Genomic DNA, 72,089 nt, shown 5'->3' with positions numbered 1-72,089 from the left:
ATGCCACAATCCAGCTCATTTTGTGTATCAAATGGAGAGTGTAAAACTGACACATACAACAATACCTGGATAATTACTGTGTTCCAGAAGATACTCAACATAGGAAAGTGTGAAACCGGATTTCCAACATTTATGTTTACAACAACCTAATTAAAAGAAGGGAAAGAAACATTTGAAATAAAATAATGTTGCAATTACTATGCTACTAGATCTAGACATTGCCCCATACAGATCTATATGTTTCTCAACCAGTAGAACTAGTCCTTTCTTCTTCTAAAATAAAATTAGGGTGGACAACAGCTCTTTCCTCTTTAAAGCATCCTTACTGCCATTGCCTTTGCTCCAAACACTGTGCCAAGCACATCAGATATACTGTGTTGTTACTGAATGCCCCGGCCTGCTCTATCAGAAAGGTCAAATTAAAATTGATTGAAAGCAAATGATGTAGACACAGCCAAGTACATGCTGATGCAACTGATAAAGCACAAGCAATATAGTAAAAGGGAAAGGGCCAGCCTGAGCAGAATGAAATACTAAGGGGGTGATTAATCAATGTTTGAATTCAAATTTTTTACCACAATTTGAATTTTTTTTGCTCTAAAATTCCCAACATTAGAATTATGGTTCAAAAACTTGAATATTCAATATTTATGAAGTGCAACAAATCCAAAAACTTGAATGTAAAACTGCAGCATGTAAAAGTGTGCGGGTTTCTGTAGCCAGCAATGGGGGTTCCTCTGCAAAATTCAAGCCATTTTTTCAATTTGAGATTTTTGAGTTTTTCAAGTTTATTTTTGTACACTCGCAAATTTAAGGTATTCAAGTTTTTTTTATTTGATCAGGTTTTTCATATATTTTCTTTCAATTCTGGGTTTATTCGAAGTAGAAAAAAAGCTCTAAAACTCACAAACTCAAAAAAGTCCATAAAAGAAGAAGAAACTCAGTAGCCTTCTGCAAATGTCCTATTGCCATTGACTGTTTTCCCAGTTATTATCCTACCTAGTGGTGATCTGAGAGCTAGAAGGGTAACAGATGATCTGGGGGATACCTTGACCTCCTCTAGGCTAGCAGCAATTACTTCCCACTCAAAAAATGATTGCTTTAGGGCAGTGGCAAATCCCCTGCCATAGACAATACTGTGAATTGCCTCTGCTAAAACACAAGTAGAGACAATTATCAGTAAATGACCAGCATTGTCTATTTTAGTAGCCACGACAAGTAGCTGCAACTAGTAGTCACTACTAGTTCACCCTTAATCCATTGGTTTGCCCTTTAGTTTTTTTTAGTGACACATTTTCAAACATCTGCCAAATGCACCAATACATTCAGACAAAACCATCAAGATTACCCTGTATGACATTGCCCTAAGGCTGTATCTAAGCTACTATCTTGCAATCATGTACTGTCTGTGGTTACTGAATGCTGAAGATTTGTTAGTACATTTGGCATACTACAGCTGATCTTGGCTCCACCCTGGCAAAGGAGGTACAAAGCGACAGAAACTCTTCCTCACTTGTTTAACAGAGTTGCTACTACTAAATTCTAGTACAGAAGCTTTATTTATTCTAATTGGTCTATATGCAAACTTCAGCCTTGGGCCTGATATATTGGTATATTACCCAAATCTGTATTTCATCAAGTGCAAGTGCAGTTTTCCTGGATCTTCCCTTAGAAGTGGTTCCACCAATGAAACCCCTTTACTACATCCCTGGAGCTTCTTTTTTGCCCTATACATCAATAAGGTTGGCATGTTGCACAGGGCAGCAACCCTCAAACACACTGGGTACATGGTCAAGTATCTGGAAAACCTTTGTATATTACATTTAAAATATAAAACAGAGCACAGAACATGCTTCCACTCAAATGCGGAAGTGCAGCTTATTTTTAATGACATTTTCACTTTCCAGGGAATAAATGATGCCTCACATAGACAGGCTTTACTGGGAATCCTCAGACTATGTTGAGAAAGATTTATTGTCACGTGTGTGACCTGATTCCTCTCACAATACAAAAATAGCAATTATGATATGTTCCAGTGTCCTGTGTTATTTATATAAATATACATATATTTTTAACATTGACGCAAGAGAATGAAACACATCTAAGAATGTTCTCACCGATACCAGATGTCAGATGTGTGCTGTCACCGTTTGTATTACAGACAAAGTAAGGAAATGGCTAAACTCTAGGGTGTTTTTTCAGGTTACAAAGCAAATGTATCTGTGATACCAACTGACTTTCAAGCCTTCCCATAATAAACACAAATATATATATATATATATCAGAAGGGAAATATTGCACAATAAGCAGCCTACTGCCCTCTTGAAGGGCCCCCCTCTTTAGAATGGCTAAAGACAAACATTGTAGCCAATTTTACTAAGACCAAAAAACAAAGGAATAAAATGGCTTCATATGCATTTAAATGGACTGTACTATTAACTTGCACATAACGTAAATCACTAGTTTATAAAAATGAGCTATTATGTAGCCATGTGGGCTGAGCTGTAGAGTGTACTTTACACAGCAGACAAGCTACATAAAATACAATAGTGATGAGAAGTTCTTTAAGCAAGAAGGCAGTAAAGTCCCAAACAAATGGAAAGGATGTACTGGTTGACATATAGGACAAATAGGGCAATAAGAAATGGCATAAAGCAGGTCCAGGCCAAGGTAAGATATATGTGTTCAAAATTTACAGGACTACAAGTAGGGGTGATGCATTGCACGTGTGCTACCTTTAAACAGATATCAGTTCTTCACTTTTATTACAGAGTGATTATCTTTACCTCTTATTTCAGTAATTGGTTGTTTTTAATGTACAGTGGCTTGCAAAATATTCAGCCCCCTTGAACTTTTCCACATTTTGTCACATTACAGCTAGAGATGTAGCGAACTGTTCGCCGGCGAACTAATTTGCACGAAAATCGGGTGTTCGCAAGTTCGCGAACTTTTAGCGATGTTCGCAATTTTGGGTTCGCCTTAGCTGGAGCCAAATTTTGACCTCTCACCCCAGAGCCAGCAGATACATGGCAGCCAATCAGGCAGCTCTCCCTCCTGGACCACCCCCGGACCACTCCCTTTCATATATAAACCGAAGCCCAGCAGCCATTTTACATTCTGTCTGTGTGTGCTTGAAGAGTTAGCGTAGGGAGAGAAGCTGTACAGGGGTTTGAGGGACAGTTTAGGTAGCTTTGCTGACTAGTAATCTACTTTCTACTGCTCTGTATGTAGCTGCTGGGGACAGCTGTCCTGCTGATCTCATCTGCTGTAATCCAATAGTCCTTTTTATTTGTTTTTATTTTCTGATTACTGATTACAACAACGTATTTTTCAGAGAAATGTTTGCCCTTGATCCCCCTCTGGCATGCCACTGTCCAGGTCGTGGCACCCTTTAAACAACTTTAAAATCAGTTTTCTGGCCATAAATGGCTTTTCTAGGTTTCAAAGTTCGCCTTCTCATTGAAGTCTATGGGGTTCGCAAAAGTTCGCACTTTTTGGCAGAAGTTTGCGAACGAGTTTGCGAACTTTTTTTGTGAGGTTCGCTACATCTCTAATTACAGCCACAAACATGAATCAATTTTATTGGAATTCCACGTGAAAGACCAATACAAAGTGTTGTACACGTGAGAAGTGGAACGAAAATCATACATGATTCCAAATATTTTTTACAAATAAATAACTGCAAAGTGGGGTGTGCGTAATTATTCAGCCCCCTTTGGTCTGATTGCAGTCAGTTGCCCATAGACATTGCCTGATGAGTGCTAATGACTAAATAGAGTGCCCCTGTGTGTAATCTAATGTCAGTACAAATACAGCTGCTCTGTGACGGCCTCAGAGGTTGTCTAAGAGAATATTGGGAGCAACAACACCATGAAGTCCAAAGAACACACCAGACAGGTCAGGGATAAAGTTATTGAGAAATTTAAAGCAGGCTTAGGCTACAAAAAGATTTCCAAAGCCTTGAACATCCCACGGAGCACTGTTCAAGCGATCATTCAGAAATGGAAGGAGTATGGCACAACTGTAAACCTACCAAGACAAGGCCGTCCCCCTAAACTCACAGGCCGAACAAGGAGAGCGCTGATCAGAAATGCAGGCAAGAGGCCCATGGTGACTCTGGGGGAGCTGCAGAGATCTACAGCTCAGGGGGGGGAATCTGTCCATAGGACAACTATTAGTCGTGCACTGCACAAAGTTGGCCTTTATGGAAGAGTGGCAAGAAGAAAGCCATTGTTAACAGAAAACCATAAGAAGTCCCGTTTGCAGTTTGCCACAAGCCATGTGGGGGACACAGCAAACATGTGGAAGAAGGTGCTCTGGTCAGATGAGACCAAAATGGAACTTTTTGGCCAAAATGCAAAACGCTATGTGTGGCGGAAAACTAACACTGCACATCACTCTGAACACACCATCCCCACTGTCAAATATGGTGGTGGCAGCATCATGCTCTGGGGGTGCTTCTCTTCAGCAGGGACAGGGAAGCTGGTCAGAGTTGATGGGAAGATGGATGGAGCCAAATACAGGGCAATCTTGGAAGAAAACCTCTTGGAGTCTGCAAAAGACTTGAGACTGGGGCGGAGGTTCACCTTTCAGCAGGACAACGACCCTAAACATAAAGCCAGGGCAACAATGGAATGGTTTAAAACAAAACATATCCATGTGTTAGAATGGCCCAGTCAAAGTCCAGATCTAAATCTAATCGAGAATCTGTGGCAAGATCTGAAAACTGCTGTTCCCAAACGCTGTCCATCTAATCTGACTGAGCTGGAGCTGTTTTGCAAAGAAGAATGGGCAAGGATTTCAGTCTGTAGATGTGCAAAGCTGGTAGAGACATACCCTAAAAGCCTGGCAGCTGTAATTGCAGCAAAAGGTGCTTCTACAAAGTATTGACTCAGGGGGCTGAATAATTACGCATACCCCACTTTGCAGTTATTTATTTGTAAAAAATGTTTGGAATCATGTATGATTTTCGTTCCACTTCTCACGTGTACACCACTTCGTATTGGTCTTTCACGTGGAATTCCAATAAAATTGATTCATGTTTGTGGCTGTAATGTGACAAAATGTGGAAAAGTTCAAGGGAGCCGAATAATTTTGCAAGCCACTGTAAATCTGTAAGTTCAGTGTATGCACCTATTTTTTGTACAGCGATGTGGATTATGCTGACGCTTTATGTGTTAATAATAATAATAATATCTGGTGGGCTGATACTAAGTCCTTTATTCTGAGGTTACCTCTGTTACAAAGATCTGTGTCCAACTCTTTGATTATCCACCTCTGCTGCACTTCATTCATGGTTCACACCTCTAGAGGTTGCCTTTTGTAGGAATTGTCCTCAATGTACATTCTAACTATGGTATTAATAACTCTCAATGCACATATTAAGTGGCCTATTCATATTTTTTTCACCTAAGTTTAAAAATGAGAATTTAGACAATGTAACGCCCTTTATGTACGTGCAGACCAGTGTTTCTTTTTGAAAGGTATTTATTTTACAATTTAAAGACAATACAACACATACAAAACATTAGCTACAGTCAATGTAGCCTTAACTTTTGCAGTCAGGTTAGAAGGTACAGTACAGAGATTTGCTGTTGTTATATTATTTCAGATATTGCAGAGTCAAATTCGTTTACCATAGCTTACTATCGGTCTGGGTTCACTTGTTTCTGCTATATGGCAGTTGCGTTTAGGATTTGCAGTTTTTGCTTTGGGCTTAGCTACTAAGGGGGAGTTCCTGGTATAGTTAACGTAGGGTTGGCATCCAGCCAGGGGGTCCATATCTTATCGAATTTTAGTGGAATGCCTCTTGCTAAGTACGTTAGTTTTATAAGTGGTACTGTTTTGTTGATCATCGCCACCCATTCTGCTATTGTGGGTGCTGAGGGACTCATCCATTTCATGATGAGTAGTTTTTTTGCATAGAATAGTGTTGCCCTCATTAAGTTTCTGGGCTGATTTTGCAGACCTAACTCGTCTATGAGACCTAGGAGGCATACTTCTGGGGTCCTGACTCTCGGTAGGAGTAGTTGTTCATTAAGATATTGCATGATTCCAGACCAATAGTTAGCTATGTGGATACAGTCCCATACCATATGGAGAAATCCTGCATTGACACTGTGACATTTGGGACATTCTGCATTTGGCGATCTGCCCATAGCTTTGAGTCTGGTTGGGGTGATATACACTTGGTGGTAAAATTTAAATTGTATGACTCTATCTCTAGTGGCTATGAGGAAGTCATATATGTGGTCCGTTGCTTCTTCCCATTGTTCCTCATTTAGTTGTGGGAGTACCTGGTTCCATTTTATTTTGGCTTTATCAAATGGGGAGGGTGTTATTTTCAGTATAACCTTGTATAGTTGGGAGAGGAGCTTCTTCCCTCCCGGGTCCCAGAGTCTCATTTCCCATGGGGTTGAGCCTGTGTCAATTGTTAGTGAGCCAAATTGTGCTTTGAATACGTGCCTTAATTGGAGGTATCTGAAAAATTGTAGGTTCGGCTTGTCTAATTTCTCTTTGAGTACATTGAATTGGACAAAGTTACCATCAATTACCACGTCCGAGAGCCATCTTACCCCATTGGCTGGCCAGTATTGAAAATCAGGCAGTTCTTTAAAGTGTTGTAAGTTAGTATTATTCCATAGTGGCGTTTGTAGTGAGTAGCCCTTAATGTTTGCCTTGTTTTGCTTTGTCAATTTAGCCCATGCTATCATCGGAGTAGTTAATACTTCTGGGAGAGGTATTATATCAGACCAGTGTTTCTATCCAAATAAGTAACGACCTACCCTAATAAATAAGTTCAAGAACCTAGAAATATGTATTTCTGTATGCAGGCTAACTTATTTAAAAATAATGCTATAATACTTTAACATCAATGTCCATCTACTATAATACTACAGATGCCAGCACAGCAAACTGGGACATTTTGGGTATTTGGGTTGCAAACCAGATAACCAGACTGTATTAGAATATGGATGTCACATGAAAAAGGTATTTGGAAGTGCATTTATCAAAATAAATCACTAGTCCACTGCAAAAAAAAAAAAAATGATGTATAAACAAACAAGCTGAATGGCTGTTGTTTTGATTTTACTTGTACTAATCAGGAAGCAATCAAATTTAGAAATACATTCCAGATTTTGCCCTGCTTAATGCAAAAATCATACATCATATTGTACAGTGCTGTGTATCCTAGTAGAGCTCCATAAATAAGCCTACATATACATTTTTAAAAAAGAATGTTCAACACAAGCCCTCTTCATTGAACTAATATCAAAACTTACTTACTTCATTGATTTTTGGGGCTTAACATTTTGGTGAGGTGTTAGAGCTATAATAGAGTATAGAGTTTGATTGCTCAAGGTCAAGCTGACGCAATAATAAAAGCTGTAAATGCTTTGATAAATGTTTCAATCCATTAAAGCACTATTCCAACAATCGTTACCCTCCTGCATGCTGAGAGATGTGTGTATGTGTGTGTGTCTCAAGACCAAGTAAACAAGATTACAGAAGATTATTGTTTTTGTTCCCCAGACAACTAAAAACAAAATGTGAAATTGAAAAAAACCCCAAAACAAACAGGAACGCATGAATTTTACCATACAATTTAATGTTAATGTTGCAAAGCGAAAACACGACTTAGTCACTAAAAAGCTGACTGTATTATATCCCTTGAGATAATATGTAATATTATCCCTGCTCTGAGCCTGGAGACAAGCTAAAGCAAGGCATCAAAAACAAAATAAGACAGCACTTTTCCCAATGATAAACAAGTAAAATTTGCAATTCCAATACTTTATTTACAAGAAAAACAATGATAAACAGGGATCCTCACACTCCTTACCTTTTCCTCTTATTCCACAGAGAACCCCAGCTTGATCACTACCCAACTTGAGGGTACCTAGAGGACTTTCTTCTGGACAATGGGAGGCGACACTGATGGTGACTACCCATCTGGCACCACTGAACTCCTCCCATATATATATTTATATATATATATATATATATATACCCAGGAGGGGGGGTGACCGCTCCCGTTTGCTCCTACAAAGGGAAACATTCTGGATTAAAACTTTAAATACATTATCCCCTTTTGGCCTTAATGAATATTGCTCTTTTTCCTGCTTTTTAAATCAACGCTAGATCTCTGTGGGGTTTACATAGTAACATAGTAACATAGTAAGTTGGGTTGAAAAAAGACATACGTCCATCAAGTTCAACCATAATGCCTATATATAACCTGCCTAACTACTAGATTCTAGGGCCCTTAATGTGAGTTGATGGGCCAGAATATAAATGGGAGTTTATGGCCAGTGGTATGCTCATTATAATTCTCCTTATGGTGTTTGATATTGTTTTCTCCTTGGTACAGGGTTTCTTTTCTTTTAATTTTGACACATGACTGGAATGACTTGTGCCATTGGGTGTGGGTTTGTGCTTTTATCTATTTATAGCTTTGATGGTTGTTACATGTTTAAGGTCTTGACAAAGGCCCAAGATGGGGGCCGAAACGTTGACCTATTTCTCCATGTATTAAGTTTTATATAGTTCAATAAAAGCTAACTTTTAAAGGATTCCCAGTGTGCACCGCTATACCTGTGGACTCTATTGAAATTGCTTGAATCGGTAGCACCTGGGCATGGGCGTCCACAGAAGGGGGCAAGAGGGGGCACTTGCCCCCCCCTGGAAAAGTAGCAAAAAAACCAAAAAACCTTACTCGTTTCTGCACTTTCCCCTCAAGCCCGTTTTGCTGTGCTCCGATTGGATCTTTCTTCTTGTGGATTCTCCAATCAGAGCACAGCTTCCTTGACAGACAGTAAAATTGACCAATCAGAGCACAGATGCACACAGGGATCGGGAGATTTTGCAAACTGGAAACAGAAATGAGGACTGAAAAGAAGAATCTTTACCTAAGAACCAACTCTCAACTTTTGCTGGAGATTTCATCCCACAGGTACTATACACAGGCACTATACACAGGCACTATACCCAGGCACTATACACAGGCACTATACCCAGGCACTATACCCAGGCACTATACACAGTCACTATACCCAGGCACTATACCCAGGCACTATACCCAGGCACTTACCCAGGTACTATACCCAGGCACTATACCCAGGCACTATACCCAGGCACTATACACAGGCACTATACCCAGGCACTATACCCAGGCACTATACCCAGGCACTATACCCAGGCACTATACCCAGGTACTATACCCAGGTACTATACCCAGGCACTATCTCACTGTATATAATGTGCTGGGTTTGTAAATGCGGACTGCGTCTCACTGTATATAATGGGGAGTCAGTACCCACTGCCTTTCTTGCTATAAAACTAACATAAACACATCTAAAGGGGTGGTTCACTTTTAAGTAAACCTTTAGTATGTTATAAAATGGCCTATTCCTAGCAACTTTGCAATTGGTCTTCCTAATTAATTTTTTTGAAAAATTTGCCTTTCTCTTCTGCCTCTATACAGATTTCAAATGGGGGCCAAAAAATATTGCTCTGTGAGGCTACAATTTTATTATTATTATAATTTTGTATTACTTATTTTTCCAAGTAGGCCCCTTAACTATTCATATTCCCATCTCTTGTTTAAACCACTACCTGGTTGCTAGGGTAAATAAGACCCTAGCAACCAGATAGCTGCTGAAATACCAAATGGAGAGCTGCTGAACAAAAAGCTAAATAACTGAAAAACCATTAAAAATAAAAGTGAATTCGAATGCGAACTACCCCTTTAAGCTAACTGATCCCAAACACAAATGTTTGCAGATCCCCTCACAGAAGTGCACGTATGAATACATTTACATACTAAACATTTTAGGGTAAAAAAAAAAGCACCCCCCGCACTTTTGTACAGTAGTACAGTATCCCTGGGAGTCAGTGGGAACGGCAAGAGGTAGTTGGGAGGTTAACTTTTTACGCCAGCAGCGAATCCACTAAGTGTCACATTAGCTGTAGGTCAGTCTGTGTATGGGCCATCTTTAGCCTCCCCTAGTATCATCCTGCAAAAAAAAAAAAAAAAATATATATATATATATATATATATATATATTTGTCTGTTGCAGGATGATGCTAGCTTACTTGCCCCCCCTTGGAAAATTTTCTGCGGACGCCCATGCACCTGGGTCAATTAGCCACTTGCTAAGGAGTGCTGAACCCTCTTGGTTTGTATATATATATATATATATACACAGGGTTGGAATGACAGCACACGCAGGATGTTTTTCAAGAAGAATCACAGAGGTTTAGATAAATAAATGTGAGGCTTTATTCAGTCCGACGTTTCAGTTCCTATCTGGAACTTTCATCAGGGACAGTAACATCACAGTGCAGTACAAACGTTTTTAACCAAAAAAGGGCGCCAAGCTTAACTTGGAAACCATTTTTGCTTAAAACAAAATAAACAAACATATGTACAACCAGAAATGAAAGTTTCCTGGACTCCCCTCTCCCATTACTGAGCGGTTTACGGAAGCTCTAAAATAGGCCTGAACTGCCTTTCCCTTATATCTTTCCAATGGGAAGGCATCTTTCCATGGGGCATTTCTGGCCCCTGAGCTGCGGGCTTACCTTTACAGCACCGGAGATCCCAAGAAAAGAGCAGGAGTCACCAATTTAATAAATAAAACCATCCAATTCTTAGTACACCACACAGCTGTGGACCCAAGGTCCATTTTATTGGTGTATGGGTAACACTATATAACTTGAAAATGTCTATCTACCAAAAAAACAGACCTTTACACACTCTTACAAGGATACGTGCAAAAATCAACATTAAAAAGTCTAGAAATTATACCATATGTGTCCATTTGGTCTGAGCGCCTATTGTTGGGTTGAGCCATTCATAGCCACAAATGAATCCAGAGTTATAGAAGGGGGGTCCTGAAAATGCAGGAAGGCTATAGCCCTCATATGAGTGGGGAAAATAACAGGGACATCCCACCTACTTCCCTTCAACTGTTGTTGCAAAAAAACTGCAGCTCTGCCAAAGTTGGAAGCAGGGGTCTATGCAGGAAGCAGGCCCTGTAGCAACAGGGCAGCCCAGGAATGTAGTGGGGAGGATTGACCCCAGCCAGTATTTAACCAGTCTTGCTGGTAAAAATGAAGCTTGTTTATAGGGAAAAAGACATAAATACAGGAAAGCCATAACTTTTTTCCAAGAAAGTTGGCAACCCTAGTAGAGGGCCCTGTGAGGCCCTAATTAGTTGAGGACATCAGACTGGCCATTGCGGAACAGGGGCAGACTCTCTGACTGCAAGGTGGGAGCAGCATAGAGGGCTCAGCAGGACTCCCATTCGTGAGCAATTGTAATATATGAAGAAAAAAAGGCCAACTTCAAGATGGTTTGAGAACCCTACCAGTTACAGTATACCACTGCTCCAAGCTAAATAGACACACACAATATCAATGTCTTTCATTCTTTATTTCAGCGCTACCCCCACCTTAAATGGATACTGTCATGATTTTTATGGTATACTTTTAATTTCTAAATTACACTGTTTACATAGCAAATAATTTACTCTACCATCTAAAATTATCTTCTAGAACCAACAAATGTATTTTTTTGTTGTTGTAATATTGGTGTGTAGGCGCCATCTCAGTGCATTGTGCCTGAGTCTGAGCTTTCAGCCAGCGCTACACATTAGAACTGCTTTCAGCTAACCTATTGTTTCTCCTACTCCCATGTAACTGGAGGAGTCCCAAGCCGGACTTGGATTTCTTACTATTGAGTGCTATTCTGATACCTACTGGGAGATGCTATCTTGCTCCCTTCCCATTGTTCTGCTAATTGGCTGCTGGTGTGTGTGTGTGTGTGTGTGTGTGTGTGTGTGTGTGTGTGTGTGGGGGGGGGGGGGGGGTAGGAGGAAGGGAGGGGGGGTGATATGACTCCAACTTGCAGCGCAGCAGTAAAGTGTGTATCAGAGCACAAGTCACATGGTTGTAACACCCTGGAAATGAAGAATATTGCCCCATGTGAAATTTCAAAATTAAATATAAAAAAATATGTTTGTTTTTTTGAAAACAGATTACAATGCAGGATTCTGCTGGAGAAGCTCTATTAACTGATGCATTTTGAAAAAAAAACACGTTTTCCCACGACAGTATTGCTTTAAACTAATACCAAGCGCTTGGAGTCCATGTTGCACAATAATATGCCAGATGATCATTCCCTAACACAAAGCCAAAGGCCTGACTAATTATATATGGGGACATTCGCGCAACTGTGTGAGAATGCAGCCCCAACCAGAAAACAAACGTGCGATTTTGTAAGCAACAACCTATCCGTCTCAACTCTGAGCAACGTGAGTGAAGCACACACACACACACACAATCACCTCAGAGACTCCCTCACAACAAGCCATATTTTGAAGGGACGCACCCCGTTGGTCCGGCGCCTAACACAGCGTTTATTCTGATTGGTCAGCCCCACTTCCTATCAGCCAATAGAGAATTTGTATACACGCACATTCGCAAGTCTGCCAAACCGGCCTTCTGGTTGTCATTTGCTTCCTTTTCCTGATCGTGTTATGTTCCAAGTGTGCGGCAGCGCTTACTAGAACATAGCACTTAGACACCCAGGCAGTACAGCCCAACTACAGAACTTCAAAAGTATGACGTCCATTATTAGACCTCGCCTCCATTCACTAGGCGCTTGGTTGACCCCTAGCGGTCACTGAGAGGAAAGCATTTTCTAACCGACTCAGCGCTTCGAACACTGAGAACGTTCCGCCTTCGTCACGTGTCTCCTGATTCCTCCGATTGGGCAGCCGAGCTGTCACTCACTAGCAGAAGTCGGTGCTGGCGGCGGTAAGCGACGTTGCCGCCACAGGTCGCCTTGTGAGTTCGGGGGTGGGGGCTTGCGGTTTTTTTGGATTTACTGAGGGACTTTTAGACCGACACGGGAAGCCCGCCTGCCGCCCAGCGACCCCTAGTGCAGCCCAGTCTATGGCGGTCGGAGCGCTGTAAAAAACTTTCTGTCTGCTGTGAAGAGGGGAGATGCCGGGGAGAACAGGGGCGAGGAGCCGCTAGAGGGGACCCTCCTCTCCTGCCGGAGGGCAGCACTAGGGGGAGGAGGGGGCTGTCACCGTGACATTAACCCCACACTTCCCGCCCGAACCCCCCCCCCCTCGTTTCCCTGCTCGGTTGGGCAGGTGGCCCCGCGGGCCTGGCAGTGGCCATGTCGGCGATATCGGCAGCCGAGAAGGTGGATGGATTTACGCGGAAGTCGGTGCGGAAAGCCCAGAGGCGGGGGCGCTCCCAGGGCTCGTCCCAGTTCCGCGGGCAGGGGCCCCCTGTGGAGCTTTCCCCCCTGCCTCCACTCAAAGGTAAGGCGGGACCTCATTGGCCTCTCAACTAGCCCTAAACTCCCAGCAGCCCCCGCCAGGCTGCACAGCGAGTTGGGAACCATAACGTCCCCGGGCAGCCCCATTGTGCCTGATCAGCTCTATACCCATACGCTAGGGGGCGCAGCGCTGGGAAATGCCTGGCAGCCAACAGTAAACAGCCAAGCTGGGCTGGAAATCAGCAGGGAGTGGCACATTTTCACTAATGGGTAATGGAGGGGAGGGGGCAGAGCCGATGTGGTGTGCACAGGTTGGGATATGGGGGGTGCAGGGGCATTAGTAAGGTATAGGGCAGAGCATGACTTGGGGCACAGGTGTGTCAGTGGCCTATGGGGTAGATGGGGACAGAATCTGATTGTGATATGGGGGTGCAGGGGCATTAGTAAGGTATAGGGCAGAGCATGACTTGGGGCACAGGTGTGTCGGTGGCCTATGGGGTAGATGGGGACAGAATCTGATTGTGATATGGGGGTGCAGGGGCATTAGTAAGGTATAGGGCAGAGCATGACTTGGGGCACAGGTGTGTCAGTGGCCTATGGGGTAGATGGGGACAGAATCTGATTGTGATATGGGGGTGCAGGGGCATTAGTAAGGTATAGGGCAGAGCATGACTTGGGGCACAGGTGTGTTAGTGGCGTATGGGGTAGATGGGGACATAACCTGATTGGGGTATGGGGGTGCAGGGGCATTAGTAAAGTATAGGGCAGAGCATGACTTGGGACACAGGTGTGTCAGTGGCCTATGGGGTAGATGGGGACAGAATCTGATTGTGATATGGGGGTGCAGGGGCATTAGTAAGGTATAGGGCAGAGCATGACTTGGGGCACAGGTGTGTCAGTGGCCTATGGGGTAGATGGGGACAGAATCTGATTGTGATATGGGGGTGCAGGGGCATTAGTAAGGTATAGGGCAGAGCATGACTTGGGGCACAGGTGTGTCAGTGGCCTATGGGGTAGATGGGGACATAACCTGATTGGGATATGGGGGGTGCAGGGGCATTAGTAAGGTATAGGGCAGAACATGACTTGGGGGCACAGGTGTGTCAGTGGCCTATGGGGTAGATGGGGACATAACCTGATTGGGATATGGGGGTGCAGGGGCATTAGTAAGGTATAGGGCAGAGCATGACTTGGGGCACAGGTGTGTCAGTGGCCTATGGGGTAGATGGGGACAGAATCTGATTGTGATATGGGGGTGCAGGGGCATTAGTAAGGTATAGGGCAGAGCATGACTTGGGGCACAGGTGTGTTAGTGGCGTATGGGGTAGATGGGGACATAACCTGATTGGGGTATGGGGGTGCAGGGGCATTAGTAAGGTATAGGGCAGAGCATGACTTGGGGCACAGGTGTGTCAGTGGCCTATGGGGTAGATGGGGACAGAATCTGATTGTGATATGGGGGTGCAGGGGCATTAGTAAGGTATAGGGCAGAGCATAACTTGGGGCACAGGTGTGTTAGTGGCGTATGGGGTAGATGGGGACAGAATCTGATTGGGATATGGGGGGTGCAGGGGCATTAGTAAGGTATAGGGCAGAGCATGACTTGGGGCACAGGTGTGTCAGTGGCCTATGGGGTAGATGGGGACATAACCTGATTGGGATATGGGGGGTGCAGGGGCATTAGTAAGGTATAGGGCAGAGCATGACTTGGGGGCACAGGTGTGTCAGTGGCCTATGGGGTAGATGGGGACATAACCTGATTGGGATATGGGGGTGCAGGGGCATTAGTAAGGTATAGGGCAGAGCATGACATGGGGGCACAGGTGTATGAGTGGCGCTGAGCAATAGAAGGGAAGCTGGAATGGTATGGCAGAGATGGGAACAAATGGTATGGGAGCAAATATGTGTTAGAGTATGGCAGAGCAACATATGGGACAGAGAAAGGGATGCTGGGATAGGGGCAAACGATGTGGGAACATTAGTATAGCAATAAAAGGAAATAATTGTTAATGGTGAAATAGGTGCATTAGTAAAGAATGTTGCAGAGCAAGAGATGGTGGAATTGGTACATTAGAGTGTCAATGAGCAACTGGTGGGGTAATAGGGGTGTTAGTAAAGTATGTCAGAGCGAAAGTGGGAATAGGGGCATATATTCATGCAGAGAAAAAGATGGGGAAACTAGGGGCATTAGTACTGTATGTCACATAGCAAGAGTTTGTGGAATTGGTGCATAGAGTATGATATGGAGGTGTACTATAAGGGTATATGGCAGAGGAAAAGGGAGGTATCATGGTGCAGAAAACCAAAAAATGTGCTCACAGCCACTTGGTAGGGTAGTTGTACTAGTAGAGCAGAGAGGGCCTCTAGAACCCTAATATAGAGGGGGTGTAGTGGCACAGTTATGCTAGCAGGGAATGGAGCAGAAAAACATCTTGGGTACTGGGCAAAGTAGAGAAGGGGGTCACAGGTACACTAATACCACATTAGATAGGATGGAAATCTACACCAATAGGGGAACTCTTGCACTAAGTGCAACAGTAGGTTATTGGTGTTGACAATAGAGGGGACAAAAGTACATATGAAGAGCTAAGGTCAGGTTAAGGAGTACACAGTTACATGTAGTGAGGGACAAAACAAGAGGCTAAGGGGCCAAATAGGCTACTAAAGCTTGGGGCAGAGTTGGCAATAGTACAGTTTGTGTGGCAGAGCAAGTGAAGGTACAATAATACATAATAGGGTCATACGTACACAGAAGGCAGAAGGAAAAGGAGAAAAAGGTACAGTCCTAGGAGCAGAAAAGTAAGCAGGTTCAATTAATAGTCAGGGGCAAAGTGAGAGCGAGGCACAGGAAAATAGAAAACAACACCTGGTAGGTGGCATTGGCAGAGCTGCACTGATACTGCATTTATCTTATTAATAGTATGAGGCAGATACACTAGCAGGGCCTGTGGCTGAGAGGTGGGGCAGAGGTACACTTGTAGGGTCCGGTTTAGGGCAGTAGTCAATATGAGGAGACTGTTAACATTCCATGCCTGTTTTACAGGTCTCTATTGCTAGTAATAGGAGCAAGCCCTAATGGGGTGCTGGTTGCCCTGCTACTCTACAGCTGTTTCTCATGTGTACTTCCCAGCATTCCCAGCTAACTTTGTGTGAGGTTATAGGTCGCCATGCCACACTGACAGTCAAGACATGAAGTGAGAACCAGAGCTGATAATTTTGCCCATCGATAGCCAGTCTCTGGAGAGGGAGAAGTCCACAGATTTCTGAAAAGCTAAGACAAAATTTAATAAAGCAATGTGTGAGGTATTCATAGAAATCTGCTGTTGTGTATTCCTGACTGGTCCCTTTATATGTGATCTCTGGCATTTTAATCTGTGAGTGCCAGTTGTGTAGGAGTGTGTGCTTGTATGTTGGTGTTTGCATATCTGTAGCACACAGCATGCAAACTAGCTGTGTCTCCTTTTCCACAGAATTGATTCCTGCGTAAGGGTGAGGTTGCGAGGCAGTGGCTTTACTGAACTAAACGTGAGATCACTAACTTGTATTGCGTCAAGGGTTTGCACCCAAGCAGGACTAAAGCACATTTGTGTGGGTGGTTGGGTGCAGCTGCACAGAAAGGTGATGAATCCAAGCAGAAGGCTAGACAGGAATTCTGAACTGTGTCTGAGAAATAAAGGAAAATGGATTCTAGACCCTCCATTCAAATACAGTGAAGATTTGCAGACATAAGCTACACTAATTCAAGATGTCAAGGGTCTGAAAGGGCAGTGAGCAACTCCACCCAAAAACCTCCTTTTTTTTTTTTTTGTATAATAAAAGAAAATATAATTAACACTGCCGGTGCTGGTACACATTCATTTCAAAATGTTTTAATGTTTTTATAAAATACTGGGGATTCCAATTTCTTAAGCACCCCCCCTCCGTGAGCAAAAACATGAATCTTTTTCCCAGGGCCAGAGTGCTGCCTCTCTGAAAGTAAACAAACAGCCTACGTACTGTTATGGGAGCACCATCCAGCCAAGTTTGTATGTTAGAAAAGCAAAAAAAAGCCCTTACACACAGGAACTGTACTAAAACTCAGGTCTGAAGGCCCATGGGTGCATCCAGTGAGATGCAGACCTGCATCTCGGATGCACACAAAAAAACAACTGTAGGCCTTGATTTAAACTCAGTCCTAGTTAAAGGAAAACTATACCACCAAAATGAATACTTAACTAACAGTTTATATCGTGTTAAGTGACCTATTAAAGAATCTCACCAAGCTGGAATATATATATCCGTAAATATTGCCCTTTTACATCCTTTCCCATTTAGTGCTGGGCTGTGTGCTCCCTCAGAGATCAGCTGACAGGAAATAATGCAGCTCTAACTGTAACAGGAAGTAGTGTGGGAGCAAAAGGCAGAACTCTGTCCATTCATTGGCTGATGGGGCCTAGCATGTATGTGTACCTTGGCTTGTTTGTGTGCACTGTGAATCCTATGATCCCAGGGGGCGGCCCTTAATTCTTAAATGTCAGTTTTCTATTTAGGATTACCCAATAGCACATACTACTAAAAAAGTATATTTTTATGAAAATGGTTTATTTAGATGAAGCAGGGTTTTACATTTGAGCTGGTTTGTGCAATATATTTTTATAGTGACTTAATTGTTTGGGTGTATAGTTTTCCTTTAAAGACAGCTGTGCCGTTCAATATTACTATATTGCTGATATTGTAATTCTGGGTGCTATGGGCTTTGTTGCCATTAGCGGTATGTAGCTGTTGTGCAGGATCCATAGGGCTAGGCACTTATAAGAGGTAAAGGCTTCAGGGCATATGGGTGGGGTTGGACACTTATTATTATTATTAAAATTATTACAGCAGCTCTAGGATAAAATGTGAAGTCAAATGGTCGCTTGTCTCTTTATATGCCCTGTAATAGTGTGTATTATATTGCTGCTGTAGTCTTTCACCAAAGATGTGCACAGAGTAGAAGATGCATGTATTAAAAATAAAGGCTGTAGTGAAATTCACTCCATTGGCTTTCCCATGGAAGTTGTTCGGTAGTAGGTGCTTCCAGTAGGCCTGTGCATTAGCCCTGATGGCAGATTGAAGTAAAATGGCTGCATTTTAGGAGTTTTTATTTGTAGGCTGAAAGAACAGCAGGCAAGGACTTATGCAGCCTGTCATGGAATCTACTTTTTGGCGGCTGGATTTTTTGAGGTGATTTAGAAAATTCCCTATGTTCCACAGGCCTTAGTCCTTAGTATTTTGGGATAAGTATGGACGAGCTTTGCACACTTTTTTGGGAGTGATTTTGGCCCATTCGTCTAGACCAGGGGTAGGGAACCTATGGCTCAGGAGCCAGATGTGGCTCTTTTGATGGCTGCATCTGGCTCGCTGCCAAATCTTTAATTAAAAAAAAAAACGGGGGCGTGGCCTGCGCATGGCATCAAGAAGACATGTTCTAAGCCTTAGAACACGTCTTCTATCTGCTGAGCGCAGGCCACACCCTCCTCCGCATCGCATCCGGCATCCTTGGCACCCACCCTACCTTGCCCCTGCGCTCGGCGGATACAAGACGTGTTCTACGCCTTAGAGCATGTCTTATATCCGCCGAGCGCAGGCCACGCCCTCCTCTGCATTGCATCCGGCATCCTTGGGACCCACCCTAGCTTGCCCCACCGCATCCGAGGCCAAACATATTGTATGGCTCTCACGGAATTACATTTTAAAATACGTGGTGTTTATGGCTCTCTCAGCCAAAAAGGTTCCTGACCCCTGGTCTAGACTGATTTGCTCTTAGCATCCCTTAAAGGGAAACGAAAGGTAAAGTCACTTGGGGGTGCCAAAATGTTAGGCACCCCCAAGTGACTTTAACCGCTTACCTCGTACCCCGGGCTGGTGCCCCTGTTGGGAGAAAACAGCACCAGCCCGGGGCACCTGGAGCGGATCGTTTCCGTGTTCTGGCTTCCTTTTCCGGAATGCCAGCGGTGGGCGCATGCGCAGTAGAGTGAAAAGCCGACTTTAATGGTTAAGTTCGGCTTTTCACTCTACTGCGCATGCGCGCGCAGCGAAACAGAAGGAAGGAAGCGCCGGCAGCTACCCCGGGCTGGTGCTGTTCCCTCCTCACAGGGGCACCAGCCCGGGGTAAAAGGTAGGTGGTCAAAGTCACTTGGGGGTGCCTAACATTTTGGCACCCCCAAGTGACTTTGGCTTTCTTTTTCCTTTAAACCAGTGGCTCTTGAGCAACCTGTTGCTCACCAACTCCTTTGATGTTGCTTCCAGTGGCCTCAAAGTTGGTGCCCAGTTTTGAATTTCTAACTTGGAGGCATGTTTTGTAGGTATAAAGCCCATGTGTACTGCCAAACAGAGCCTCTTGCCTGTCCACAATAGTCTGCCTGTCCACAATGGGCTACCAATTAACCAATCTGAGTCCTTATTGGTCACCTACTAGGAAAGTTTTTGTGCTTGTGTTGCTCCCCAGCTTTTTTTTCATTGAAATGTTGCTCATGGGTGAAAAAGGTTCTTTTTACAGTAATCTAACTGGTGTTGTAGTGTGACCCCACTAGCCAAACAGGGCAATACATGGAATTGAATACTAATTTCACTCTACAATTTCAGACTGAATGTTAGTTTTAGATCGTTGCATTTAAACGTACGATTGATATCAGAACGTTTGTCGGAAGAAGACTAAAATCTAAACGCGTACGGCCACCGCAACTTTGTACAGAATAGTATATATTCTGCTGATACCCATATAGGAATGCTTGGGCATCTGAGCAGCCTGGCAAGGCAAAAACAAGTTTCACTGGGTTTGCCAGCACCATCCCCCTTCTCCTGTGTTCTGTTGTGCCGGTATCCTAGCTATATGCTCCGTCTCTAGCAGGGTTACTGACCTTTCCTTGGTGTTGCTAGAGATAGCGTATTCATTCATTGTATTAAGCAGCCGTGGCCTTGAATGCATTGCACACACTATGAAATGCAGTGTTTCTCTATACCTCGTGTCGGGGTGCAGTTATTTCATTATTCCACAAACATTCAGTGGATTTCATTCTAAAGAGCAAGGGGAAGTATTACTGACTGGATAGGAAAAGAGAAAAAAGCCTACAAACATAACCTATTTCTTTATATAGTAGGAAAGTATACGGGCACTTACACACTCTTTAGGGGCAGTTAGTTAGTGAAGGGAGCAAAATACAAAATAGATAATTAATGAATATTGTATAGTGGGAATAGATATTTTTATGAATAACCCAAACAGACTATTTCTAGGGAGTCTTCTTATCAGGCACCGCATAGTTCACCTTTACGATAACTTTTGTTATAGCAACTTAGTACGGGTATAGGATCTGTTATCCGGAAAGGCCATCTTCATTTGAAAAAAAGATTCTAATTTTTAGTATTTCCTTTTTTTCTGTAATAATAAAACAGTTCCTTGTACTTGATCCCAACTGAGACATAATTAATCCTTATTGGAGGCAAAACAATCCTATTGTGTTTATTTAATGGTTTTTTAATAAGCTTAAAGCATGAAGATCCAAACTATAGAAAGATCCTTTATCCGGAAGATCCCAGGTCCAGAGCAGAGCATTTATAGCTTTTGAATATATCCATATATATATTATAATTTTTTTCATATTCTACATCTTTTCAGCTTTCAAATGGGGATGATTGACCTTGGCAGCCAAAAGACAATTGCTCTGTGAGCTTACAATTTTATTATTTTTGTTACTTTGATTCGTTATCTTTCCATTCAGTCCTTCTCATATTCATATTGCAGTCTTATTCAGTCTTATTGCTTTATTTAAAGCACTGCCTAGTTGTTAAGGTAAACAAGACCCTAGCAACTGATAGCTACGGAAATTCCAAACTGGAGAGCTTAACAAAAAGCTAAATGACTGAAAAACCACAAAATAAAAAATGAAAACCAGTTGCAGATTTTCTCAGAATATCAATGTCTACATCATACGAAAACTTATAGGTATAAGAACCCACAGAGCGGTTTAGTCACCTGCAATAGATCTCTGCTATCGCGGGCGACAAACTGCTCCTCAAAAGGGTTTCCAAAGTCAACAATAGGAGTCGTCGGTGGAAAGCCCTTCGTATTGCTTCGTTTTCCAAAGTTGCCTGCAGGAGGAACTTCACGTGACTTCGGATTATCGAATTGATCTGAAGGGCTTTCCACTGGTGACTTCCATTGTTGCTGGTGGCGGAGCGGTTTGTCGCTCGCGATAGCAGAGATCTATCGGGGGTGACTAAAACACTCTTACCCTAAGTCATATATTAGTTGCCCATGATAGATCTTTGCTACTGTGGGCAACTAATCTCTTCTATAAATGTCTTTCCACCGGCAACAAAGGGAATCGCTGGTGGAAAGGCCTACGCATCACTTCAGTTTTCTAAAGCCGCGTGAAGTTTTCTCCTGCAGGCGACTTCGGGCGACAAATCTCTGTTTAGGACATCGGCCTAAAGTTTTTTAAGTCAAGTCTGAAAAAGATTTAAACCCTTAACCTTTAAAATTGGGTTTATTTTAGTCTGTACGCAGTTGAACACATTCTGATACATAGATGTGTAATTGGTTTTTTACAAAGTGGAAAAGGATTTGGTCCATTTAATTCCCAAGTAATCTTTTGTCTCTTTTCAAGTGGAAAGAGAAATTTAGTTCTAAGAGTTTCACCTGTGGCCTGGGAACAATGACAAAGCTTCCTTTTTTTGCTGGATTACAATGAAATAAAGATACTTTATCTCAAACAAGAAATAAAATAGGAAGACTTGTCAGGGGTTTTGTAATAGTAAGGCATATATTATGTGTTTATAAACTTTATTTTTTGTTTTTGGGTTTATCCAAATGAAGTGGATTAAGGGCTGTATTGCCACATAATAGATGTGATAGAGGGCATCCCTATTGTGTCCCACTGGCTATATTTATACCTGAAGAACTGACACCTGCTAAATAAATATGAGCAATAGGGTTATGATGCTGTTTACCAGTACTGTAACACCAAAAATGAAGTGTTTTAAAGTAATTAAAATATAATGTATTGCTGCCCTGCACTGGTAAAACCAATTTGCTTTAGAAAGACTACTATAGTTTATATATAAAACTGCTGTGTAGCCGCGGGGTAAGCCATTCAAGCTGGAAAAAAGAAGAAAAGGCACAGGTTACATAGCAGGGAACATAAGCTTTGTAGAATGCAATGGTGTTTTATAGAGCTTATCAGCTGTAACCTGTGCCATTTAGCTCTATTTAGTCTAATAGATTTAATCTAATAGCTTCCTCCATGGCTATGCAGCAGCTCTGTTTGTATAAACTATAGTAGTGTTTCTAAAGCAAACACAACTTATTACTAGTGCAGGGCAATATTACATAATATTTTAATTATTTTGATACCTTGTCGTTTTTTGGCAATACCTTTCAAAGGCTTATGTGAATGGATGTTTTCATACTTTTAGTTTCATAGTGTCAGATTTTGCACAGTTAAAAATTGAATTTTTTTTTCTTTCAATATATGTTACAAAGCTTACATGCTGAAATAACATTTTAATATAGTTTACACTTGGCTTGTAAGCCTTTTGGGGCAGGGCCCTTCTTTCTCAGCCTCACAACATGTGTCACTTGCACAGTAAAACATGCTGTGTTAGTGCTATAGCCTATATGTACATAAAATTTATCATAAATAAGTGGAGGAATAGTTGAGGTACTCATCATTTAATTGTTTTTTATTAAAGACATTCAGTTTAATTACACAAATATTTACTGTTTAAACGGCTTTCCCATTGCAATTAACAGTGCTGGATATGATTGCTTTTTGCATTGTACACAGAAAATAGAATTGGACCACTTTATTGCCTGCATGCTAAACCCACTTGTGAATACTGAGCCTGTTGTGCTTTTCAAATTGCTGTTATTCACGTATCGTTATTTTATTAGCCTTTATATTTATATAGCACACATTTACGCTGCACTTTACAGAGATTATTCATCATTCCTTTTCCCAGTGGAACTCTATATTCTGCATTCACACACACACACTAGGGTCAGTTTTATCAGGAGCCAGTTGACCTGTACTGAGGTGCACAAAGGAAACCCATGTAAATATGGTAAGAATATACAACTTTTTGCAGACAGTCAGAACTTGAACCGGTCCCAGTGATGCAAGCCCAGTCGTCCAGTGCTATTTGAGTTTAGGGTGTGATAGAGCAGTGTTTTTCAACCTTTTTTGGGCAAAGGCACACTTGTTTCATGAAAAAAATCACGAGGCACACCACCATTAGAAAATGTTAAAAAATTTAACTCTGTGCCCAGCAGCAGTGCCCCCCTAGTACACTGGTGCCCAGCAGCAGTGCCCCCCTAGTACATTGGTGCCAAGAGCAGTGCCCCCCTAGTACATTGGTGCCCAGCAGCAGTGCCCCCATAAGTCAGTGTGCCCCGTGGCCCCCCCTAATACATTGGTGCCCAGCAGCATTTTACTTCTGCTCTTCGGCGGCTTCAGCAGCATCTTCCCCTCACGCGCGCCGCCTCTGCACTTCTGCCTACACGCGACCGCACACAGGCCCTTTTATAACGTTGCGCGCCGTGCGTACTGACGTCACCTGTACACACGGGGCGCAACCAATGACAGGGCCCGGATTTTATTAAAGGGGGCCCGAGCTACTAAGAAAAACTGTAGCATCGCCGGGCCCCCTTTGAAAGTAAAAATTGCGGCCCTGCCTACGGCACACCAGGCAACATCTAGTGGTTGAAAAACGCTGTGATAGAGCGTTATCATGTGGTCCCTTTCGAAGGGAGACACGGCTTGTCGACTGAGTAGTGTTTCTTCTCTTAATGTAACCTTGTTTTTGCCCCTGATACCATAATCCTTCTAGTGGATATATATTTTCTGGCTTGCTAATTAGGAACTTAATTAAATGCACAGGCCTTGACTTGGCAATTGCAGTCTCTACAAGCCTTTCATAGCTTCACTATGTTGAATAGCATCTGCATATGGTCAGCAGAGTACTGGTTACAAGTACAATTCTCTTCACATCTAATGCTAGCCACATGCACCACTTTCACCAACTATTATATAGTTTGATCTTTTGAGTAGACTCTAGCATTATTGGCAAAGATAATACTCTGGAGAGACCATACCCAAGTGATCTCTGCCACCATAAACCAGTAATTCAAGCAGATCCTTTCTTATCTGTAAAGCTTGCCATGCATGTTGATATCCACTCACGTGGCTAGGTTGCCAAACAAGTGGCAATCATCCCAGCTGTGGGTCCCAAGAATCCTATGCAGTGGTTGATAACTTGCAACTTGGTCTACAGCGGCCTAGTAGGCAGCTTTTATAAGTCTATAGCTGTAGATCAGTGTTATTTTGCACTAACCTCCCCAACCAGTGGCTCGGGAGCAACATCTTGCTCACCATCCCCATGGATTTTGCTCCACGTGGCATTGTTTTTGAATTCCTGGCCTGGAGTCAAACCCAATCACAGCTCTTATTTGGCACCCCCGGAACTCTTTGTGTTGCTCCCCAACACTTTTTTTCCAATTGAATATGGCTTCCGTGTATAAAAAGTTGGGGACCCCTGGTCTTCGATTACTCTAATATATAACTTACTCTTGACCTGTGGGTGACTAGATATGGGGCCACATATAGGTAAAGCAAGGAGGTGTTCTCTGTTTGTTATCATAACTGGAACCACGTTGCTAAGCTGAACAAAACCTGTAAACGCTCAGGTCTGTACTAAAGTATTAAGTATTCATTATGGGGGTATAGTTTTCCTTTAACAATATCTAAGAGATCAAGCATTTACCTTTAAAGATTCTTAATGGGGGGGGGGGGGGGGGTTTATTTAAACACTAGCCAGTGGAAAGGCCTATGCATCGCTTTGGTTTTCCAAAGTTGTGCACAAAATTTCCTTCTGCAGGCAACTTTGCACGACTTTGGGAAAACCAAAGCGATGTGTAAGCGAGTCCCTTTATTGCCGGTGGAAAGGCTTTTCGGGGAGATTAGTCCCCTGCAGTAGTAGAGATTTATCGGGGGCCACTAATCTCCCCTTGAGACATTACCCTTAAGGTGGCCATACATGTAGCAACGTTCATGGCTGAATCGTCAGATATGGAGATAGAAACAACAGGAATTCTACCTCCTTCTGCCAATTCAGCCCTGAACGTAGATTTTGCTCGGGCGCCTTTAATGGCACCCAATCAAAATCTTTTAACCAGGCCAATCTACTAGTCGTCCGATGCACAACCTTTTGCGATATCGGTCACCTCGTCCAGCCGCCATACACGTACCGAATATCTCGTACAATATCATCGGTGCGTGTATGGCCAGCTTAATGCTACTCGTGTTGCATTTTGACATCGGTGACAAGCCATGGCTTATTATAAACGTGTAACATCTCTTGGTTGGCTTCAACATTTCCTAGAATTTCCAAGTAGAGTCAGTAATCGCTCTGTTCGGCGCATAACTGGTATTGTGTCACAACTCACAAATTGTGCAAAATGGTGTTAAAGCTCTGCTATTTTGGTAGTGTGATCACCAAGTAATTGGTACCTTTTCAGTTGTGCTGTACAGACTGTGCGTCAACACAAAGTGCTGCCAGGAAATGGAGGGATACAATTAAAGAAAATAGATTCCATTATTTTAGGCAGTTTGTTACTATTAGCAACCGCAGAGCAATGTTTTAGATGTAGTATCTGTGTAAACATGTTAGTGGTATAGTTGCATGCATTATTTATGTATTTGCTGCGAGGGTTTTTATTTGTTCTCTAAACACAATGCACTCTATTTACCAAGAAACAATTTCACTGCCCGCCGCCTCTCTGCATACATGAACACCAAGCTATTAGCTATAGTGTACTTTGTATGGAAAATGACAGGAGTGTGATTTCCAAGCCTTTTGCTGGGAGGTATGGGCTTTGGGCAGTCCATTGACGTAAGTTTCTTTGTCTGAGTATGGCGGTGGCTATGGAAGATTATGGTGTCTGTTCAGCAAGCTGCGCCGCTTTGAAAATCCAATGGGTGAGTACCTGCTCGTAAGTTTGTTTTCACCAAGGCTACAGAGCTCATCACTTCTGCTTTGTGGCCTGAATATATCTTGATCACTGGCGCAAATGAGAATGTGGGTAAAACATCTCAATCGCGAAATTATGCAAAATTGCATAAGAAGGCATTTTTGCTTGATGGAACTGTTATACCCACAGCATTTCCTGTTCATGGCAATGAAAATATATTTTTGGGCACTTGGTTGCCCACAGGGAGAGCGATAGCCTACTGTGGACAGGACTCTTGGAATTGACACACAGCAAATGTATTGATCATTGCTAAGTATGCTGTGTGTAGCTATGTGGCATTTTTTGGCAGTAATCATGAGTCTGGGAGACGCTTCTTATTTCTGTTAATGGGAAACAACCCACGGACGAGGCATTTGAAACATCTAGTGTGACATTGACATTGAGCACTTGCTTGCGTCGTGTTGTCTCAAGTGCTGCTAAAATACTAGGAATGGTCTCCAGTTGCTTCCCAGAATAGAATCTTGCAGGGTAATGTAATAACAGTTGCAAAGTTTAAACTAGGTCTTGTAACCCATAGCAACCAACCACCCAGGAGCATTTATCGGTCGCCAAAGCTGGAAATATAGGAGGCAGCAAAACACACTGAATCTCCCCATGCTTCAGTGGCCTTTGGGAAGGTTTGTGTGAAGTTACATTGTTGTAGTATGGTAGGTTATACAGTAAGGGCGAGGTCACATGGGGCATTTTTATGTTGCATTTTTAAAAACGTGGATTTGAGCGTAAATATGCACAAAACGAAGCCCTACTGAATAATGGAATATGGACTATAGCAATTCCCACGGGATGCTTGCGAGCTGAAATCTGCCACATGACGCTAGTGCTTGCGTTTTTCAGCAGAAACGCCAATACGTCAAGGAAATGCCATACCGTGGATCCCCACATGTTTGGAAATAAACTTCGCTGAAATATGCAGTGTATTTTCAATATGGCGGTCAAACTCTTGGGAGATGTATTGTGCATATACGTATTTGTGGCGGCGTATGCTGGTGACGTAATTATGTAGCGTATTGATCAGTCTGGCTTTTTTGGCATTTTTTGCGTAAATTGCTTTTCAGCTCTGCTTTTTTCCTCCACAAAAGTCGAATAAAATTCTTCAGAGATGTCGTCCTCCAAAGCCTGTTGGGAAACAGATGCATGTTGGGAAAACAGATGCATGTTGGGAAAACAACACTGCAAGCTGAAAAACGCATATTATCATGTGCGTGTATTTACGCTCAACAGCTTATTTTTAAAAACGAGACCTTTTGTGAATAACCTAAAAACGCTCAGTGTTGGGTGCACTGGAGACCCAAGGACTTAAGGAATTTGGCTTTTTATTCCGTAGCCAGTTTAGTGATCTCTCCAGGCTGTTTTCACCCATCAAATGTCTCCTCTCCGTCCCCACTCCACCCACGTATTGCGCACCAAATTGGTGCGCAAAGTTGGTGAGGCACATATTTATCTATCTGGCAGTTAAGTACTTCAGTTGCCTACCCGAATAAAGAGTGGTGTATACATTTATATAATACACAAACCAGGAATGTCCTGTAAATTATATCCTTATAAATGGTGCTTAGTGAGGTCATTGGTTCAGATCTGTGCTTAGTGATGTCATTTGTGTCACATGACCCACTGAGACTTCAAAGTTACCTTAAAGTTAGTTTTTAGGTCGATCCATGGCCGGATGTCAATTGTACAGCTTGTAGTTTTACTTTATACAAAGGCTTCTCAATGGACTTCTGGTTTGATTGTGCGTGTATGAACCAGTAGTAGATGTTTAGTGCACAAATTGACAAAAAACATTCATGACATACATATTTCATAATTAAGACAATTGGCAAAACGTTCATTCATTGAACCAATGTTTAAAAAAAACAAAACAAAAAAAAAACCGGAACACTGTGCATTTAAGAATTGCCTTTTTTTTTTTCTTTTTAAATTTTTGGTGCTTGCTGCCCAGGTTGGAATGCATGTTTTATGTGCCAGAATGTGTTGCTAAGCCATTGTTTACATAGTAAATTGTGCAAACACTGAATCAGTGTGTTAGACGATAAAGTTAAGTTTTAAAGGTACATTTTTATTACATCTTACTATTTTTTAATCCTATATCTAAAAATATTTCTTTTAATATAAGTAAGGTTTATTTAAGAAAGAATAATACATGAAGGACAGGGCCACTGCTCTGTTTATAATAAATGCTTCCTCTTTATACGGACACTTGACAAATGTGCATTCAGTAATATATATATATTTATATATCCCTCTTAATAAAGTCAGGTGTAGAGGTTTTTTCCCAAACAAGGTATGGGGGAATAAAAAAATAATACAAGGGTGTAATAAAGCTTTTATGCATAGAATTAATGCCTTGATTCTTTATTTTACTAAAAAATTGATGCAGTGTGGGTGCATCTCTTTAAATAGCTGTATGTAGTTTGCGTAATGTTATAAACATTGTAACATACAGAGAGGAATTTACAAATGTGATAAGAACACAGTACTAAAAGTGGCTGTCGCTGAATTGTAAAATTGTTCTGACATTCACTGCAGGCAAAGTCTGAAAGTCACTGCAGGCATCAGGTAGTTTTATGGATTTGTCGTAATGCTGGTAAATTTGCAAAAGTGTATAAACAGTGCAAATATATGTTGTTGTAGCACAAAGTATAGTATGCACCAAAATCTTTTCTTTATAGTGAGAAAATGTGAACTTTTTCTTCCTCTGATATTTTCAAAATAGCATCAAAATCTTGGAGGAAAAATGTCATTCAAAATTTGACTACAGCCACAACACATAGTCTTTGTAGATTGTAAGCTCTTTTGGGCAGGGCCCTCTTCACCTCTTGTATTGGTTATTGATTGCTTTATATGTTACTCTGTATGTCCAATGTATGTAACCCACTTATTGTACAGCGCTGCGGAATATGTTGGCGCTTTATAAATAAATGTTAATGTAATGTAGTGTAATAGTCACGGGTACTAAATGCCAGAAAATCCCCTGCCATAGACAATACTGAGAATTGCCTCTGCTAGAACCCATGTAGAGACAATTATCAGTTAATGATCAGTTCTGCCTATTTTTGTAGCTGCTACTAAGTAGCTTCATGCGGCTTCACCTCTAAATTGTGTTTTGAGCAGGACAATATCTGTTCTAGTAGTGGTTTTACAGTGTTTCTATGTACAGGCTGTGGGTATATAGAGTTCCTGCTGCTGCAGCAGCATTGCTTGAGCAATTGGGGCCTATGCTAGTATGTAGGAGGGCTGGCAGTCAGTTCAGGGAGATAAAATTGCTAGGTAAAAGCAGAGAATAGTACTAATTGGAAGTTACAGTTAGTGGTGTAACTGTAGACCCATGGGTGTATGTATATATATATATATATATATATATATATATATATATATATATATATATATATATATATAATATGCAAATGTGCTCGCTAGTACTCTCTATTGTGCTGTATTTAAAGATTGTGTTGCCCTATGCCCTGTGGCCCCTGTGGTGGGCTGGGTCCTAGTGCAATTGCATCATCTGCCCCCATGGTTTTATTGATAGACTTTAGCTGGTTATACACGTTCAGATTTTAGTCTTCTTCTGATGAACGTTCGGAAATCAGTGGTACCTTTAAATGCAATGATGTAAACTAACATTCATACTGAAATTGTAGGATAATGCCCTAAAAATAACAAATAGGAGGATGTTCTGAACATGAAATAGTTGGCAGCACCAATCATACGAAAGTGACTCCCATTGTAGGGCCCCCAAGGATATTGTCGGATACACAATACATGCGCAGATTTTATCCTTATCCGACCAAAAGTTTTTAAGCTGTTTGGTCGATTAAACAATGGATACTGTAAAATTAATCAGATTTCTCTTACCAGACTTGCACGCAATGTTAAAATAAAAGGCTGACCTATTTGAGTAAACCTGGGCAAATTCATATTCCGTGAGCCTTTAGGTTTGTTACACCCCTGATCACAGAAGGTCCTGATACATGTAAGGCGGATGATTCCTTGGGGCATTTTATCCACCATTGTAGAATTGTAAAATATTTAGGCATTTTGTCTTCTGCATAAGCCATTGGAACGTAAATTATAACAATAGTAATAAAATCTGGATTGTATACTTAATGCAAACTGTGTACAGGTTTTGTTTTACCGGCCCCTTAATTGAGCTTTCAGAAATGTTTTTACCTACAGCGGTGTGCACAATTTTCTCAGTGTGATTGTAGCATATTTGCTACATGGGCTTGTCGACGGGCAAAATATTATAATAGAAACCCACTATTTTAGGCCCCTTGCATGCTAGTCTGCACAGTAGTGATGAGGCAGTCGAGTAGAAGCCAATAATACCTGGGCAGATTTGGGTTAAGAGTCAAACTTTAAGCCCAAACATTAATGATGTCATCAGAAGGTAACAAGGCCATTGAAGGTGCCCAAGCAAGACCAAGAGACCCCAGGTCTCGAGCATTCTGGATAACAGGTCCCATACCGGTAGATCGGCAGCCTTATGACCAGAGCAGTAGTGATGTGGGGGTTGGGCCGATACCTGCGGGACCCACGGTTCGGGCACACCTCTGCACAACATTTTCGGGTTGCGGGTGGGTTTGGGTTGAGCTCTTCTTCTTGCCCCTCGCTGCCTGTGAGAAGTGGTATGAGTCCACCCAAATCGGATTGAATATTGCACCCAAATTGGGCAACACTGCCTTGCAATATGAGAGAAATGCTACTCATTTAGTGTTAGAGTATTTATCATTTTCATGAACTGATAATAATGGATAATATCCGCTACACGGGGGTTCCAAGACGGCCAGACTCCCACCCTATTTCTGCGTGTATCTCAATCCGTGCCAGTCTCAGTAAATAGCAGCGTGCCGCTGCATGATATAACACTCAGGCTTTCATTAGGCGCTCTTCCCCGTGGCACCCAATTATTCATCTGACGTCACAGGCCTACTGTTTAAACATAAATAGAACCCATTCCAGCGTCTTCAATGCGGCTTCTATTACATTTGAAATGTGATATTATTATCTTTTACCTCTGGAGACTTGCTGTTATTTTTGGTACGTGGAGAGGGCAGTATCCTAGCAACTTGTGGGATATCACCTCCCAGTAACATGCTGAAAAGGCACGCCATTCAGTCTAACTTGGGAAACTGACACAGCCGATGTAGGGCACGGAGGGGGTTTGCTGCTTACAATTCCATATTAAGGGCGGTTATTTGAAAGAAAAAATCAATTGAAGATCTGCAATTAAAGATTTGCTATCTTGGGTTGCTTCATAGGTTTTATTATTTTCTTGACATATATTCTTTATATATTATTTTTAGAATGACATCACACAAGGTGGTTTATCGGCCATTATATTGTGCCATAGTGCCCATATTGCCTCTCCTTCTGTAGAAACTGCCTGACACCACTGGTAGTAAGTAGTCCATGACCCAAAATGCATTGTCAAGTCTAGGACTATCTATATTTGCAACGTCCGTTGGTTCCTATTGAAGTCTGTGGGAGGTACCTGTACACACACAAAAGAAGATAAATGTAGTCTGTTAACTTTTAGAATGATATAGACATCAGTTTTTAATTTATTTTGCTTTTTGTGCAGCAGCTCTACAGTTTGGAATTTGGTTGCTAGGGGATTGTTTACCTTAGCAACCAGGCAGCTGTTTGATGGAGAGACTGGAATATGACTAGGAGAGGGACTGAATGAAAAGATAAAAAATAAAAAGTAACAATGATAATACAATTGTTAGTTCATAGAGCATTAGTCTTTGGCTGGCGGGGTCAGTGACCCCCTGTTGAATGCAGGAAAGATGTAGAAGAGGAAGGCAAATAATTTAAGAACTAAAAAATAATGAAGACTGATTGCAAAGTTGCCAGGAAGACGATATTCATACTAAAAGTTAACTTAAAGGTGAACCACCCCTTTAAAACTACTCTGTAAGGTTCAGATCAAATCATTAAACACAAGATAACTTATATTACAATAATTATCAAATTGACATACATATCTGCAAATATTGCTCTTCTACCTTACTTACTCGTTGTAATAGAGCTTATTGATTAAGAACTAGGATGAACTCCTATCCAAAAATAACCCTTGTCTTAGTTCCATATGAAGATGTTATTCAGAGACCGGCGATATAGAATGTTACGCAGATTCTCAGATTTCTTCTGGAAGTGCAGTGAGCAGTTAATTGAACCTTGAAGCTTTTCTAGGCACAAACCTTTCAGCATTCAAGGAAGGCAGATGCTATAGATAAGGGTTATCGTGATATCTCTTGGATATATCAGACACGGAATCTGCTCTTCATATTTTTTAAAAGCCAAATAACACAGCAATCTTCCTAAACAAGTCCGGCTTCTGTGTCCACTTGTTTTGTGTTCGTAAAAGGGATAGAAGTAGGGTCACGGGATATTCCAGAAATGTTATGGAAACTCGGATATCTTCAAAGGGATGTACATTCCTAAATAATGTTTTGTCTATTGTAATTCTATACACCGTGTTTGCTAGTTATATGTAACTGTGGTTGCAATTGAAAGCAGAATATTTCTGCACTGCTGGTTCTGGTTCCATGGGTCGTTTTATATCCCAGCAGAACTTTTTTTTGCATAATTCAAGTGGGGATATGAGCACACTCTGCACAAAATAGCCTTATCATAATCAGATCTTTCCCCCTCCATGTTCTCCTGCTTGGCTTTTTTTTTCCATTTTAGGATGAGGCTATAAAGGAGATCTTTTTTTTTTTTTTTTTAAACAAGCAGTTTTAGGTTTTTAACAAATCTGCTTGGTTTTAGTTTAATTTGGATTTGTAATGCAGTTAGACCAGGACACATGTTCTCTATAAAGAGAGAGATGAACAGTCTAGCCAAAAAGACACAAGTTTATGTATTTGTGCATTTTACTTAAAGGGGAAGTAGATTGCAGTAGTACATACAGGTATAGGACCCGTTATCCAGAATGCTCAGGACCAAGGGTATTCCGGATAAGGGGTATTTCCATAATTTGGATCTCCATACCTTAAGTCTACTAAAAAATCAGCTGGCCAGAGACTGATAAGTCTTAAATGAAAGCATAAAGATACAAGATACCATAGCTGAACTACAGGACAAGGTGGAGAAAATCAAATGAATGGAATATCTGTCGTCCATCCACAACAACACAATGCCCTAAGGGCTCTGGCACACGGGGGAGATTAGTCGCCCGCGATTAACTCCCTGTTCGCGGGCGACTAATCTCCCCGAGTTGCCTACCCCTGCCATCCCACCGGCGAACATGTAAGTCGCCGGTGGGATGGCAGACGCGGCGGGGCGATTTGCGCGAAATCGCGCCGCCGCATGTGCCATCCCGCCGGCGACTTACATGTTCGCTGGTGGGATGGCAGGGGTAGGCAACTTGGGGAGATTAGTCGCCCGCGAACAGGGAGTTAATCGCGGGCGACTAATCTCCCCCGTGTGCCAGAGCCCTAAAGGTCCCCATAAACGGGTCGATGCACTCGCTTGGCGATGTCACCTACAGGTGGGCGATATCGGGAGAATCCAGGCTAATTCGATTGGGCCAAACAATCGAATTATAACGACGGGCATAGGAAATGTCGGTCCAGGGGCCGCATCAACGAGCCGATGCGGTCCCTGATCCGACTAGATTTTCTAACCTGCCCTATCGAGATCTGCCCAATTTCAGGCCAGATATCGGTCGGGCAGGCCCGTCGGTATTCCCCATACATGGCCCGATTAGCTGCCGAATCAGTCTAAGGGACCAATATCAGCAGCTAGAATCGGCCCGTGTATGGGGACCTTAACACTCTCTGGAATACCTGGATACTTGCCCACCACACACATTTTTAAATCTTCCTATAATGACTGCAGCCTGATACCATTACTAAGCTACTGCCCACCTCTTTTGTGTTTTTGTTTTCTTGTTTCTTATTCTCTTTTTACTCTTCTATTAATTCCAAGTCAGGTTATGTTATACAATCAGTCAAAAGATGATGTGCACCAATCTGTCCTTTTTATTACTGATACAGAATAATGTAAATGTAACTAGGTACCATTAGGACAATGTCAGACTGACTGACTGAGAGTGCATCAATAATGATTTGTTTAAATCAATAAAACGTAAGTTACAATAAATGAAGGAAATGAAATTGTTTCCCTTTCTTGCATGCACTCCCTAGGCAGGCAAAGTGACAGCCTTACAACAATGGGCGATTTATAGTCATGCTATGGGAAAAGCGTGTTGCCTAGCAATGCTCTTTAACCCAAAGCACCAGTAGGAAAAGGGTTAAAAGATAAGTGGAGCACATTTGCAGTACATCAAGAATTCTTGATTAAAAAGTAACTTTATTGGAGTAGCATCTTCCACGTTGCGTGTTCTCAGACACTTAATCATAGGCTACGATTCATTGTCTGTAAACACTAAATGTGTAAGGCGGTACTCCAATAAAGTTACTTTTTAATTGAGAATTTCTCCTGAAGATTTGCTCAGTGAGTGCCTGCTCCTTTGTCTTAAACCAGATGCCAATCATAGGTATAGCTACCTACACACAGAGCTCTCCTCCCGCCCCCACCCCTACATTTCTTTTTTCTACAATTACAACCAAGGCAGCTGTATATAATAATAATAATAAGTGGATGTGTTTCATAGAATTTATTTCTTCCGTCTAAATCAGGAATCCCCAAACTTTTTTTTCACTCATTAGCCAGTCAGATGTAAAAATTGTTGGAATCAAAAAAGTTCTTTGGGGATGCCAAATAAGGGCTGTGATTGGCTATTTGGTAGCCACATGTGGGCTGCTGGCCTGCAGGAGGCTCTGCTTGGAGTAAAACTGTGTCTCTGGGCTTCCAAAACTTGCCTCCAGGCCAGAAATGTAAAAATGGCACCTACTTTGTGTGGCCACTGGGAGCAACATCCCAAGGGGGTGGTGAGCAACAGGTTGTTCAAGAGCCAATGGTTGTGGAGACCTGGTCTAAATGTTCTGTTTTTTTTCTGTTGCAAACAGCATGACTGTTTGGCAGCTGAATATTCCAGTTCACTTACTCATGCTGAAATTGGTATGTTAGCCCAGGGAAACAAACAAATGACTGGCACACAGGCCCGGACTGGCAATCTGTAGATTTTGGCAAATGCCAGAGGGGCTGCTGTAAGATGCCATAGACAGTCACTATTTATTGGGCTGGTGGGGGGGCTGTTTGGACCTCTGTGTATATGAAATGCCAGGGCTTATTTTAAATCCCAGTCTGGGCCTGCTGACACACAACCTAGTATTTTTTACCTGGCACAACTAATGCCCTGCTTGCCATCTTTGATTCACAGCGTGCGTGAATTGTTTGATTTAATACTGGATGGGTAAGCTATTTCACAGTGCCACTTCCCCTCTAAGTTTTCTAGAATGTGTATGTGCTTCCTGATAGTATCAGGAGTTTATGGTCCTAATTTGGGGGCCAGCAAATACTAATATAAAATAGCCGGATAATATAAAATAGCCGGGGGGTAGGGAAGTTGGGTCAGCATGTAGAAATTTGTCAAGTTTCCCAATCGTAGTTTTTCTGCCAGCACTCCGTAATTAGGATGAGCCCCACCCTGTGCTGTCATTTCCACTGTTGCCCTTTTCCTTCAGCATAAATGCCAGCCTGATTATTCTTTTATTAGTAATAGATGTTATAAGTGCCCCCAGTTTCTTTAAGGTGCCAGAACTCTCTTCAATCCCCCATCTGTTTCCCTGTATATGGTGTTTTATATGAATAGGTATATGAAAATGTATCCTTTTCTTTTGTACAGATGCCACTTCAAATGATCAGCAAGATCTTTTCTGTCAGAAGCTGCAACAGTGCTGTGTGCTCTTTGATTTCATGGACTCTATATCAGATCTGAAGAGCAAAGAGATCAAGAGAGCCACCTTAAATGAACTGGTGGAGTATGTGTCTATAAACCGAGGGGTACTGGTGGAATCCGCATATCCGGATATCATTAAAATGGTAAGGACGTGCGCAAACAAACATAACTGTACCTATTGATTATTGGGAGGAAGGTCAGAAAGGACATCATTGGGTTGTTTTAAGAGCAGGAAAATGAGCCTACATTAAACAAAGGGTGATACCAGAAAGAGATTATTCTCTTGAAGATGAGAATTCATTGTCAGTGGAGTGAATTAACATTTCTGAGGATCACATATACATTTATCCTTGGTGAAGGAGGTTCTATACAAGATATACTTGAGGAACTTTAATATCTAATATTAAAAATTCAGAGTAAAGGGCCCCTCCTATGATGCTGCAGATGCTTTTAACCAATTTTGCCTCTTTGATTTGTGTTAATAAACACTTATTTCTTTTTAAATGTTGTGTAATATGGCAAACGGGGGCTGTAATTGTAATTTTGTTTGAGACTGACTGACTAACTGGGTCACCCTGTGGTTCTGCTTGTTGCACCTTTATGAAAATGAAGATAATGTATATAGGTATTTGCAAAGAGGGGGTTAACTGAGGACAGGAGGAGATTCCTGCAGTTTTTGTTATGGTAGTGTTTGAATATGACTACTCATTTGTGTACTCTGGTATGCCATTGATTTACTCCTCTCTTGTTCTCACCTCCCAATTCCTCACTTCTACCGGGCTGCACCCATTCCCTGGAATGCACACCCGCCCTGTCAGATTAACTCCTCATTTGTTTTAAACATTCCTTGAAAGAACCAAATTTCTATGGGATTGGTTTGTGATATTCACGTGTATTCACCATAAACTAGATGAATTCTGACTATATTTTATATACTGCCACCCCCCCCTTTACTTTGTAGTCATGGATCATGCCTGTGTCTCTGGTTTATAGATAAGAAGAAGCCATTTATACAGGGGGTTTAAATGGCTTAATTTGATTGGCTATATTCTTCCACAATTACTCAGAATAATAGGAGCTTGGGTTAGACAAAAATGAACTTATTAAAATTTGAAGTTTCATTATTCACTATACTTCCCCTAATTTTTGGGTAACATAGTGAGCCAGGAGGGGCCATATAAGTAGTTTAACCCTTGACCCACCTCTGGAGCCTAGGATATTGGGGTGGAACCTACAGTGTTTAGGCCAACACAAACCACTAACTATTCACTGTTTAATGTATGGAAATTGAGTTTGTTATTGCACATGGGTGTGAGTATTAATCATTAGTCATTTGCATTTGTCTACAGTAGCGGAAGGAATCATAAATAAAACTACAGGTAAGGGACCGGTTATCCAGAATGCTCGGAACCTGGGGATAAGGGATCTTTCCATAAGTTGGATCTCCACACCTTAAGTCTGCTAAAAACATAATTTAAGCATTAAATAAACCCAATAGGGCTGTTCTGCCCCCAATAAGGGGTAATTATATCTTAGTTGGGATCAAGTACAGGTACTGTTTTATTATTACAGAGAAAAGGGAATCATTTAACCATGAAATAAACCCAATAGGACTGTTCTGCCCCCAATAAGGGGTAATTATATCTTCGTTGGGATCAAGTACAGGTACTGTTTTATTATTACAGAGAAAAGGGAATCATTTAACCATTAAATAAACCCAATAGGGCTGTTCTGCCCCCAATAAGGGGTAATTTATATCTTAGTTGGGATCAAGTACAGGTAGGGCTGGGCGATATACCGTTTAATACCGAATACCGGTGTTTTTTTTAAAAACTATATTCATTTTTCAGATACCGCAATACCGGGGTGTCAGGGTACTCACCCGTGCGGCCCGGTCTCGCGCGCCTCCTTGCGTGCGCGTGTCCCGTTGTCCGCGGGACGTTGCGCACGCGTGTCCAGGTGCGCGTGCGTCAAAGCGCACATACATGTCAAAGCGTGCACGTCCGTGACGCGCTGACGGCGCCGGTTCTGCACATGCGTGGGGGGTATTTAAAGCTATCAAACGCCTCCTCCTGTGCTATGTTGTCTGCGGCCTTGCCTGGGAAACTAAGCCTGCCTGATTTACCTTACGACTTTCTGTTGCCAATCCTTCGCTTGCCTGACTCTGATTTTAAATACTGCAGTAATTATTCTCTAATTTATTAGGAAATGGGGTTAACACCTAATCATGCATGGAAAAAAAAAATACCGTCAAATACCGTGACACCGATATAATTTTGAAAAATACCGTGATATAAATTTTTGGTTATACCGCCCAGCTCTAAGTACAGGTACTGTTTTATTATTACAGAGAAAAGGGAATCATTTAACCATTAAATAAACCCAATAGGGCTGTTCTGCCCCCAATAAGGGGTAATTATATCTTAGTTGGGATCAAGTACAGGTACTGTTTTGTTACAGAGAAAAGGAAATCGTTTTTAAAAATTAGAATTATTTGCTTTTAATGCAGTCTATGGGAGACGGCCTTTCCGTAATTCAGAACTTTCTGGATAATGGGTTTCTGGGTAATAAATCCTATACTTGTACCAATTTTAGGCACTTTTTACCTAATTCTGTATTAATTTACACAAATAGATGTTGAGGCTTAATACTTGATAAGTGGGTTTGGGCGAAAGCTCAGAAATTGATATTCAGGGTGTTTTTACTGTTCTGGTTGGTGGTTATTCCTTTCCTCCCCTCAGAGCATCTGCCTTCCTTGCAGAATAACAATTTTAGATGTTAGGGAACTGGGAGTCAATGCTATGCACACTGCAAATGTGGTTTATTTTATGAATCGCTGGTGGGAAAGCTCTTGCAGTGTCTTGCTCTGTCTGTTTCTTATAATAGCACATTTATTTGTTGTCGGCCTGCACAGTCTAGTCAGTTTAAGATGGACTGACGGCGAATTCATTCTGACACATGAAACAACTTCATAAATACACTGATTTACAACTTGGAGCTTCTAAAATTTGGTTCCAGCTGTGTATTATGTTACCCTTTCCAGTTTCCCTACTTGAGTTTCATCGAAAGTGTTGGCTGATGCTTTAGCTCAGCGGAGGGTTTAACTTATAGCTTATGATCCCACCGTTACAATATAAAAAGCAGCGCCCTTTTAAATCTGTGGCAGATTTCTTTTGTTGTCCCTTGATTATTTAAAAAATTTTTTAATGTAAAAAAGGTAATTAATCCCTTACCCAAGCTGTGCCATATAAAAGGCACTGCGCTTATACACAGGCCGAGAAATCCTTCTGTATGGCATCGTCATTTATTAAAGGTGAAATTGGGATTCCTAGAATTCTAACTATATATATATATATATCAACAAATTTAACAGTGAAACAAGCAACCATTTATTGGCTCAAATTTTTAACAAAAAGCTTCCCAGTGCTTCATGGTACCCATACTCCGCCCTCCTTACATGTTTCGTACCATCGGGTGCTTCATCGGAGGAGATCTGATGAAGCACCCAGTGGTGTGAAATGCGTAAGGAGGGCGGAGTATGGATTCCTAGAATTCCCAGACGTTACACCATAGCACATTAATGAAGCTCTTCCCATCATACCCTAATTTGAATGATTTTATGACTTTTAGGGTGAAGACACATGGATCGATTAGTTGCAGTGACTAAACACAGTGATTTAGCCACCATAAGCTAATGTACACGCTGCTCTGACTAATTGCGCACCGTTTGTGGCGCGCCAATTAATCGCTGCAACTTTTTCTTTCACTTCAGTCTATGTCATGCTTTATTTCTGCAATACTGCAATGCTATATTTCTGCTTTGATGATAACCTCTGGGGTTTAGTGCCTTCTCTGAAACTGGCAAATTCTAGAAGAGCTGATTTCATGCCATTAAGAGATGCTAAACTGATATACAGGTAAGGGATTCCTTATCTGGAAACACGTTTATCCAGAAAGTTCCGAATTACAGAAAGGCCATCTCCCATAGACTAAGCAAATAATTCAAATTTTTAAAAATTATTTCTTTTTTCTCTGTAATAATAAAACAGTACCTGTACTTGATCCCAACTAAGATATAATTACCCCTAATTGGGGGCAGAACAGCCCTATTGCGTTTATTTAATGGTTAAATGATTCCCTTTTCTCTGTAATAATAAAACAGTACCTGTACTTGATCCCAACTAAGATATAATTACCCCTTATTGGGGACAGAACAGCCCTATTGGGTTTATTTAATGGTTAAATGATTCCCTTTTCTCTGTAATACTAAAACAGTACCTGTACTTGATCCCAACTAAGATATAATTACCCCTTATTGGGGGCAGAACAGCCCTATTGGGTTTATTTAATGGTTAAATGATTCCCTTTTCTCTGTAATACTAAAACAGTACCTGTACTTGATCCCAACTAAGATATAATTACCCCTTATTGGGGCAGAACAGCCCTATTGGGTTTATTTAATGGTTAAATGATATCCTTTTCTCTGTAATACTAAAACAGTACCTTTACTTGATCCCTGTTGGGTTTATTAAACATTTAAATAATTTATTAATAGACTTAAGGTATGAAGATCCAAATTATGGAAAGATTCCTTATCCAGGAAAACCCCAGGTCCCAAGCATTCTGGATAACAGGTCCCATACCCTTTTGATGCATGAGTTCCACAAAAGAGTGTTCTTTACATCTGAGAGCGGTGTTTAAATTTTGAATTTAATGTGGGAATATATTACATTCTACCTCATTTCAGTCATGAGATTCTTGCTGCAGCTAGGGTCAGTTGTTTCTAATTAAATTGCTAATTATTTTTAAAAGCTTGGGAGATATAAAGTGCTAATGGGATACTACAATTTACATTCTTTGTGTATAACAACTTCCTGGTTCTTCAGACCAGTTGTACTTACAGGAGAACGAAGTTAATTAAATGATTTAATTTAACCCTCTCTTTATAATGAACCCTACATATCTGTAAGACTGAGACACAGACACAAGAGGGAACTGAAAAAAATGCAATGTTTTCAACACAAACCCTAATTATTATGCTCATGTTGAACATAGGGCGTATGATTTATTACTCTGAAATTAGCATTTTGCATGTATTCCCTTGGGACAAAATACAAAAAAACCACCTGCTTACTGGTTTAAGTAATTGAAATGATATTAATTGTTTCTATTTATATTGTTTTTTTTTTGTTTTGCAGATTTGCTCAAATATTTTTAGAACACTTCCACCAAGTGATAATCCTGATTTTGACCCAGAAGAGGATGAGCCTACACTAGAAGCATCATGGCCTCACATACAAGTATAAATTTCATTTTGGTTTTAAAAATGTTGATAGTCTCATTTAAAGGGGCAATACACCCCTTTTTGTTCAAATTAGTTTAACCGTGCTGAAGTATCTATTGCTTTTGATATTTGTTGCCCTAAACAGGGCAAAATTTACAGTGGAAAGTAAACTTACATTGTACTTACTGCTTGTATAGAAGCACAATTAAAACAAATAATAAAGCCCTCTGTGTAAACAATACCCTCCCAAAGCTGAAGCCTTTATTAAGCTGTCAATCTGTTATAGCATCTACTCATTTTGCAAGGCCCCCAAACTAGTGGATCTTTTCCTGACATGCCCATCTAAGGTGGGTGATATCGGGCTTATCCTATTGTTTGGCCCTGGGGCCAAATGATTGGATCAAAACAACAACAGGGATATAAGATGTTGGGACGAGGACTGTATCAACGAGCTGATGCGGTCATTGATCTAATGGGGACAATCAAACATGCACGATTTACATGTACCCGATTTTCTGGCAGATAAGCTGCTGAATTGTCGGAAGGGCCCTATTCTGCAGCTTAGGCTTTCACGTAAGGAGCAGATAATTATATAGAGGGCTTCTCAGTAGACTGGTTAGTTGTTTTAACAGTGGCTGTACACGCACTGATATAATTGTACGAAAGTTTCATATAATCTCCGGATCATGTGTAGACTTCAAATTATTGTCACGACAATTTTGTAACATGGTGACCTGTTGTTCTGTCGATTGGACGGGTTAGAAAACTTCTGTCGGATAACAGCAATATCTATTCATGTATTGCATAACTGACTAAATACATAGGTGACCTACAATATCCGGGCCATAACTTTTGCACGATTATTGTCTGGCCACTATTAATTACCAAAACATTGTCATATTTGTTATGTTTAGGACTTTAATCATACAGTTTCAATCTGAATGTTAGGATATTGATCGTACATTTTAATGCAATGATCTAAAACTAACATTCGTCGTAAGCCAAGTAAAATCTGAACATGTATGGGCAGCTTAATTCTAAGGGTAGGGACCCACGGAGCGGTTCAGTCGCCCACAATAGATCCCTGCTATCGCGGCAACTAACCGCTCCGAAATGGCTTTCCACCGGCAACAATAGGAGTCGCAAATGGAAAGCCCTTTGAATCGCTTTGTTTTCCCCAAAGTCATGCAAAGTTGCCAACTTCACGCGACTTTGGAGCACCGAAGCGAATCCTGTTGTTGCCCAACCAAAACTTGTTACACTTGTAAAGGCTGCTCACTAGTAGCAATATAAATTAACAAGGTTATTAATATGAATATTGTTATAACATGTCTGTGTGTTATGACTTCTCATTTGTGTAAATATTGTGTTTGCGCTGTCTCCCTTAGTTCTCCTTATTTAATGTATTGTGATGTAGATTTATTTTTATGGCCAGTGTTTGGTTTTGTGATATATTACCATCATTTACAGCAGGTTAGATAGCTAGCTGTATAAATGCATTCTGTATTTTATTTTCTAAGACTTTACAACCTTTATAAATTGCTGTTGTGATTTACAGTGGGTTATATCGTGTGCGATATAAATGACTTTACAACCTGAACGTAAACCCAAAAATAACATTTTGCCGGTTGAACAATCTTTCTAGTATACGTCTATTAAACATATTTTTAGTTACAGTAAAGTTATTTGTAAATGTAATTACTATTACAAATAGCCAGTCTCTCCCTGGCACATCCCTGCACTGGTGGGATTGATTTTTGATACAAAGTAGCGGAAGCCAACTTTATTATCAGACATGTTTTGGCTGGAGGAGTGCTGTCTCTGGCCTTGTCCTTTTAATGGAGAACGGTTGGGTTCTATTAATTTTTTACTCTTTGCCTGTCAGCACAACACAAAAACTATATAGGTTCTTTGTTTAGCACAGTGATAGCTTTGTTTTTCCTTAATAATTTGCTGTGGGGCAATAATGCATTGAGGACAGTATATCACACTGGGGAAATGTGATCTGAAGAGCCCTTTGATTATAAGTATATGTTTGTATGGGGAACAAGTATCCAGTGTGGAGTGATTTCTGCAGTTTTTTTTTTAAAGGAACAGTTCAGTGTAAAAATGAAACAGGATAAAATAGACAGACTGCGCAAAATAATAATGTTTTCAATATAGTTAGTGAGGCAAAAATGTAATCTATATAGGCTGGAGTGGGCAGATATCTAACATAATAGCCAGAACACTACTTCCTGCTTTCAGCTCTCTAACCTCTTAATTAGTCAGTGACTTTAGAGGGGCCACATGGGACCTAACTGTCAGTTTGTGAGCATGCAGGTCAGATTTAAATGCAAACTAACTGAACAGTTATGTCCCATATGGCCCCCCTCAAGTCACTGATTGGTTACTGACTAACTAAGAGGTTAGAGAGCTGAAAGCAGGAAATAGTGTTCTGGCTATTATGTTAGACATCTGCTCACTCCAGCCTTTATAGATGATATTTTTGCCTAACTATATTGAAAACATTTTTTATTTTGTGCAGTCTGCCTGTTTTACCCAGTTTCATTTTTACTCTGAACTGTTACTTTAATCTAAAAACTGCAATATACCTGCAATATTCCATCATATTTTATATAACACCAGCATATTGTGCAGCTCTTGACAGAGATTTACATCAGTTTAATAGAGCTTACACCTCTACATTTGTTGCATGATGTTGGTTCCTAAGGTGTATAAGATTGTTGTCCTTTTCCAAGGTGGTGGATGTTGAAGTGGAAATAATTGCAGCAATTAATGCAGTGCGCATCGTTGCGCCAGAGTAGGTGCAATTGAATTCAAAGCAGCTTGTATAAAGGGCAACTTCACCTTTATTTCTTTTTCTGTTATCTTTGATTAATTATATTAAAAAATAAATCATCTTGTCCAGTCTTAAGTGAGAAGTGGAAGGGGTTAATGAATTGGTGGCTTGGCCAGTAATGCCGACACTAAGCCTAACAATAGCTATTCTATCCGCCATGGCATGTAAAGAAAGGTGTAAAGAAAGGTACCATGAACCTGGGCCAGCGTTACTGACAGTCTCTGACAATAGCCCTCTGTTTATAGATGGGATTGATTTTTACTTTTGTTGCTATATTGATCAAGAAATGTATCCGCTATATGCGTGCATTGATGTGTGTTCCCATAGCATTCCTACTGGTTTGTATATAACCTGCCCTTACGTGTAACATTGCATTGTAAATGTGTAAAGGTTTTGCTCAAAGAAATGTAAATTTTAACTTCATACTCAAAGGAAAGTGGCACTTAGACTCTCCTAACTGAATGCCATAGCTATGAGTATCCGTTTAGTCCATGGCAGCGCCGACAACTAGAGATTCAATAAATACTGGATTTGGTTCAGGGCTCAACCCAGCCACAGCTCCTTTTTGCAGGATTTGGATTCAGCTGAACACCAAGCTGCAGGCCAGATCTGTTCCAAATCTAAAGGTGACCATACACAGTAAGATCCGCTCGCTTGGTAAGGTTGCTAAGCAAGCGGATCTTCTCCCAATATCCCCACCTACGGGTGGGCGATATCGGGCTAATTCGGTTGTTTGGCCCCAGGGCCAAATGATCGAATTAGAACAGTGGGTATAGGTGCAGTCGGTTCGGGGACCACATCAACAAGTTGATGCAGTCCCTGATCCAATGAAAAAATCAAACCTGCCCCATTGAGATCTGGCTGATTTCAGGCCAGATGTTGGTCAGGCAGGTTCATTGTTGCTTGGACAGATGCAAACATTTGAAAAAATATTGTTACTGGTAAGGTGCCCATACATGGGCAGATAAGCTGCTGAATTGGGACTGATATCGGCAGATAGACTTAGCCCGTGTATGGCCACCTTAAGACCAGTAACAACATTTTGTCAAATGTTTGCATCTATTCATTCAGCAACTTTAGGGAGGGGCTCGATGGAGGGCAGTGGATGGGGGCTTTTGTTTTTGGGGTAATTTAGTTCTCCTTTAAAGGTGTCAAAACACATTACAATTACAGTCTTTCCCACAAACAATGATTGTTTTCCCTACTAACATTAAAAACTGAATTGTCAGATATGCAGGTAGAAGCAAAAAGAACTCAGCATTACTTTTTTGCCGTTCGGGCACCTTCAGAACCGCCCAGTAAAAATTTTCCACCTTGTCCAAATGGCAAGGCTTTTGCTGATATTGGTTGTTTCATCTCCCACCATACACACACTAAATATCGTACGAATCTCATTTTGTAAAATAATATGGGTGCCTGTAAGGCCATTCCTACCCAGAATTTCTCTCTGCATTTGCATCTGACATTGGGAACTAATTGTGCATAAAGTGCAGCGTTTTGATGCAGTATCAGATGGTTCGCTGGCAACTGTGTAAATAGAGATCTGGCTGAGGGATCATGTACACAGCAACTGTCAGTGGGGTATTCACTAACTGGACCCAAGTACTAAAGGATCAGTAACACTGATAAGAATTGTGAAATTGCATACCTGTATACAGTACATAAAAAATATTTTCTTTGGCTGCACTGTGGTGTGCTGGTTTGATTCCAGGCAGGGAGTATATTCTCCCCGTGCTTATGTGGGTTTCTCTTGGTTATTGCTGTTTGCTCCCACACTGACAGTCAGGTTAGGCAGGTTAATTGGTGTCTGATAAACGTAACCATAGTGTGTTTACATGTGATAGGTTCTTATATTGTAGGCTTCTCTGGGGCAGGGACTGATGTGAATAGTTCATACTAGCTGCACAATATGTTGGGCTATATAAATAAACAATAATAATTCACGCGAAGCAGAAAGCAGAAGTCCTTATTGTTTACTTTGGCTCCACTTTGTAGAACCACCTACCTACAGTGGTGCTCGTGAACCCTTTCAAAATTTCTATATTTTTATATGAATGGGACCTAAAACATCTGATTTTCCTTATAGTAGATGTTGAAAACCTAGCTAAACAAATGAAACAAAAATGATTATAGTTGGTCATGTATTACTCTAAATGGCCCCCAGAATAACATACTCTTTTCCCTGCTTGCAGATTTATATATTTCTCTATTGCAGGCATCTGAACTGCAGCTCTTTTACTGACTTCCTTGTCTAGCATGAAGCTCGGCCCCCTTTTGCTTTCTGAGCACTCCTCTCTCCGACTATGATGATCTCAAAGAGGAGATTTCTGGGCATGCTCACTGCCTCTGCTCCAATTAAAATCAGCCAGGCATTTGCAGTAGACACCTTTGAGGTCATCATAGTTGGATAGAGGAATGATCATAAAGCAAAAGGGGGTGGGGCTTCATGCTAGACAAGGAATTCGGTAAAAGAGCTGCAGTAGAACTAGCTGTAATAGAGAAACTAAATAGATCTGCATGTAGGGAGGTATGTTAAGGTGGCCATACACCTTTAGATCTGCTCGTTTGGCGATGTCGCCAAGCGAGTGGATCTTCTCCCGATATCCCCCACCTATGGGTGGGCGATATCGGGAGAATCCAGGATAATTAAATTGTTTGGCTCTGGGGCCAAACGATCGAATTAAAAGGACGGGTATAGGCAAAGTCGGTCCAGGGACCACATCAACGAGCTGATGCGGTCCCCGATCCGACTAGATTTTCTAACCTGCGCGATCGAGATGTGGCCGATTTCAGGCCAGATATCGGTCGGGCAGACCTGTCGCTAGTCCCCATACACGGGCCGATAAGCTGCCGATTGGTCTAAGGGACCCATATCGGCAGCTAGAATCGGCCCGTGTATGGGGACCTTTACTCTGGAGGCTGTACAGAATAATATTAGAGATAAAGAAGGAAGGGAATTGTCCCAGCTATGGGGAGTGCCATTTAAGTCATTTTTAAGATTGTACTTGACCTTCAGCAATCCCAAGGTTTCTGAGATTCAAGGTTTCTAATGACACCGTCTGCTTTTCAGTAAGCGAACATCCCCTTTAAGGCTATAGAAATAAACACACCACAGTAGGATTGTTATGCCATCAACATGGCAAAAAAGCCAAACAGTTGTATGTTTAAACACTTGCATTTTGCAGGGTTCTGGATAATAATGATTTTGTGATGATGGATCATTCACTACTTGTTTTTGTAAGGGGTACTTATTTGTTTGCCCAGATTTTACAGGTTCTTGTTAAAAGTCACAAAACTCTGGGCTAAATGGGATCTGGGATCATTTTAGGCTGATGGCACACGTGGCATTTTTATGCGGCGTATTTTCTCAGCCTAAAAACGCCGCAAAAGCCACACAGCCCCTGACTATGGCGTTTTTCAGCCTAGTACTGGTGACGTAGCAAATCCCGTTTCCATGGTGCTAATAGTGCGAAATAGTAAAAAACGCTGCGTATTTCTGCTAGGTCTGGCAGCTGCCTTTGTGTATACATAGGAATAGCTTGCTGTGCAAATACTGGCGTATTTCAGCAAACGCTTGAAAAATCCATGCTAAGGCGTTTTCTAGCGTATTTACTCATTGTGTGGTTTGCTTCGAATCTTTTCAAGTTATTTCTATGGATGATGATACGTTTTTACGTGTTTACGTCAGAAAAAGTCATGTGATTTTAAGGATTCACATTTGGTTGGCCAGGAGCATGAATTTGGCCGAATCTTGACCAAATCCTGGATTTTGTGCACCCCTGGTATGTTATGAACAGACACCAATTGGTGAGGGTTATACCGAGGGCCTAAGTAGTCACACAGGCCCATAAATATTCACCAGTGACAGTTCCTTGGTTTATGGTAGGTATTCCCTTGTACTGAACACAATAATACTGCAAATGCTGAGGGAATAGTTGCCCTTCAGATAGTTGATATTTTTAAAGTAAGAAAATGTTCAGAGCTCTGTCTCTTTAAGTATACAATTGAGTGACAGATGCGGTAGCAGGAAATCGTGTGGGAGACAGCTGATCAGTAGGAGACAGGCGAGTGAAAGGAGAGGTTTAGCGGAGAGTGCCATAGAATCTGCTTTCAGGGAAGATCACAAGCCCTCCATTGTCTAGTTTGTAACAGTCGGCCACTTATTCCCTATGCAGAACATCTTGTGATAGTGAGACCTCTCTGTGTCAATCACATGTTGCTATAAAGAGACACTCCTCACCCGCAAATAAAGTGACCATCTGCTGACCCTTTCCATGCCGGGGCTGCTCAGTCTTGCTACTCCTAGTTACCAGCAAGCACTCCATGTAACCTATAAACGTGGAACATAGACGACCATTACTTTCATGGCAGCGCCATAGATTCTAAGCTCTGCGGCATGTAAAGGGTTAATATGCCTGAAACATGCATGTGGTATCATTACAATTATTGCAAGCAATATTGAAATCAAGCCCCCTATACTCTTGCTTGACAGTCACAGACTGGCCACATTAGAGACTAATGAAGTTATGTAATAAACGGCACTTAAGTTTGCCCAGGAGCAGTAATAGCAACCAATCAGCTGAAAGCATTTGCTGGTCACCTGTTTCAATGCAAACATTCCATTAGTTGCTATAGGTTACTGCTCCTGGGCAAACTTTCTGCCTTTTTTTACATATGGGGGGCAAACTCTGAATAAGGATATGCATGGTTTCTAGCCAACAGGTCTGCACTGCTCCCCAACAATATGTTAATAAGTTAGTTGGTTTTGATATTGGTACATAAGATGTTCTGGTGCATCTTGTCACCCCTTATTTTCTAACTCCATGGCTACTGGACAAATCACCCAAATTGCCCCCTCCATTACCAAAGAATTTAATGCTTTTTCAAGCAATAATTGTTTGGCTGAAATTGCCCCAGGTGCTTTCAGGGGATTTCAGTTCATACTTGGTGTGTCTTTTTGGGGTGCTTTGTGCTCTTGACCGTAGAGTGTCAAATGTTCCAAATTGCCCTTTGTGCCATTGCCCTAGTGTAATGTAGATGTATATAATACAATAGGGCCATGTTGCTGCAAATTGTAGTTAGACATTTGGTAGGCATACTAATTTATAATTGTTATTGGATAAGGAAATTGGTATTGGTTGGCGTACTAATTAATAAAACACTTTTTTGGTTAAGGAAATTAGTTGCCATATATTGGCCAGTCATAGGCTGATAAAACCTGGTACCGTGCTCCTCCAGACTGGCAACAGTAGACAACTTATTGGCCTACGTATGGGGTACCCAGGGATACTTTCCTGACTGATATCTGGCCCGAAAATGGTTCAGGTTTAAATACACTGTTGGGTGAGGACTGCATTGACTTGTTGATATGGTCCTTGCTTGAATAGTCCCCCAGTCTGGCCCAGCATACAGGTGAGATCCCTCACTTTAGAACCTAGCCAAATGAGCTGATCTCCATGATTTTTTTTTTTTTAACCTGTGTTCAGAATCCACAATGTGGCTATTATTATTAATGCACCTCAAACTTTGGGATTGACCTAATTTATTCTGAATTCTTCTTTTTTTTCTTTTCTTTCCAGCTGGTGTATGAGTTTTTCCTCAGATTTTTAGAGAGTCCAGATTTTCAGCCTAGTATTGCAAAGCGGTTCGTGGACCAGAAATTTGTACAGCAGGTAATTTTGCTATTTTTCAAATCACACTTCTCTGTTGTGCTTTTATATAAATACTGGCATTGATATGATGGCGTACATTCATTTTTTTGCAACATAAATCATGAGAACATAAACTTTGGGTTTCAGGTTTCTTAGATACAACACAGGGAGCGATTTTTTGCAGGGTTAGCCCCCTCCCGCTGGGTCTCACACACCCCAGTCTGACCCTGAATAGCACTTACCTGTAAAGTGATGTAGTTGGGAGCAGAATGTCTGAAAGTCCACATTTGGATTATTATACCCTATAGTGGAGAATCTAATTAGATTCACCAATTAGGGTCCCCTTGGCAGTGGGAAGCCCCCTAATGATGCAAAAGTCTGATTTGCAAGCTGCAAAGGCAGCAGGGGAGCGAGTGTAGTTTGGCTGGATCCTGGGTGGGATTTGAGCATAATGGGGTGTGGCCGAGATAGACCAGGTTAGCGTTTTAGTCAGGTATTTTAGTTTTTATTGGGGCCTGGTTCTACTTAATTTGTAGGGCCCACCCCTTGGGGGCCAAGAATGCCAGAGCTCCCCTCTGGATTGGAGGACATGGCTGCTGGATGCTATTATACATGGTGGTTTATCACCCTTGGCGATACCATATGCATAAGAAAGTACCGTGTTACTAAATCTAGAGCAGAGCTTTTGGAACCATCTCTTATAATATTTTACTAATGCACAACTTATCTGTTTTCTGAATATGGACTTTCTGCTGTGTTGCATTACCGTAATGACGTTTATTTACAAACATAAAACAGTCACTAAAACAGTCACTTTTCATTCTTAATTTGACAGCTTTTGGAGCTTTTTGATAGCGAAGACCCCAGAGAGAGAGACTTCTTGAAGACAGTGCTGCATCGAATTTATGGGAAATTTCTGGGGCTAAGAGCATTTATAAGGAAACAGATTAACAATATTTTTCTCAGGTATGATTGTTATAGATAATTTATACACAATTCCTTTCGCTTTGTTGTAATTATGGTAAAGCAGTGCCAGATACCTTGATCTTATACCCATAGTCTTAGTTTTTACCTTTCCTTCTCCTCTAAGTCAGCTTTATCAGGAAGGTCTATGTAAATACAGCCATAAGCACTCACAGAAACACTGCACTGAGTCCTCTATCAAAAGAAACGCAGGATTTCCTGTCTCCTTTTTTTGTAAACATATTCTTGGGTATCTGACTTCCTCTCTCAGAAAAATCCTTTATTCCCGGAGCCAGAGTGTGCGCAGCTCTCTCCCTTCTCCTGCTCCCCCCTCCCATAAGAATTCATAAAACTCATTCCCCCCTTCCTTAGGATTGTGTGAGCTACCAAGGCTAGAGCTGCAAGCAGGAAACTACTTAAAATGGCAGCTGCTATCTTAATAAACAGAGAAAGCTTTTAGGGCTCTTTACTTGGGTATGGTAATGCTTTATGCAGAATAAATATAGTGTTCTAGGTGGCATTCATTTGGTAATTTTATTGGAAGTAAAATGCCAAAATGACTTCTTACTTTAGAACGCACTTGTCTTGCTACTACCATCTAGTGAGTGTCTGGCTTAGTAAGGTCTGTCCTTTCCTTGAGTAAAGTGGTTGATGCTCAGTTAACCCTAACCCAGCGCTACCAGCGATATCCAACATATTTGTAAATTATAAATTAGCATAATTACTACAAAAAACAGTATCACTCTGGTGAGTGCCAGACATGGTGTCGGCCTGCTTGCACACCACATGGATCGAATTTTTGCATGAAAATGCACTCTTAAGTGTTTTCATAACAAAATCTGCTCTTTGTGTGCACTTACGCCACTGAGGTGGGCGTGCATGGTAAGATCCGCTCACTTGGCGAGTGGATCTTCTCCCGGTATTCCCACCTACAGGTGGGCGATATCGGGCTAATTCGGTCGTTTGGCCCCAGGGCCAAACAATCGAATTAGAACGGTGGGCATAGGTGCCATCTGTTCAGGGACTGCATCAATGATCCGATGGAAAATCCAACCTGCCTGATTTCTGTTGGAGGCCCGTTTTATTCGTGCCCATACACGGGCAGATAAGCTGCCCAATTGGTCTAAAGGGACAATGTTGGCAGCTAGAATCTGCCCATAAATGGCCACCTTAGGCTCATTCCACACAAGGCTGCCATCTTAAGTTATTGGATTTTGATATCACAGATAAAATAATTTAATAGGTCGCATCTATAAAACTTTCAAAGTATGAATTGTTGCTACAAGGATACAGCAATAAGAATATAATTTCAGACAGCCTCTCAATTGAATTAAAATAAATGTGTTGTAAAAAATTCTGATTATTTGCTGTATGTTACCTGTGTTTAATATCACATCATGTATTTTGTCAGGTAGCTAGAATAAATGTGGCTATGTATTTTGAATAAGCTAATTTTTTTTTTTTTACATCAACAGGTTTATCTATGAAACGGAGCATTTTAACGGTGTCGCAGAATTGCTGGAAATATTGGGAAGGTAATTCATGGAAATCTATGCGTACATTATTATGAAAAGAAGCTTTTGTGGCTGTCTGCCTCCTCGTACTCTGCCTGGCTCATCCTGAAAAGCTTATAACTATGTCCTGGTTAGCCATTGTTTGCTAAACAATAAATAGCTGCTGCCAGATAAAAACATTCCTTCTAAGATGAACAACCACAGAGCGTTCTCTGAAAATGCTGTGCTTGAAGCTCATTGTAGATAAAAGCTCTCTGATGCACTGTATTATATATATTTGTATATTATGTCAGGTAAGGAAAGTTTAGTCAATGAGTGGGAAAAGTAATAGGGTTACTGAGGCTCGTGGCACAGGATATATTCTCCACCTACATTCTACAGTCCTATAGAGAAACACCTGATTCCTGCTGGGGAGCCTGCCAATAGTTTTAATGAAAATGAGCGCTTACTGGCTGAAATCCAGGCAGCTTCCATAAAGATTGATAGACTCTTTACCTAGGCGCTTCTCCACTGGTTTGAAAACTCCAGGGGGTACCATAAGTCAGAAGTTAAGGAACCCTCCAGTAGTGCTGGGCGGTATGACCAAAAATTTATATCACGGTATTTTTTTTATTATATCGGTATCACGGTATTTGACGGTATTTTTTTTTCCCCATGCATGATTAGGTGACCAAACACCCCCCCATCCAACCCCAAACACCCCCCCATCCCCTTCACATAAATATAACTTACTGGCCAGGCAGCCGCAGGCACCCCCGACAGCTCACAGAGCCTCCTGGCAATTTTTCTTACTATTTCCGGGTTGCGCGCGTGACGTCAGCGCGCACGTAACGTCAGCGCGCACAACCCGGAAATAGTAAGAAAAATTGCCAGGAGGCGCCCACACCGGTATGCCGGTAAGTTAAAAATTTTTATCATTTTTTAAAAAAAAAACGGTGTTCGGTATATACCGGTATACCGCCCAGCACTACCCTCCAGCGATTGTATTTACTTACCCGATACCCCGGGATGGTGTCTCTGTTAGCAGAAAACTGCTCCGGCCCAGGGTTCTTCCAACAGGCACCACAGAGCAATCCTCTTCCTGCTTCTTCATTCTTTGCATGGGTGTGCATATGCAGAAAAGTGAAAAAAAAAAAAAAAAAAAAGCCGGACCTTTTCACTTTACTGCGTGTGTGTAGGCCCCAGGGTAGCCAAAAATGACAGTTATTGCTCAGTGGTGCTTGCTGAGAATTAGGTACGTAAATGCAATCACTAGGGGGTGCCTAATTTTGGTAACCACTAATAATTTACCTTTGCTTCTCCTTTAAACCTCCTATTAAGTTGGCCTTGTTTAATTACATTTAAAGGAACAGTAACACCAAAAAAATGAAAGTGTATAAAAATAATTAATATACTATGTACTATTTCCCTGCACTGGTAAAAGTTGTGTGTTTGCTTCATAAACACTACTACAGTTTATATAAATACCCTGTTGTGTAGCCATGGGGGCAGCCATTTAAATTGAAAAAAGGAGAAAAGGCACAGGTTGCTAAGCAGATAACAGATAAGTAACATAGATTCCCATTGTATTCTACACAGTTATCTGTTATCTTCTTATGTAACCTGTGCCTTTTCTCCTTTTTTCAATTTAAATGGCTGCCCCCATGGCTACACAACAGCTATTTCTATTAACTACAGTAGTCTTTCTGAAGCAAATACACAACTTTTACCAGTGCAGGGCAACAGTACATTATATTTTAATTATTTTAAAACATTTTTATTTTTTAGTGTTACTGTTCCTTTAAGGGCCACTCTAGGGAAACCTTATTTTCATTGTTTTATTAAATTGTTTTCAGACATTATTATGAGTAAATCATACGCAGAGGCATGCTTACAAGGGCACTTTACCTGTTCAGCATGAGTTCCATGAATAGGGCTTGTGCTTCCCATTGCTATGGGATTTTTTTATGTATATATCTTGTACAAAACAATAACATTTAAAGTACCTTAAGCTTACATGCAAGAAGATTATTTTCTCCTGTAATACTGCCAATAAGGTGCCTTCTTTTATTATCCGGCACCCAGACAATAACTCGGTTTGTTATATTCATAACGGCATAAGGAACTGAATTAATGAACAGATTCCTTTCACATAAGAGTTGTGCCACTGGTAATAAAGTAACAGATACATGTTTGTACCCATAATATGTTTATATAAACACAAAGACACACAAGTTAGCTGTGTTATGTATCAGGTAAGAGGAGCTGTCTGGCCTTTTGCTCATTGTACCATTTGAGTTGTGTTTCATTTTTTTCATTGCTAGTGAGAGAAGAGTAGCACAAGGCAGCTACATTTATAGGGGGCAACCCAATTGTATTCCTTAGTTGCAGTGGCATAGTTACTCCCCTAAAGACTTATTCCTATTTATTTGTTGCCCTTTTGGTGTTTTGTGTGCACCCCATCCGTTGTAAATACATGTACTTCACTAATTCTAATACATTGATTTATTTATAATTGTTTCTCAGTATCCTTTTTTTTTTCCCTCCCTAGTATCATAAACGGATTTGCATTACCACTGAAAGCTGAACATAAGCAGTTCCTCATGAAGGTCCTGATTCCTATGCACACAGCAAAGGGTTTAGCCTTGTTTCATGCACAGGTAAGTGCCGCAGCCAAAACCTTTATGTAACTTATTAACTATATCCTAATAAAGTGGTATCCATTTTGTCATCCCTGATATTTGTATATTACAAGAAATAATGTATGTAAAGAATGTAGAAGTCTTTATAATAGTGGCATTGTAATACACCATGTTAACTCTATGATACATAGGGGGACATTTACTTGCCCACGAACGGGCCGAATGCGTCCGATTGCGTTTTTTTTTTTTAGTAATGATCGGTATTTGGCGATTTTTTTGGAAAATTGTCGTGACTTTTTCGTTGCCATTCCGAATGTTGCGCAAAATTTGCCGATTTTTTTCGTAGCGTTACTACTTGCGCGAAAAGTCGCGACTTTTTCGTAGCCTTCGCGCCGAGTACGAAAGATTCGGATTCATTCAAGCTTCAGTATGGTGACTATTCTTGGGCCAGGTTGGAGCTGCAGAGTGCCATTGAGCCCTATGGGAGACTTTCCTTGGGCCGGGTTGGAGCTGCAGAGTGCCATTGAGCCCTATGGGAGACTTTCCTTGGGCCGGGTTGGAGCTGCAGAGTGCCATTGAGCCCTATGGGAGACTTTCCTTGGGCCGGGTTGGAGCTGCAGAGTGCCATTGAGCCCTATGGGAGACTTTCCTTGGGCCGGGTTGGAGCTGCAGAGTACCATTGAGCCCTATGGGAGACTTTCCTTGGGCCAGGTTGGAGCTGCAGAGTGCCATTGAGCCCTATGGGAGACTTTCCTTGGGCCGGGTTGGAGCTGCAGAGTGCCATTGAGTCCTATGGGAGACTTTCCTTGGGCCGGGTTGGAGCTGCAGAGTGCCATTGAGCCCTATGGGAGACTTTCCTTGGGCCGGGTTGGAGCTGCAGAGTGCCATTGAGCCCTATGGGAGACTTTCCTTGGGCCGGGTTGGAGCTGCAGAGTGCCATTGAGCCCTATGGGAGACTTTCCTTAGGCCGGGTTGGAGCTGCAGAGTGCCATTGAGCCCTATGGGAGACTTTCCTTGGGCCGGGTTGGAGCTGCAGAGTGCCATTGAGCCCTATGGGAGACTTTCCTTGGGCCGGGTTGGAGCTGCAGAGTGCCATTGAGTCCTATGGGAGACTTTCCTTGGGCCAGGTTGGAGCTGCAGAGTGCCATTGAGCCCTATGGGAGACTTTCCTTGGGCCGGGTTGGAGCTGCAGAGTGCCATTGAGCCCTATGGGAGACTTTCCTTGGGCCGGGTTGGAGCTGCAGAGTGCCATTGAGCCCTATGGGAGACTTTCCTTGGGCCAGGTTGGAGCTGCAGAGTGCCATTGAGCCCTATGGGAGACTTTCCTTGGGCCGGGTTGGAGCTGCAGAGTGCCATTGAGCCCTATGGGAGACTTTCCTTGGGCCGGGTTGGAGCTGCAGAGTGCCATTGAGCCCTATGGGAGACTTTCCTTGGGCCGGGTTGGAGCTGCAGAGTGCCATTGAGTCCTATGGGAGACTTTCCTTGGGCCAGGTTGGAGCTGCAGAGTGCCATTGAGCCCTATGGGAGACTTTCCTTGGGCCGGGTTGGAGCTGCAGAGTGCCATTGAGCCCTATGGGAGACTTTCCTTGGGCCGGGTTGGAGCTGCAGAGTGCCATTGAGCCCTATGGGAGACTTTCCTTGGGCCGGGTTGGAGCTGCAGAGTGCCATTGAGCCCTATGGGAGACTTTCCTTGGGCCGGGTTGGAGCTGCAGAGTGCCATTGAGCCCTATGGGAGACTTTCCTTGGGCCAGGTTGGAGCTGCAGAGTGCCATTGAGCCCTATGGGAGACTTTCCTTGGGCTGGGTTGGAGCTGCAGAGTGCCATTGAGCCCTATGGGAGGCTTTCCTTGGGCCAGGTTGGAGCTTCAGAGTGCCATTGAGCCCTATGGGAGACTTTCATTGGGCCGGGTTGGAGCTGCAGGGTGCCATTGAGTCCTATGGGAGGCTTTCCTTGGGCCGGGTTGGAGCTGCAGAGTGCCATTGAGCCCTATGGGAGACTTTCCTTGGGCCGGGTTGGAGCTGCAGAGTGCCATTGAGTCCTATGGGAGACTTTCCTTGGGCCAGGTTGGAGCTGCAGAGTGCCATTGAGCCCTATGGGAGACTTTCCTTGGGCCAGGTTGGAGCTGCAGAGTGCCATTGAGCCCTATGGGAGACTTTCCTTGGGCCAGGTTGGAGCTGCAGAGTGCCATTGAGCCCTATGGGAGACTTTCCTTGGGCTGGGTTGGAGCTGCAGAGTGCCATTGAGCCCTATGGGAGGCTTTCCTTGGGCCAGGTTGGAGCTTCAGAGTGCCATTGAGCCCTATGGGAGACTTTCATTGGGCCGGGTTGGAGCTGCAGGGTGCCATTGAGTCCTATGGGAGGCTTTCCTTGGGCCAGGTTGGAGCTGCAGAGTGCCATTGAGCCCTATGGGAGGCTTTCCTTGGGCCGGGTTGGAGCTGCAGAGTGCCATTGAGCCCTATGGGAGGCTTTCCTTGGGCCGGGTTGGAGCTGCAGAGTGCCATTGAGCCCTATGGGAGACTTTCCTTGGGCCGGGTTGGAGCTGCAGAGTGCCATTGAGCCCTATTGGAGACTTTCCTTGGGCCGGGTTGGAGCTGCAAAGTGCCATTGAGCCCTATGGGAGACTTTCCTTGGGCCAGGTTGGAGCTACAGAGTGCCATTGAGCCCTATGGGAGACTTTCCTTGGGCCAGGTTGGAGCTGCAGAGTGCCATTGAGCCCTATGGGAGACTTTCCTTGGGCCGGGTTGGAGCTGCAGAGTGCCATTGAGCCCTATGGGAGACTTTCCTTGGGCCGGGTTGGAGCTGCAGAGTGCTATTGAGCCCTATGGGAGACTTTCCTTGGGCCGGGTTGGAGCTGCAGGGTGCCATTGAGTCCTATGGGAGGCTTCCAAAATCATGCGAAGTCTGAAAGTTTCGCCCGCCGCTTACGAGCGCTCAATACGGAAAATTTCCGACAAGATACGAGTGCAACGTAATGGCTACGAAAAACTCGCGTTTTTTCGCGCAAATCGTATTGGTAACGAAAAAGTCGGGACAATTTCCGAAAAGTCGTAAAGGTGCCGAAAAAGTCGCAAAATGTTCGTTTTCCAATCGGAATTTTTCCAATTCGGATTCGTGGGTTAGTAAATGTGCCCCATAGTGTTGAATCATGTGTATTTATATAGCTGTGTTATCATTGTGAAGCCGAGTGTAAGATTCTGCTATAAATAAAATGTGTAAAAACTGCATAAATTTGCAGCACTTTTTCCACTCAAAAGTATTTTGCCGCTTGCCCCAACTTGTCCCATTGCCTTTAATTCGAGGTAGCATAAACCATTTGTGAGCCTCTCCCTATTCTTGTCATTATATTGTTCACATTTTCAGTGCTCTGTCCAATTTCTTTCTAGGTGTTTATGTACACTACACTACAGCTCAATGCGATACTTACGGGGCAGTAATATGTGGCATGTATTATAATGCTCTGACATTTTTGCTGCCCTTTCTTGATGCCTTTATAGTGAATAAAATACAGATGTGGCACAGAGTTACCAATTATACTTTCTATTTTAATACAGTCTATTATTAAAGTTGTAGAGCCATGATATGACTCACTGCTAACAGCTGTATGTGTTGCTTTCTCTCCTGTATGCAGCTAGCGTATTGTGTTGTACAGTTCTTGGAGAAAGACACGACTCTCACAGATCCAGTAAGTATTGTTGCTGGTTCTTATTTATTTTTTGTTTTTTTTAAAGTCAAAGATGGTATGTTTGAGATAGATATATATATATATAGAGATATATATATATATATATATATATATATATATATATATATATATATATATATATATATATATATACATATATATATATACACATATATACACATATATACACACACACACACACACACGGGACAATACATCTGCAAGATATTTATGGGACAGGTTTAAAAAATCCCATAGGTTGAGGACTGTCCTCACCCCAGGGAGATCCCTCTGTGGCAGTAATAAGCTTGGCCCTAGCCCAATTTGGTCTTGCCAGATAAGCAGATCTTTATGTGTATGGGCAGCTTTAGGATGAAGACACACAGAGCTACTAGTAGCAGCTTATTGTCGTGGCTACTAAAATAGACAATGATGATCATTTACTGGTAATTGTCTGTAGGTATGTTTTAGCAAAGGCAATTCTCAGTATTGTGTATGGCAGATTATTTTCTGGGATTTAGTAGCCATGAAAGAGTAGCTGCTACTAGTAGCTCTGTGTGTCTTCACCCTTAGGGCTCTGGCACACGAAATCGCCGGAAAAGACTCGCGAGTTTTTTCGGGAAATCGCGCTGCCGCGTGTGCCATGGCGGGTCATGGCAACTCGGGGAGATTAGTCGCCCGCGAACAGGGAGTTTTGTCGCGGGCGACTAATCTCCCCCATGTGCCAGAGCCCTTAGACTCCTTACAGAAAAACCCTTAAAGTAGTGCGGTTAGTTTAAGCCAACTACATATTTATCACTTCTGCCTCAAGTTAATCTTTTTACTGTTCTTCCGAATCTCTTGGGTTAGGGCTTTGTGCATCACCCATGGGCTGTGCTTATCTATGGTCCTTGATACAGACAACTACTGAAATTAGTACTAATTCAACATTTAGCTTCATACGTCCAGCATTTTGAAAATACATTGTTAAGTTGCTGCTGTTTATACATTGTTACCCTCATTGGTGCTGGTGGTCAAATAATGTTTGTTTTCTCTCTTCAACCAGTGCTTCCCTGTCAGTATTTCAGTATCTGATGATGTACAGTGTTTGTTTATTATGATTGGAAATTTCTGTGAGGCCTCTGGGCAGGACAAGTGATCCTTTGTCTGACATTCTCAGACTTTGCATTGTGAACTTCTTCTGTATTTAGATTTGGTAATTTACCAAATTTAGAGCCTACTGTATAATTCCTATTTCTGCACACATCCTCAGTAAGTCCAAGTAATTAAGCTGGCCATACACGCACGTATGATTCTTGGACAATGTGTGGGATCTGAATTAACATCCCGACAGTTTTTGTACCATGGCAAGCAGCCATTTGGTCAGTCAGACAGGTTAGAAAATTTTGGTTGGGTAAAAAAAATATCTTTGCAATAGTGATGTGCGGGTTGGCTTGATACCAGTAGGACCCATGGGTTAACCTGGGCGGGTTCGGTCTGACCTCAGCACATCAATTGCGGAACTTGAGTGGGTTTGGGATCTGCTCTTCCGCTCACCCTCTACGCCTGCCACCTAACACTGCCTAAAGGCTGCCATACACGGGCCGATTCTAGCTGCCGATATTGGCCCCTTACACTGATTCGGCAGCTTATTGGCCTGTGTATGGGCACTAACGACGGGCCTGCCCGACCGATATCTGGCCTGACATCGGGCAGGTTTAAAAATTAACCTGATTGGGGACTGCATTGGCTCGTTGATGCAATCCCTGAACCGACGTGTGCCTATACCTGTTGTTCTAATTGGACACAAGTGAATTAGCCTGATATCGCCCACCCGTAGGTGGGGTAGCGTGTATGGCCACCTTAACTCTTTCTGCTCTCTAATTTATATGTGCATGCCCAACATGCCCCGCCCCTTGTGTGATGTCATTGCTGGGTGGGCGAGGGTCTATATATAGAGAGAAGTCGGGTCGGGTAGGGTTAGGGTCGTTTTCTGGTCGAGGATTTCTTGACCCGCACATCACTACTGTGCAAGGATTGTGTATCCAAAGATATCCTTGGGGGACCTACAGTGTATTCCCGAACTTTTCTATGATTGTTGTCTGGCAATTATTATTGGTCGGAATATTGGCCAGTTTGTTATGTTTAGGACTTAAATCTTATAATTCAGTGCTTGCTGCATTGCCTACAGAACATTCTCCTCAGCAGTCATGCCAGGAATACACTTCAGTCATTAAGGGGCTGTGTGTCCATTTGATTTGAAAGCGTAGCCATGATTGTGTTATATAATGGATTCCTGCAGTGTCAGACTCCTCCACCCCAGCTTAATTAGAAAATTTTAATTGATAGCACAATTAGTTGTGATTTGTCTTCTCATAGAATCCCGCTGACTCCTACTTGCAAACATGCTGTTGTCTAAATTGCATATTCTGCTCTCACCTGTTCACCGTGTTTGCCTACAAATACCTGTATCCCTTGCCGGAACTCATCTTTGTTGTAAGTGACGACTCCAGGGATTCTGGCAGTTGCAGTTCAGCAGGGTTGTCCAGTTGTTTCCAAGGTTTGGGCCATGCTAAGAGGTCTACCTATCTCTTGGGTAGGCTGAGGACCATTAAAGGGGAACTGTCCCCAAATACAATTTAATCTTTTTGAAAAGTAAATATAGTTTTTGATGTAATAATATGGTTTGGAACAGTTCCCTAAGCCTCGCCCCCTGTTCCCCTGGCTGACTACTTTGAGGCTCAAATAAAAATAACAGTTGTCACCTGTCCTCAGCCGGCCTTCAGCCTGCATCCTCCCAATCCCACAATTCCCTGCTGCACACGTGATGTCAATATGGAAAGGAACATCACAGTGCAATGCATCATGTTTTAAAAGTTATGTGTAAATGTAATTGCTATTGAAAGCAGCATTTGCTGAACTCCTGGTTGTTACTTTTTAAACAATGTTGCAAAGGTCGGTCTCCCCCAGCGAGTCAGGTCTGTCAGGCTGCTGCCTTGTTTCAGTCAAAAACCATTGCAAATTTATAATGAATGTATAGTGCTAAATTGCTTAGAATTATGTTTTCTTTTATTGGGCAGAAAATTATATTTTGGGTTGACTTGTCCTTTAAAGGAGAACTCCACCCAAAAATAGTTTTTTTTTTTTTTCATAATTCAGCTCTAATTCTAAGCAACTTTCAATATACATTATTGTCAGTGATTTTCAATTTCTATCAATCTATCGTATTTGTCCATATTATGTGCGAGTCTATACATGTCAAGGCTGTATAGAAAGCGAGGGTACGCTGGTGCTATACAACTGGCTTGTTTTCCCTTTAAAGGGGCAGTTCACCTTTACATTAACTTTTATCATGTTAAGGAATGTCCTAGCAACTTTGCAACTGGTCTTTATTATTTATTTATTTGCCTTCAACTTCTACATTTTTGGGGGGGGTCAACGACCCTCAACAGCCAAAAACATTTGCTCTGCGCACGTACAAATGTATTAATATTGTTACTTTTTATTACTTCTCTTACTATTCGTCCCCTGTCATTCATATTCCAGTTTTTCATTGAACCCACTGCCTGGTTTCTAAGGTAAACAAGACCCTAGCAACCAGAGAGCTACTAAAAATTCCAAACCGGACAGCTGCTGAACAAAAAAGTGGTGAACTTGAAATAAAGTAACTCCTGCTTTGCATTGTTTTTCTTTAACACGACAAGCCACCAAGCAAGCGGTGCAAAGGAATCCGTGCGCTCTAATATGTACTTAGCTTAACAGGAACTGGGGATCTGCCTCAAGGTCAGCAGCTGTGATCATTGGCATGGCTTCCATGCTCAGCCTTCTCTAAACAAACACTCATGGCATTTAATACTCCCATAATGGGGATGCAGGATTTTTTTTTTTTGTAATTTGTATTTGTATTTATTTTTCGGTAAATAAAGAACTGAGCACAAAGCAGGTTTAAAATCCGAAGGGAAAATTCCAATGTCTATTAGCATACAAAAGCGGCTAGACCAGAAACCTTCCCAAATCCCCCCCTGACCTAAACAGTCGAGTTCACCTTGAGGAAAGAACAGCCAAAAGCAACATTGGATCCTGAGCTTAGGCAGAAAAATGCAATAAAAAAAGGTTTGTTTTAATTTCGAGTAGGCGGCACCGGCACGATAAAATGGCCCCTGTTTTAAAATAGCCGGGCTAATGATATGAGAGAGCATTCTGTGCTTTAGCCCTAGTCTTATAGGCTTTTATCAGACACATTCAGCTTTATTTTTAACCCTTATATTCCAGGTTACCCCTTCTGCACATAATTGCCATGTTGGTTGTGAGGCAGTAGCACTAAGCCAAATCTTATTCTTTAAAGCAGAAGGAAAGGCTAGTAAAGAGTTAATCCCGAGCTGCAGGCATACCTTCAGTTGTCTCAATAGTGCCCTTAAGTCTCCCCATATTTCTCCCGTTCAGATGATCAGAAGCCTCATAGGAAAAAAAACGCTGAGCTGTGTAAAGAAAGTTCCCATAATGCCTCACTCCTGCACAGACACCCAGACCAGTGAACATGCTCAGTTAGACTATGAGTCAGCTTCCTGTTGATTGGTTCAGATCCACATTCCTAAGGAGGGGGAGGGAGTTCTTAGTATTCTTGAGGAAGGGGGGAGGGGAGCAGGAAGAACAGAGAGCTGCGTGTCTCTGGCACAGGAATTACAGACACAAGAAATCTTTTGACAGACAAGGCAGCGTTTCTGTGAGTGCTTATGGCTGTATTTACATTTACCTTTCTGATAAAGCTTACTGGGTTTTTACCTTTCTTTCTCCTTTAAAGGCACATATAAGGGTGAAGACACATGGAGCTACTAGTAGCAGCTACTTTTTCATGGCTACTAAACTCCAGAAAATCCCCTGCCATAGACAATAGTGAGAATTGCCTCTGCTAAAACACACGTAGACAATTATCTGCATTCTCTATTTTAGTAGCCACGACAAGTAGCTGCTACAAGTAGCTGTTTCGGCAGCTTATCTGCCCGTGTATGGGCAGGAATGATGGATCTCCCCAACCAATCAACACGTGGCCTTAAATTGGACAGGTTTGTTTTTTTCCCACTGATCAGGGACCGCATCGGCTCATTGATGTACTTCCCAAACCACAGCGCGTATACCCACCGTTCTGATTTGATATAACGACTGAATTAGCCTTATATTGCCCACCCGTAGGTGGGGATATCAGGAGAAGATCTTGCCGTGTATGCCCACCTTTACTGTTAAATGTAGCCTTCTCTGTTAAAGGGGTTGTTCACCTTCAAATAGACTTTTATTATGATGTAAAGAGTGCTATTCTAAGACAGTTTGCAGTTGGTCTTTATTTTTTTTACTTGGGTTTTTGAATATAGCATTTTGTTCTGCAGTGTTCCAGTCTGGAAATTGTGCAGTTATCTGGTTGCTAGGGTCAAATCTAACCTGGCTTCCAGGCAGTGGTGGGAAAGAGACAAATATGAATAGTAGAGGGCCTGCGTAGAAAAATAAGTAATAAAATGAACAAAACAATAAAACTGTAGCCTCACAGAGCAGTAGGTTTTTGGCTGCCGGGGTCAGTGACCCCCATTTGGAAGCCGGAAAGAGTCAGATGAGAAAGGCAAAACTTGCTAAGAATAGGCTATTACATAACATACTAAGAGTTTACCTGAAGGTGAATCACCCCGCTAATAGCAGCCTGGCTGGGACTGTGCAGCGAGTGAGTTCTATGTCTGATTTGGGCTTAGATCCCCTTTCAGCATTAATCATCCTGGTTCACTCTATGGCCTGGTATTGTCTGGTAATTTTGGGTTATAGTTACAAAAATATCCTGTTCCTAAATTGTTTTTTTGTACGGATATACTGTCAAGTTTGATTAAATTGTGAGCTTGTTGCTTTAATGTTCTCCCTTCTGCCTTATCTTACAGGTTATACGAGGATTACTGAAGTTCTGGCCAAAAACTTGCAGTCAGAAAGAGGTAGCTATATATAAAACTATTACTGCAACTTTAGTGTTACTATTAATACAAGGGATTTACCAGGTCCGTTATTTGGCCAAAGAAAGTACCAATAAAGTGCCCATAGCACATTACTCGAGCTAGCTGATCAAACGTGGAGCTATGCATATCCCTCTCAATATACAGCATTTCTAGCCATATTCTTCTTTTTTTTTTTTACAGTTTATTTGGGATTGTAGTTAATCTGAATTCATATAATGTACTTCATTGCTTCCCTTCTACTCTTTTTTTTTTTTTTTCCAATAGGTGATGTATTTAGGTGAAATAGAAGAAATTTTGGACGTAATTGAGCCAACACAGTTTAAAAAGATTCAGGAGCCTCTCTTTAAGCAAATATCGAAATGCGTGTCCAGTTCTCATTTTCAGGTGGGTAAAAGAGATACAATTTCCAATAAAGAAAACAATTGGTTAAAGGCCTGTACTTGAAATATTAGTCATACAGATGAACTCTTAATGGTATATTTGGAGTTGAGTGAAGCATTACCGGTGATGTGGCCCAGGGCAGCCAATCAGCAATTCAACGGTTAGAAAACCAAAGTAAAGCATCTGATTGGCTGCTATAAGCAACATCACCGGGTAATGTTTTACTCCACTTTTTACACAGCATTATAAATATACCCCTAAGGGTTCAGGGCTTTACCTCTGTAGGAAATAAAATAGAGGTACAAACCCAGCCCAATAATGGCTCTTAATTGCTGGAGGTGTAGCCTCTGCTATATTATATATATTATTATTATTATTATTATTATTAATTAAGTGTATATATTATTATTATTAATTATGTATATTATTAAGTGTGTTGGTGTTTGATCATTAGCTTGAAAGGGCTAAATAATCCTTTAGATCATGGGCTGAAGCTGTGATGCAATAAAGCTGGAGCAGCTGTGCCAGAGCTTATAGGATGTAACACTTCATTTGCAGCTCGGCTTCCTGAATCTGTATTTTGTGTCTCCCTGCCCAGAAGGATATATGTTTGACTTTTCCAGCAAAATGCTAATATTTCTATATACACTGAGTGATAGAGACAATCTGTGCATATATTGTGTAGCAGTAATCTCTCCCTTGGCAAGAAACACTTCCTTACGCTGCACTGGGGATGTTTTTCAGGTTGCAGAACGAGCCTTGTACTTCTGGAACAATGAATACATTCTCAGCCTGATTGAAGAAAACATTGACAAAATTCTACCAATCATGTTTGGTAGTTTATACAAAATCTCCAAAGAACACTGGAACCCGTACGTAAACGTTATTTTCTGATTTCATATATTTATTCCATCTAAACCCAATAATACATTTAACTTACTCCTGGATGTTTCTGTGAGTAATTTTGCATTTTACATTCATTTGATTTGAGATATTTCCATTTTTAGACCAATACCAGTGCAATAGACACTTATGGTTGCTGATACTCTCGAAAAACTGTTGAGCTGAAAGTCTGTCTAGCAGTATAAAATTGCTAATATCTCAAAAACCACTTGAAATAAATAATGAACATAAGTCACAAAGGTGCTCAAAGGACCCGTTAAAACCAGTTAATTTTATTTGGGTTACATTCCCCTTTAAAGGGCATTTCCACCCAAAAACTACTGTTAGCATTACATTTCATTATGCAACTTTTCAATATACATTAACAATCCTCATTGTTTTTTAAGGTATTTGTAAATGTAACTGCAGTTAAAGGAGAACTAACCCCTAAAAATAAATATGGATAAAAATACCATATTTTATATACTGAAATAATTTAACCAGCCTAAAGATTCAGCCTTTCTGTAGTAGTAATGATCCAGGCTTTCACAGTTGTCACATGAGCTTCCTGTCTAGGATTTTATTAGGAGTGTCAGTCACATTGCACATGCTCAGTGTGCTCTGGGCAGCTGCTGAGAAGCTGAGCTTCTCCTCATTTTAGCCAAAAGTCTTTTGTACATTTAGAGGGTGTGTGAAGAAAAATGTAAGAACAGGGTTGCCACTTGACTGGTTTTGAATACCGAGCAGGCAGTTTTCACCTGGACAATCCTTCCTATAACTGAGCTGTCCGGGTCAAAGCTGCCTCTCCAGTTTTCCAAATTAGGAAAAACCGGGCAGGAATCGATGATTGGCGAAATGCCGATCATCGCCCCTCTGACATCACCATCCCCTCCCCACCCCCTGTGTTTCACCGGCTGCCCGGAGTAAGGAGCCGGGTAAGGTGGCAAACCTACTGGGGAAGTGTGTGCAAGGTTTTTTGGCATCTCCCACTGAATCTAGTCGCTTCCTTCAGACACCAGGCCAGTGCTCTGCTCCCACCAAAAATGTAGCAGGCTGGTTACTTTTCTTCTCAGCGCCATGCTGCAAAATTTTAAAGGGCAACCCACCCATATCATATAATCAGCCCCAAATAGGGTTTTTGCTCACGATAGTCTGTCATGGTCTAAAGTGGCTTTAAGAATAGGCTTCCATAGAGGGAATTTATTCTGATAGTCCTGTCCATCCCTTTAGAGAACAACAGCTTAATGAGAGACATTATATCCGTGTTTACAGTAGAAAATACAGTTTAAGGGCTGTGACAGACGGGGAGATTAGTTGCCGCGCAACAAATCTCCCTTGTTGTGGGGGCGACTAATCTCCCCGAAATGCCTTCCCACTGGCTAGAATGTAAATCGCCGGTGGGATGGCATACGCGGCACCGCGATTTGCTGAAGTCACAGAAGTTTCCTCTCAAGGCAACTTTGGCAACTAATCTCCCCATCTGTCACAGCCCTAAGGAGTGCAATAAATGTTGTGCTGAACTTAATGTTTTTGGCCTATTGTTTTATTCAGTCAGCGGGATCTAAACAGTCCCAAAATACAAAGCCACAATTTCTGTAATGTGTCTATGAAGATTTTCATTCATCCAGGTCATGCTATATCTAGTATAAATAAATTTAAAGCAACTGGACTTGTTTGGTAGCAATGTAAACATCTTCAGTGATTACCAAACAAGTCCAGTTGCTTTAAATTTATTTATACTAGATCATTTCTGTAATGGCTACACACCAGCTTTCACGTAGCCCCACATTCAAATGACAGCTGCACACTTTTTTTTGTTTTCTTAGTGATGTGGGTTTGGTTTGCATTGTGTATACGGAGACCAGTGCTCGGTGCAAATGTTGTGAGGTGCATTTGAATAGGGCAAATTTAGGTTTGTATAATGTGTTTTTGTAGTTTTACATGGATTCGGTTTGAACATCCCTTTCTTTATTTAGAACCATCGTAGCTCTGGTTTACAACGTACTGAAAACCTTAATGGAAATGAACGGAAAACTCTTTGATGAACTTACAGGCTCGTACAAAGCAGAGCGACAAAGGTATGCAAACACTGTTTATCGTCTCAGCGTGTTTGGTCAGTGGTAAAGTTTGCATTTCTCTGTTTGGCCAGAAATTTGCATTTTCACACTGTCCAAATTGGAAATGTCTTCATATGTTTTTCTTTTACGGTTGTGCACAAATAATAGCAAGGTTTTCCTGTGTCCAGTAGCCCATCACAGCCCCCCCCCCCAAAAAAACCCCTAACTACTGATTGATTGGTTGCTATGCAATTCACAGACCCCAGGAGAGAAATACAGTGCAGCACAAATGTGCTTTATATCCCACATGGAGTTGGTTTGCTTGTTGTTTGAGTCTACTTGAGTCTACTACTGCATAACCTATTGTATATATTGGCAAATCATATGCGCTTTATCAAGGCATTATATAATGCTATGCTCTATTCCTCTGATTGGGGGAGGCCTAGAGTGGGATTCAAAATAGACCCTGGCATTTCCAGTACACAGAGGCCCAAACAGCCCCCCATGGGCCCAATAAATAGTGACTGTCTATGGCATCTTACAGCAGCCCCTTTGGCATTTGCCAGAACCCACAGATTGCCAGTCCGGGCCTGGCAATCAGATGATTCAATTTGCTGTTAACTGAAAAGCAAGTGGAAGTTTAAAGGAATACTGTCATGGGAAAACACATTTGTAGGTTCAAGAGTAAAATGTTAAATGGCAGAGGGAATTATTTGCTATGTAAACAGCGTAATTTAGAAATAAAAAGAACCCCATAAAAATCATGACTTTTGTTTTTGTTACATTGTTTGAGGAAGGTTATTCATCTTTAAAAAAAAAAAAATTAGAATTTACTTTGGTTTTTGTGCTTCTATTTCTTGCAGCAGTCAGCATTTCTGAGCATCAATCGTCTCACACTCAAGGGCACTCACGAATGTTGTTCAGATAAGGGGGAGCAATGCCGGGCATTCCATCTCCCGCCCATGGAGCTTCTAATTCCCTGGGCAACAACAATGCCCAGCGTGATTACCCATAGAAACAGGGGCAGGTTTTAGGGCAGGGGCCAGGCCAGGATGGATAGGTTTAGCTATTAAAATGTGCTTAAGCTGTAGGGCTGGGACAGACGGGGAGATTAGTCGCCGCGAGACAAATCTCCCTTGTCGCGGGCTACTAATCTCCCCGAAATGCCATCCCACCGACTACAATGTAAATCGCCGGTGGGATGGCATATGCGGCCTTAAGAAGAAACTACGCCGATTTCGACTAATCTCCCCGTCTGTCACAGCCCTTAGTATAATGTAGAGAGTGCTATTCTGTGTCAGTTTGCAATTGGTCTTTGTAGTTTATTATTTGCGCTTTTTGTTCAGCAGCTCTCCCGTTTGAAATTTCAGAAGCTATCTGGTTGCTAGGGTCTAATTTAACCTAGCAACCAGGCAGTGATTTGAAAAAGAAACTGGAATATCAATAGAGGAGGCCATGCATAGAAGTATAAGTAATAAAAAGCAACAACGGCCATAAAATTGTAGCCTCACAGAGCAATAGTTTTTTGGCTGTCTGGGTCAGTGACCCCCATTTGAAAGCTGGAAAAGTCAGAAGAAGAAGGCAAATAAAAGTATAACAAATGAAGACCAATTGAAAAGTTGCTGAGAATATGCTATTCTATTACGTTAACCTAAAGTTGAACAACCCCTTTAATACAGTGAGGACTAAACTGTATAAGTGCTTGTAAATAAACATACAGACGTCTTTGCTTTCACTTTGCTGCCTCCCCAGACTCGCAAGTCAAGCGACTAATTGCAACGTTGTTTTTGTCTTTTTTTCCCAGAGAGAAAAAAAAAGAACTAGAAAGAGAAGAACTGTGGAGGAGGCTGGATGACCTGCTGCTAAAGAAAACTCTGGCTGACAAGCAGAACCCGGCTCTGTGTGTGCAGAACATACAGAACAATGCAAGTGCCAAATAAAAACAACATGACAACAACCTCTGCTCCGCAGGCAAATACTTTTAAACATGGCTTTGCCGCTAATGTACAGAAAGCAAGCAACCTTCTCAGTATCACATAAAGCCGACTCGTTGGAGGGACTGGCTGTTGGGGGGGCCGGTAGCGAGCATTGCAGGGCAATAGGTTACACAGGCCTTTCCCATAGCCGCTTTATAAACCCCGTGTTATATTTTTTTCCCAACAATTTTTTTCTATGTCCAGTCATTGATTGCTGGGGAGAAGAATTAATTTTTATAATCTGTAAAATAAGTAAAGTAATTCCGGGAGTGGTAAGAATTATGACTTGAATTCTTTAATATTATATATATATATTATATATTTTTTTTTTTTTTGATTGTGTTGCACATAGGTGTGTTAGTCTGCTATGTACATTTTTTATTTTTATTTTTTTGGCGTTTTACATTTTTTTTTCCTCAGTTGCAATTCTCCGTTTGGAGGTTCTTATCGAAACATTGGCACCTGGCACTACTGTTTCTATTTTCAAATAAAAAAAAACAAAGGAAGGTACTTCTTGCCTAACCTTTAAACAAGTCCTGGTTATTAAAGTATCTTTAACTTCCCACTAGGAAAAGGATAAGCCCCGTTTACAGCTCATAAACTCACTCACTAGGAACTAGTGCAGTAATGAAAATTAATTGCAAATATAAACATTATGTAAGCAAACCTATGTAGGGGCTGCAGGGTAAAGGTGTATGGGAGCCTCCCTGAGGGCCGGCCCAGCTGTCATCTTGCTAAAGGCCAGCCAGGTATCCATTGGGCCAGTTTGATGAGGGCAGTGTCAGCATATTGATGCTCTACTCATCTGCAAGGATTTTTATCATTTGATCCTAGGGGCCAAGCGATTGGATTGGCCCAGCACGTGGTTGGCCCAGCACATGGTTGGCCCGAGCGGGCTGTTTTATTATCCGTTAATATCTAATCAGCCTATCCCTCAACATTCCAGATTTAAAAAGAAGGGCTCACTACACACTTTTAAACCTCACCTACTCTCCAGTAAACCCTTTATCCTCAGGTTCATGATTCTTAACTGTTCCACTGTAATAGGGATGGTTGGGAGGTATCATAAATGGTGTCTTCTGGTTGGTTGCTGTGGGTTACTGGAGAGACAGATTTTTAAATGATTCCCATTGTTTTTAACCTCCCCCCCTCCCCCAGGTATTGGGGTGAAGACACACTGGGCTACTAGTAGCAACTACTTTTTCAAGGTTACTAAACTCCAAAAAAAATACCATGCCATTGACAACAGTGAGAATTGCCTCTGCTAAAACACACGTAGAGACACGTATAGTTATCAGTAAATGATCAGCATTGTCTGTTTTTGTAGCCACGACAAGTAGCTGCTACTAGTAGCTCCATGTGTCTTTACCCCTAGGGTGAACACACACAGAGCTACTAGTAGCCGCTACTTTTTCACAGCTACTGAGCTCCAGAAAATCCCCTGCCATAGACAATACTGAGAATTGCCTCTGCTAAAACACACGTAGAGACAATTATCGGTAAATGATCAGCATTGTCTATTTTAGTAGCCACGACAAGTAGTTGCTACTAGTAGCTCCATGTGTCTTCACCCTTACACAGAATTGCATTTGTCATGACTTTGCTAGCAGCCTGAGGGTTATATGCAGATGTACATTATATCCCAGTCTGTGCTAGATCCAGTGTACCATCCAAACAATAACGGGAGATATGCCGTCATTACTAATAGATCTAAACACTGATATTGAACCAGCTTTGCCAGTCATTTACATCGTAGTGGTGACCTATGCAAACCATTCCAGTGAGTATTAGATAGTACTGAGTGTGGGAGGGAGTATTACTCTGTTTGTGTTCATTTTGTGCCCTTACCAGTGCCACAGACGGGGCAGGCATTTGTCCCAGTACATATGTATACAGCTAAAATAGATATAATGTGTCAAATAAACCCAGCACTTCACTTGTTCTATGCTGCTTTATTTGGATGTACAGTCTGTTTGTAAGAGTTTCTTTCTGTCTGTTACTCTGGGATTTTTAGTAGATTTTTGTTTAGTGGATTTCAAATGGGAACTAAGAATACGTATTTCAGCTGGTTAAAAAAAAAACAAAACCCAAGTCACTTTAGATAATATATGA

General features: G+C 41.8%; 1 protein-coding gene across 1 annotated transcript; it reads left to right on the top strand.

Moving 5' to 3' along the window:
* The first annotated feature begins 12,593 nt into the window (after window positions 1-12,593).
* ppp2r5a (protein phosphatase 2 regulatory subunit B', alpha) lies at window positions 12,594-69,958 on the top strand. Its single transcript, NM_001078689.1, has 13 exons — window positions 12,594-13,340; window positions 36,106-36,302; window positions 41,358-41,459; window positions 49,865-49,957; window positions 50,772-50,902; window positions 52,375-52,434; window positions 54,944-55,052; window positions 58,662-58,715; window positions 64,610-64,660; window positions 64,946-65,065; window positions 65,807-65,934; window positions 67,921-68,022; window positions 69,806-69,958. The coding sequence occupies exons 1-13, from the start codon at window positions 13,193-13,195 to the stop codon at window positions 69,939-69,941; spliced, it is 1,431 nt and encodes a 476-aa protein (NP_001072157.1). The 5' UTR covers window positions 12,594-13,192; the 3' UTR covers window positions 69,942-69,958.
* Window positions 69,959-72,089: the final 2,131 nt, after the last annotated feature.

This window comes from Xenopus tropicalis, chromosome 5 (assembly GCF_000004195.4).
Source record: "Xenopus tropicalis strain Nigerian chromosome 5, UCB_Xtro_10.0, whole genome shotgun sequence".
Classification (NCBI taxonomy): domain Eukaryota; kingdom Metazoa; phylum Chordata; class Amphibia; order Anura; family Pipidae; genus Xenopus; species Xenopus tropicalis.
Note: the sequence above shows the minus strand (reverse complement) of the source record. Positions and strands in the feature narration are given on the sequence as shown.

Excerpts from the sequence above, each read along its gene's own strand:
- ppp2r5a (NM_001078689.1), top strand. The coding sequence starts at position 13,193 with ATGTCGGCGATATCGGCAGCCGAGAAGGTGGATGGATTTACGCGGAAG. Across the intron at positions 41,460-49,864 it reads CATCATGGCCTCACATACAA|CTGGTGTATGAGTTTTTCCT; the intron begins GTATAAATTTCA and ends TTTTCTTTCCAG. Across the intron at positions 65,935-67,920 it reads TCCAAAGAACACTGGAACCC|AACCATCGTAGCTCTGGTTT; the intron begins GTACGTAAACGT and ends TTCTTTATTTAG.